This window comes from Magnolia sinica, chromosome 6 (assembly GCF_029962835.1).
Source record: "Magnolia sinica isolate HGM2019 chromosome 6, MsV1, whole genome shotgun sequence".
In the NCBI taxonomy this organism is placed as follows: domain Eukaryota; kingdom Viridiplantae; phylum Streptophyta; class Magnoliopsida; order Magnoliales; family Magnoliaceae; genus Magnolia; species Magnolia sinica.
Genome location: NC_080578.1, coordinates 97,393,265 through 97,458,747, shown reverse-complemented (window position 1 = coordinate 97,458,747; position 65,483 = coordinate 97,393,265). Strand labels below are relative to the sequence as shown.

General features: G+C 37.7%; 2 protein-coding genes across 3 annotated transcripts; both read left to right on the top strand.

Moving 5' to 3' along the window:
- The first annotated feature begins 5,993 nt into the window (after positions 1-5,993).
- Positions 5,994-35,645, top strand: LOC131249192 (indole-3-acetaldehyde oxidase-like). 2 transcript variants are annotated; one of them, XM_058249809.1, is made up of 10 exons: positions 5,994-6,172; positions 19,401-21,191; positions 22,524-22,783; positions 22,880-23,089; positions 24,019-24,237; positions 25,352-26,317; positions 26,850-26,945; positions 30,432-30,530; positions 31,294-31,483; positions 34,990-35,645. In XM_058249809.1, the coding sequence occupies exons 1-10, from the start codon at positions 6,022-6,024 to the stop codon at positions 35,205-35,207; spliced, it is 4,200 nt and encodes a 1,399-aa protein (XP_058105792.1). In that variant the 5' UTR covers positions 5,994-6,021; the 3' UTR covers positions 35,208-35,645. The 2 variants fall into 2 exon arrangements, with proteins under 2 accessions (XP_058105792.1, XP_058105791.1); XM_058249808.1 differs by lacking the exon at positions 5,994-6,172 and adding an exon at positions 17,237-17,409 and having other exon boundaries at positions 34,990-35,644.
- A 23,440-nt stretch (positions 35,646-59,085) lies between these two features.
- Positions 59,086-61,686, top strand: LOC131249763 (disease resistance protein SUMM2-like). The gene has a single exon (XM_058250527.1). It carries the CDS (start codon positions 59,086-59,088, stop codon positions 61,684-61,686), a length of 2,601 nt encoding a protein of 866 aa, XP_058106510.1.
- The last annotated feature ends 3,797 nt before the right edge of the window (positions 61,687-65,483 follow it).

The following is a 65,483-nucleotide window of genomic DNA, read 5'->3' as shown; positions in this document are numbered from 1 at the left end:
CCACCAAACTTCACCGGGTCGACATACGTTGACTCTGTTGCGAAACAGAGGTTTCGTCTTTTCATTGTGGGCCACCATCATGCAATGAAAGGTGGATCTGAACCGTTCATCAGGTAGAGGGAGAAAAACCCATCAAAAACATGTTGACTTTTCATGGCCATGTACTTCCTCATGATCGCTACAATGATCAAAAGAAGACCGTTCAACTATTGTTTCAGCTCGATTGTCTCAGTGGGCCACATCATTGAATGATCAAAGCTCACCATTCATGATTTAAATCTCGAAAGGAAGATGATGAATGATGTGAATTTGTCAAAAGACAGCCATACTGGGCATTACCAGCAACACAGTGAAAGAAGAAAATGTTTTCTTCCTGTTTACGTCTGACTGAACGTCCGGCCAGTTGCGCGGTACAATCCCATCGATGATGCAAAGTGGTTCTTGGGCATATTCACGCGCGTTGAATGCGTTGCCCGCCGTTCGTTTCCAAACGAGGGACATGTCCCATCAACCCCACTGATACGATACTATACACTCAAAACCGTGAATCTAAACAGGCCCTTATAGTACCCAAATCCGGATCGGATTGGATTAGCTACAGACCCGAACTCAACTCATTTTGCGGTCTGATCTAAGTGGGTCTACTCGATCCGACCCGACCCTAGCTTTCGGTTCTAGTCAGATCGGATCTGACCGATTCGATCGAGTCAAATCCAACGAGTCGGGTTGGATCTGCCCACCTCTAGATACAAGGTTCAAGTAGACCACCCCACAGGAAGCTGTGGCGATAATAACATCCATTATTGAAACCTTTTTAGGGCTCACCGTGAAGTTTATTTTCCATCCAACCTATTCATAAGGTCACATAGTGGACGTTCAATCACTACTTTGTGGTCCGCTCGAGCCTTGGAGATACCTTATTTTTGGGTTCATATCAATGGACGGAGTGGATAAAAACCACGCACCACGGTGGGCCTCACAGAGCCCCTGCCTGAACCGAGCCCGTCCAGGAAGGGCAGAACGCGCGCAAACACAAGGATTCTACAGATACCCTGTGGCAAGGACCATATATAAGTCCTCTTTCAGCACATGCTTTTAGTGGACCTTCGCACTTTGGCTACATTCAAGTGCATGTTTAACGGTCCACATTCATAGCTATTACTGTCACTGGAGATACTTACAGACAAGAAGAAGAGAACATATTTCTAAAATTAGTTGAATTAGCTAAAACGTAAAGATATGCAAATCATGATTCAACTTTTAAGTGATAATTGAGATGTTTGGAGTGTACCCAATCCACATCAAATATAACAAAAACCCTTTTTTAGAATCACAATAAAATTACATAAGTCTATTTCAAAGGAATTCCGCTTACCATCAATTAATAATTTATTGTCCCATTTCTCAATCTCTATCCAAGAATGCTTTCTAAATATATGCTACCAAACAAATTTACGGTTATTTCAATGGATTATAAATATAGGTTGTCAAACACAACTAGCAATTTTAATTCACATATATATATTTCTAAATAATTACCCATGCATATCAAATACACACTCACAGATCACATTGAGGTATGCCATGATAATGTAAATAAGCTACTTATGTCATAAGTAGCTTATTTTGATTTCTGCTTAATCAAAAGTAACGTACTTATCATTCAGAAGGTAGAAAAACATATTTGGTTTCCAACATCACAAGTAATTATCCGAAAGTCTGTCTGGTCCCATTCACATCCACTGTCCCTTATGTGGGGTCAACCTTTGATGTGTATCATTCATTGTGTAGGCCTCACCTTTGATGTGGGTCATCCATCATGTAGAGCCCACATTGGTTGGGGTCATTCATCATTAAGGGTTGATCTTTAATGTGTACGGTTCATTTGGTAGGGCCCACTTTTAACGTTAGTCAACCATCATGTGGGGCCCACTAGAAATGTTATTGTCCATTACTTGGGGCCCATCTTCAATATCCACTGCCCATCATGTGGATCCATCCTTTGATGTGGACTATCAATCATGTGGGCCCACGTCGGATGTGAGCTGTCCATCATGCAGGACCCATCATGGATATAGGCCACTCTTCATTAGGCCAACCTTTGATGTGGATTGTCCATCATGTGGGCCCCATCTTGATGTGAATAATCCATCATGTGGGTTGCCCATCTTGCAAAGCTCGTCTTGAACGCAGCCCATACATCATTAGGGGAAAACCTTTGATGTGGATCGACCATCATGTGGGGCCACCTCGATATGGGTCATCATCACCTGGGACCACTAAATCATCCAATCATTGGATGATTTTCCAATTTCATTAACTTAGAAGTAGTTCTTGGTCACGGAGAGCATATCACCTTTAAATAATTTTCTAAATTAATGTGTTGGCAACCAAAAGGAAGGAAATAAGTTATTTTATTTTTAGAAGTTGAAAAAATAATAATAATAATAACATATAAAAATATTGTACTTTTTCTAAAAAGCTAATTATTTAAGTTTAATAACTAAATTAACTTCTTTAAGGAAAATAACTTATTAACTTACGTAGTGAAAAAAGCCACTTATTTGGTAGCATGTACTGGCTCAAATAAATAAATTAAAAAATTCCAAACAGAAAATGCTAACACATGGGTTGGCATTTGTTCAAGTGATCCGAAGCGTGTCTCCTGGGTCCCACCTTGGATGAACCACAACTAAAAGTATCCCTCACTTGAACACTGCTTGCCAACCTTGTACCATTTTTAAGTTGAACGTTGAACGTTATCTTGACGGTTTATTTGAATGGCATCAACTGAAAAGTCAAGATTCTTCCATTGAAGAGTATTTCAAGAGATGTGCGGATGGGACCACAAACCAACTGTTTTACTCACCTGGACTACTTTACAATTTCAGCATATTACATAAATCCTTGTCGATGACTAAGTATCAATTCATCTAAACTTAATCAAGCCAATGACTTTCATGGCTTGATGAATGAAACACATACATCATGGTGGGGCATAAAAAAGCTTCACAGGTTGAAAGTTGATTTTAACAAATAGGGCCTAAGTACCAATTCATCTAAACTTAATCGGAGCCAAAGACTTTCATGGCTTACCGTATGTTGTAAAAATGTGTTGGAAATATTCAAAAATAACATAAAATAAAATAAATTATTTTCTTGCACCAGGCTAATCACGCAAAATATACCTTGTACTTAAAGCGTGATTCGCCCCTTATTAAATTGCTGATGGGTTACCGGCAAATTGCTTCCAGGATAAGACAAGCCTATTTGAATCCTGCGATTAGCGATAATGAAGGGTCCACCTAGGAAGCATTAGAGGTGGGCACTGGACAACTCGATCCAAATTAGTTTAATTTACTTTATTATATGTTGTTCGCACAATTTTTTAGTACCTGCATGTGAAACATTAGAAGTGTGCATGGCCGGACAACTTGATCTGGCTAACTCTACTCGTTCAAATCTGACTTGACCCGAACCAAATGGGTGAATTGGTCCGAACCGAGTAGACTTTGCCCAATCCGAACTCGAACCAAGTTGAGTTCGAGTTACCTAGTAACTTAACTCGAAACTTGATCTGGTTAGACCTGACTCGATTCGAAACCCGACTCTCTAACCCTATCCACCGAACCCTACCCAACTCGATTCTAAAATCTCTCTCTCCCTCCCTCATCCTCTTCAAATCTCTCTCTCTCTCTCTCTCTCTCTCTCTCTCTCTCTCTCTCTCTCTCTCATCCTCCTCATCTTCCATGCCCGGCAACCACCCACCACCATCACCCTCCTCCTCTCTCTCCTTTCTACTCTCTCGGTCTCTCCCTCCCTCATCTCTCAATCTGACTCGGTGCCAACTTGACCCAACTCAGTATTTTTTACCAGATTGGACTCCGTCCGGATCAGTCCAAGCCAGACTGGACTTAAATCGAGTTAGGCATGCTGGACTCAGTATCAAGTCGGATCGAGTTCGGGTCAGGCCTATCTCAAAATTGAATTGAATCGAGTCAGCCCTAACTCGGTTCGACTTGACTCGATGCCCAGCTCTACGGAGCATTATGCATAGCCAGTGTATCAAAGAAATCTTTGTTGAGAAACCAAACAACTTTTTCTTCCATACATAAATCGACAAAAATCACTTCTATCAAAAACCAAATCTTTCGATGTAATGGGAAAAATAACGAGACCTAATCTTGCATAAATTCACTATATTCAAAATAATAAAAATATAATCATTGAATTTTTTCTTAGACATCCCAACTACATTATGTTACAATCAATTTGAATGAAAGAAATTTCTCACTAATTAGGAGTTGTAAAAAAATTTCAATATATTTTTTGAAAAAGACAATCAAAGAATCCGGTGCTGTAAATGACTTATCACAAATTCAAATGCAAAAATTGTTGTAATAGAATCTTCATCTTTTTTCTCTAAGAAAAAAAAATTCCAAATATTGCTCTAACTCTCTCACAAAATAAAAGACCAAATCTCTTTGGTCTCTTATTTTTCTTAGTTAAAAAATCAAAATATTTCTCACACACGTGTCAAAGGAAACACTGCTTACACCACATCTGTAGGAATAAAAGACTTCTTAAACCACGCATGTGGGTCCCACCTCTACATGAGGAGGGAACCCAACAACCTTTTCTATAGAATGTAATTTCCTAGCAAGGCTCACACCCACAAGAAAGTATGGCCCATGATAACTTATTTATTGCCCAAAGTAAACTTTGGCTTGAGCCCAATCACACCCACATGCTCATGTGCAAGATCTGAGCCGTTTATTAAATACCGAACTCCCATTCATAATATATAGGGCTGTCATTAGTTTGACTTAGAGCCAGATATTAAAATTTTCAGGCCGAACTTAATCGACCAACCTATCAAATTAGCCTGGTAAAGTCAAAATGTCGAATAAGCGTAGCTTGAACAGTTCAAAATCCAGGCCGAAAGGCTGGGCCCACAACCTTAAATAGAATATGGCGGGGCCATGGCTTTGGAGATATTCCAAACCTGATACAATCATATACATTAGCTTTATTGTAAAAAATCTTCTGAAAACAAACAAACTAACAAATAGTTGTGTAATGTTTCAATCCAAGTGCAGTCCAAAAGGTAATCTGAACCGTTGATTGAGAAATTCCTAGCGTTCCATTACAAAAATGGCCTCAATATGTTAGATGACATCATCCATTGCGAAAGACATTGAACTCAGATTTGAATTAAACGTTGTCGATCATCTATTACACCACATGCTATGAGATCTTTAATATGAACGGTCTAGATCATCACGTAGTGGATGGGGGAAGCCGATTGCGTAACTCAGTACGCAGCGGCCCACCATTGTGTATGTGCCATATCCACGCCATCCATCCGTCTTATCAGCTCATTTTAGTATATGAGCCAAAGATTGAAGCATATGAAACAGTGTGAAGGTTTCAATGGTAGACATCTTTACCCCACTATTTCTTGTGGTTGTGGTCCACTTGAGCTTTTTATATGCTTGAATTTTGGGCCCATGACCAAAAATGATCCGAAAAAACGGATGGACGGCTTGGATAAGACACATACATCTCAGTACGCAAAAACCAAAGCCGAATAGTTCACCACCATTCTGAACGTTGGTGATTCAACCTCCTCACGTGATATTTATTCACGGCAATCCAGACCGTTCAAGTCGTCGGGTACAATGTAGATGAAGTATATCCCCAGTTAATACTGATCAAGAAATCCTAAACATCCAATTGATGGAAATTAAGAGACTTACAAAAATTCAAAATAGTAGAAAATTAGAAGATCAATATAGTTTTTTTCAGTATGATTTTTTATTTATACTCCATCCACATTTTTTAAAAGAAATTTAACGGTCTGGATTGCGATACAAATTTGCCATGTGTACGGTTGGAGAGTCACTACCATTTATAAAATGGTGGTAAACTATCATAGGAGTCTAAGCTCAAGGAATTTGCCTTTCACGCCACCTCTTTACATGAGAGAGAGAGAGAGAGAGAGAGAGAGAGAGATTTGAAATGGGGAGAAAAGAAGAAAGTAAGAAGCTGGTGTTCGCATTGAATGGAAAGAGATTGGAGGTCTCAACCATAGAAGATTCATCGAGTACTCTTCTTGAATTCCTGAGGACTAAAACCCATTACACAGGAGCTAAGCTTGGGTGTGGGGAAGGTGAGATTCTACTTTTTTTTTCTTTGCATTTTTCTATGGTTGATTTGGTTTAATATTCTGGTTTTTTTTTTCATTTTTTTCATTTTTGCATAAATGATTAGTGAGAAGGGATGCTTTGGGATTTTGATATGTTCTGTTTTTTTGTTTTTAAATTTTGATTTGTTTGGAATGATGACCAATCAAACAGTTGCATGGTCCACACTAATTTTATTTTATTTTTGAAGTTAAATATAAATTTATTACCAACCAAGAATCCGGTGGAAACTACTGGATGTACTCAACGTGTGATGTATCATGAGACCCGGTAGTTAAATGACTCAGAGTTGAGTCGCTGGGAAACTCAGAACTCGGATAACGGGTTTATGGGTTTCAAATCTGATGTAGAGTGGGTCACGGACACTTTCATGGCCAAGATGGACCAGAGAAGGCTCAATCAAAGGCAGAAGTGACCAGGACCGTCAGAACATTAAAACAGACGTATTGCACAAACTGAAATGAATTATTTGATTGATAATATATGATTTTAGGTAGGAGAAACTACTTTAGCCAACCAACCCTGCTAGGAAGGGTTGCCCATGCCAGATTTGCAAGATTTGATTATTTCAATGGTCGAAAGTTGATTTTATTTTCATTTTTACTATTTATAGTGAGTTTTAATTGGATCATAACTTTTGTTCCTTTGAGTTTTACAATTTGTGTCCAACATGAGCTTAGAAAAATTAGGAGAATAACGTGGTTACTTAAAATTAAATACTTACCATTTTGGCTGAAAATCGTGAAGTCAAGTAGAAATCATGACCACACATAAATAGCTACTTTACTATTTATAGTAAGTCACAGTTTTTAGAGAGTTTGAATTGAAGTTTGATTATGAAACTTCTTATGGGGGTTGAGATTATTATTTAAATGATTCTAATTTTGTTTTTATCATTTATCAATGTGTTTTCAAAATTATTAGAAATTATTTCTATTTTCTCTATTTTCTTCATATACTCGAGGAATAACTATGAGAGTTCAGAGAAGCTCTATGGATTCAGAGTGATTATCCCTTGAGAAATACAGTGATGACGACTTCATCGCATCCATCCGTGTCAAAATCCCAATTCTCTTTATCATTATTATTTTATATTATTTACTTATAAGATAAATATAACTATTCTAAATAATTTATCTTTTGCCTAACTTTAAATTTAATAATAAGTAAACATCCAATTGAGTTGGGCCAGGTCAAGTCGAGCTTTTGTTTATGTTGGTAGACTATGTGTGACTCATCAAACCAATAATGTCAAGAGTAGTGCATATCGGTTCATTGGATTATATCTAAATTTTCGGGTGTTTGTGTTTTACTACCAAGAAATTTTCTGACTTCTTGGTGTCCCTAGCTCCATTGTACCACCTAGGGTTAGGGTTTCTATGCTTGATCACCTCCTTTAGATTTGACAGAAAGTTGGCCACTACCTTTTCGAAAATGACAGCTTTGGTTAGTATATTAATTAATCTCCTTCCCCATTTCTTCATGAATGTCTATAATCCTAGCTTTAAGTACCTCCACATACTCACCATGTCATTACCAACATGTATTATGGAATATAATCTGATCGAAGGAATCGACTGACTTATGGAATATTCACATATGGGGGCCCAACGAATGAACGTTCCAGATCCTACACATGTATGCCATGTTAGCACGTGTGGTGCGCTTGTTTTCGCGCTTGAAGATGGGCGTCTCGAATTATGTACATCTGCTTCGCCTTAGGAACGTTGTTCTAAAACGGCTACTTAGGGCGCTTTCTTTCCTGCCAACGTGTCACTTTTGGAGAACATCTGATCCGTGTGAAAGGTGGACCCTGCCGTAAAGATCACTTGCAGAGAAAGTCGGACCAATCCAGTCATTATACGGGCCATTCAAGTATTAGATTAATGATTGTCCAGTGATTTAGACGGCGTAGTCCAAAGATGAGTAGACCATCCTAGTTGGATTGGCTACTCTTCTGCCACTACCCCGGTGGCTGGTGGTCGGTGCTGTATGGGCCTCACCATGATGCGTATGTTTCATCCATGCCATTCATCCATTTTTACATATAATTTTAGGGTTTGATCCCAAAAAATGAGAGGATATAAATCTCAGGTGGACCACACCATAGGAAAACAATAGTGATTGGATATCCACAGTTAAAATCCTCCTAAGGCCCACTGTATTGGTTATTGGATAACCAATCTGTTGATTAGGTCATGCACACCTAGATGAAGGGAAAAAACAAAGATTAGCTTGAACCAAAACTTTTATAGCTCCCAATGCAGTATTGAATGAATGGTCGACATTCATTCAATAATATTTCGTGTAATGTGTTCCACTTGAGATTAGGATATACCTCATCTTTGGTCTCATACCCTAAAATGATTTTAAAAAATAGATAAATAATATGGATAAAACACATACATTATAATGGGGCTCACAGAACATTGACCACCTGCAATTTTCGAGTGGTTGGGGAGTAGCCAATCCGTTTCCCGTGGATTTTGCCTTTAGAGGAAACTGATTAGCTACTCACCTTGCCACTAGCCAATGGCTAGTGGGTAGTGGTCCGTGCACCCTAGCATGATGTACGTCTCTCATCCATGTTGTCCCTCTATTTTTCCAAATAATTTTATAGTATGAACCCAAAACTAAGGTAAATCAAAATCTCAAGTGGGCCACACTGTTTATTTAACTCTCACTATTAAAAACTTCTTTGACTACAAAAGTTTTGGATCATTTTTTGCCTTTATCGATGTCTCTGTATGACCTAATCTTCAGGTTGGGGGTCAAATAAACATAACAGTGGGCCCCAAGAGGTTTTTAATGGTAGACATTCAATCACTACTGTTTTCTAATGATTTGGTCCACTAAAAATTTGATCTACGCCATTTATGGGATATAATATCAAAATGATGTTCACAAACCAATGAATGGTATGGATAAAGCACATAGATCATGTTGGGCCTAGGTAACACCATATGGGTGTTTTCCTAACTATGGGGCCCACTTTAATGCATGCGTTGTATTTCCATACTGTCCGCTAGTATTCAAATATGAAGTGAGCAGGGATTAAATGTCCACCGTTTAAAAACTTTTTAGGAGACAAAAATATTGAATGAACTCGATATTTGTGTTTTCCTTTCATCAAGGTCTGTGTGATCTTTTCCAAGGGTTGGATGGCAAGTAAACATTAAGGTGGTCCTTGGGAAGTTTCCAGTGGGCATTCAATGACCATGGTTTCTGTGGTGTGGTGCACTTGAGAACTGGATCTGCTTCATTTTTTGGGGGCCATGTGCTAAAATAGGGAAAAAAAAAATGATGGATGGTTTAGATATGCAACACATACATTAAGGTGGACCCCACATAAGGGCCCACTGTGTGGTTACCTAGGTAACAACTAATCCGCTCCCAGCTGGGAATTTCTAATACATTACAATGAAAAAGTCAATGGTAGATTATTATTTTTTAATTTATGGATTGATAATATATTTTTTCTTTTCTACATTTCAACCTTTGAATGGAAGGATAATATTAAAAAAAAAAAAATGATATGATTCAGCCTCACATCAACTTAAATGCAGCGGACGACCGTGACACCTGGGAATCCGTGTGTATCCAAATCAAAGTAGGTAAACAGCTACTCACGTAATCAATGACGTTATGAGTATAGTAGTCCAATGAGTAATGTTTAATGTATTTTTCCATTGTAGTCAATAAGTAATGTTTAATGTAATTTTCAAAAGATTAAAAACATTTAAGCCTTTATATGTAAACTTTATACAGAATTGAAACTAATAGTCATGCATTGAGTATGGAGATCAAATAAATTGAATAAAAGGCATACTTGATTGGAAAGTATAGTCATAGGTAATTGGCGGATTCTACCACAACTTACACCCTTTAGCAAAGTACTAAGATAGGAACAAAAGCTTCAATCATGTAGGCATGCACGAGGACTCAGCCCTATTTATATGGTTTTTAAGGTTAAGGAGTTCAAAACCCATCAAAACTCCTCCCTATAGGCTTCATAAGAATTTGTTAATCCTTAATAATAATAATAATAATAATAATAATAAAACCGCACACACACCCCACACAGGCCGTAGTGGGATTTCACCACCTATGGGTACTTGAACCCTTGACCAGGTGTTAATCCTAATCTAACTAGAATATTGTACGTGTGACACAATTATAACTACACCACCCCTTACGCAATTATAAATGAAACACAATTGAGGGGGGTCTATTGGTACTCCCAATCACACTATCTAACCCTTAGGGTAATTCAGACTATTGACCAATAAAGCCCACCTTATATAATGCTCACATGAAAATGATGGGCCATAAGCTAAGGATCAACTTGAGCAAAAGTTGGAACAACTTAAGTGGGCCACATACATTAAGCTAGACCATTCATCGGTTGTCTATTTTAAGTGTGTTGCCCACCTGATAAATGGACCATTCTTGTTTTTCCTCACGGTGGCTTGTATTATGTGTCCCACCTATTGCACGGCTAAGATTGGACTGTACTCCGAGTAGCGGTTTAGAGGAGTGCCTACAGCTAACCAAGCAGGGAGAATGTGCATTAGACCCACCCCTGTTTTCATCATGGGTCCTAAAACTCATTCCAATCCAAATCTTAAGTGAGCCACAATGTAAGGAAATAGCGAAAGATCATGTCTAAAAACTCTAAATTTCACGTGGTGTGGCCCACACCACCCTTAGGGTGTGGTGTATCAGATGAGTGATTGGATGGCATAAACACACCATGGTGGACCCTACACGCAATTTGGATGGTTATAATTAGAGTCCCAATCACTCAACTATTTTCCATGTAAGACTTTTATCAAGTGTGCCACACATGATCACACATTTAGATATGACATTTAGGCTATTCATATAGAGCGATTTAGTAGGCTCCATTACAGTTATGATCATTGTAAATAGATTTTGGGCATGATGATTGAACCACGGTTCTTATACACAGTTATTAAGCTACATATGGAAACCTACAGTGTAGAGACCTTATAGAAAAGAAGTAGGATGGGTAAATTTTTTTTACATTATTTTTTATAGATGTCTTGCTCTCTTCATCCATATAAGAGAGAAAATCCTAATTTCATTGAAAGTTCTTTTAAGAGTGTAAGGTGCAAATAATCAAAATTTCAATTTACTGCATCGAATAATCAATATGTTTTTCTAGCTTTAAAATTATGCCATTGTATCTTCATCATATGCATAGACGATCTGCTAATTTCGCATATATGCTCTCTAGCATTACATCCAGACTTCTTTATTATTATTATTATTATTTACTGCCCATGTCTGCATTTTGTGTCAGCTCACCTGAGGGATGGTGTGGATCTCATTCGCATGAAGTCCCATCTATGTCAGTGAACAGTGATGATTTCATACATCATCACTGTTCAATGATAATTTCATGATTTCATACGCCGCGATGATTTCATACATCACGCACGTTAACTATTTTCTTGTCTATCAATCACGTCAATATAATACGGTAGAAACGCATCTATGGTAGTACGATAGACGCCATCCTTGTCTTCCATTTTCATGTTCGTCTTCCATTTTCAAGTATAAATTTTGAATCTGAACCGCAAATCTAGTAGACCCGACCTGTATTATAATAAATATTCATTTATAGCCGCTAATTAGTAAGCACAAAGAAAAAGAAAGATTTGGCAGTTGAATTTCAGAGAGCATAAAGGGCGAGATTGAGTAACCTATTAGTGTAGTTTATGAACCACACGCCATCTGATGTTGGTCCTACTAGTTGGACGGTGTTGATTCAACCATATGCATTTTCATTCCACGTGGATGGTGGAAAATGAGTCATCCCTAAAATAGAGGTGGTTAAACCGTGTATCATTTTATGTTCTTATTTTCTGGTGCACTACGAATGATATCACAGGAAGTTCCTGCGCTTAGAACTTAGGTGGGGGCAACTTTCATGTTTTTGAGAAATCCACTCTGTTCATCTGTTTTCTGAGCTCATTTGAGGACGTGAGAGTATAAGTGAACGGGATTAGAGACTCAAGTTTGCCGCACTAAAGTAAAAGGTAGGTAGGGAAAATTTCTACCGTTGAAACCTTCCTGGGTGGATAGTGATGTTTACATACCATCCAAACCATTCATAACGTCATTCCCATTGGAATGAACTGTGAATATAAAAATTAAACTTATTTAAAACTTCTATAGCCCCACGAATATTTCAACTGTAGAAGTTTAATCCTTACGTTTTCGGCCCACTTGATTATTAGTTCAAGCTCATTTTTAACCTTTTCTTAGCCTTTTTCTCTTGAAGAGTGGATTTCTAAAAAACATGTAGGTGGCCCCACCTAGGATCCTGGCGTAGAAACTTCCTGCAGAAGGCTTTCGCGGGAAATCCGCGTCCCGGAGCAGGTAGATTAAATGTTTTTGTATAGCTCGAGTGGGGCGCGGATTAGATATGACAAGGTCATTAGCCGAATCGCTACTGAAGTGGCGTCACCAAGCTTTGTGGACCCCACCATGATGGGGTGTGTTGTATCCATGCTGTCCAACCATTTGTTGAGATGGTTTTATGGCATGAGAAAAAAAATGAGATAGATTTAAAGTTCAAGTGGACCCTTCACAGAAAACCGTGGGATCAGTCACACCCGCCTTTGAAACATTTATAGGGCCCACCATGATGTATTTTTTAGATCCAGCCTATTTGTAAGTTAACATAGAGATAGATGAAGTGAAAACAAAAATATAAGTTTGATCGGAAACTTCTGTGGCCCCAAGAAGTTTTGAACGGTGGATGTCATTGTCCCCACTGTTTTCTATGGTGGGGTCCACTTGAACTTTAGATCTATCTCATTATTCTTTTCCCTGCCATAAAATTATCTCTCCAAATGGATGAACGGTATGGATACAACACATGCATCATGGTGGGGTCCACAGAGCTTGGTGACATCACTTCAGTCGCGACTTGGATACTGACCTCGTCGGTATCTAATCAGCGCCCGCTCGGGTGCACCTCGAAGTTGCACACGTGTCACTAGTGGAACACGGATCAGACCTCCAAAAGATGGGAACCGCTCTACAGGCGGTACTGACGGTGTGGATTTCACGCTATAATGACGTAAAGGTGAGATAATATAACCATCGAGTGGGCCAGATCAATGCCCAAGACTAGAACCATTTTTCAATGTCTTTTAATCCTAGGCTGATGTGATCACCTGAAAAGCGGCTATGATCTCACGCACGTTTTGTGCGTGTTGAGGTCTGGGGTGAGTGCACCCGGGGAGCGGATTCCGTCAGATTAGGAAAACAGACTTCTACCGGGCCGTGACTGTGGGGCCATGTTGATATTTGTGTTGCATATCCTCACAGTCCATCTGATTTTCCCAATTTATTTTATGACATGGCTCAAAAATGAAGTAGATCCAAATCTCAGGAAAACCACACCATAGAAAACAATAATGATTGCTAATTAAAAATATTTCGTGAGCCATATAAATTATAGATCAAGGTGATATTTGTGTTTGCCCCTCGTTCAGTTACTTGTGACATTCTCAACGGGTTGAATGGCAAATAAACATTCCGGTGGGCCTTAGAAAGTTTTTAACGGTAGGCATTCAAGCACCAATGTTTCCAATTGGAACCGCTTCTTTTTCTTTTTTTTTTCTTTTTTCGCAGCGACCTAAAATGAGTGTTAAAAACAGACATACAGTATGGATATACAGTACATATATCAAGGTGGGGCCTACCATCCGGCCCGACCTAACTCTGATGTTAGTACAGCGGACCTAGAAAGTGCCATTAGCATTCGGGTTATTTGTATAGCCACGTGGCCCCGCGGCGTGATTGTCGCAGTACCTCTGCATGGACAAGAATAAGAAATTTTAGCCTGAGTCTACTTTTTTACTTTTTGGATGACAAAAATGTTACTCTGTTTCAATTGTCCTGATGAGTCATGCTTTCGCTTCAGGAAGTGAATTGTCATTTAAAAAATAGATGTGGACCTCACCTAAAATTGAAATTTGGCCCACCCTATGGTCAAATTAATCCATTTATTTTAATTAGACTATCGTGAACCAACTAAAGGGTCTTATTAGTGGTTTTCTTTCTTTTTTTCTTTTTTTTTTTTTTTCTTTTGTTTTTTTTTTGTTTTTTTTAAAGATATATGTGGCACACAACTACACTAACTTTGTGTACTAATAATGAACTCTTCCCTTCGGTATGGTCCATCTATGATGAGATTCAACCTCAATCTTCAGCTAACAACCTGTAATTAAAATCCCTTACTTGTGGTGGAGTATGTGATGGAGGACACGGTATGCCGGAAGTATGTTCAATGCTTTGAGGCAACTCATCGGCTCCCAATGCTTGTTCTCTCCACAGAGGAAGGTGGTCATCCCTTCCTTGCGCCTCAGCCTTGACGAATCCTTTTTCCAGATAGAAATCCACCCACGATGTACTCCAAGGGCACTTGCGATGGCGTCAACGTCAAATTAGTAGATACGTCCATCGCGCTCAACATCAAACCTCATAGGCTCGAGTTTGGGTTCCATATGGTGGCGTAGACCCTCCACACCAATGCCTTGGTTGCATTTTCTTTGGCCACTAAAATTGGGTCCTAACCAACTGTGGACAACCATTCGAGTGACGAGTTGTCGGTGAACACATCATCACTAACCCGACGCTTGAAACAAATGGGGTCGCTGACGAACCTCCCCAAATCTACGGAGGGATGGGATGGCGTTTCCTCTCGGGAAGTCGATGGTCCACCACGACTACAACCCTCGACCCTCTTGGTGTGAGTCTTGTCGGGGCTTGACGAAGATGCCCCTGAATTGTTCTTCCTCTTTGCTCGATGCTCTCATTCCCCTTTCTATTTGGATCACGATCGAGGATTGCCCTTTTTGCTTTCATTATTCCTTCCTCTTGCAACCAACACATTTGTAAAGGTACCTTCGTTACTGTCTTTATTTCTCCACTGCTACTCATGAAGGGCTGGGATGACGGTTTCCATATCGATGGTATCCCTACCATTGTGTAGCGTGTCTACCAGATTCTCGAAAGATAGTGGAAGCAAACTCAAGAGCATCAATGCTTGATCTTCTTATTCTTCTTATTTATTTATTTATTTAATATTTTAATCACTATATTTGTCAGTTTATACAACGACTTGCTGAAAGTGCTCTTGTGTTCATTAATGTTAGACCCATCTGTCATCTTAAGATTATAGAATTGTTTCTTAAGATATAAACGACTACCCAAGGATTTCTTCACGTACAAACCACCCAGTTTCATTCATATCTCTGTAGTAGTCTTTTGATCCAGGATATTATATAGGATATTGTCTGCTAGACATAATTGTATCGAGGTTATAGCCATGTCATCTAGTTCATCATACTCTTCATCAATCATAGATGCAAGACGTTTCGCCTTGCCAATGAAAGCGTGTTACAATCCTTGCTGAACTAGGAGACTTCTCATTTACTCTTCCATAATTAAGTTATTTCTTCCAATGAACTTCTCTGTTCATACTTAATATTAGATTCCTTAGAAAACATATTTTCAGATTCAGAAAACTCAAAACCCTAATGTTAGCTCTAATACTACTAATTGGAGGGACATGGGGAAGCATACCCCGAGTTAAAATCAAACAATAAGAGATCAAACAAAAACTAAGCACATAGAGAACACAAGATTTTATGCGAAAAACTCTCGAGAGAAAAAATCACGGTACTAAGCGACAACAAATCCACTATAATAAACAATGTTACAAGAGATGGAAGAGCTTATCGATCCGAGAATACACCTCGAAACTACAAAAAACCCTATCTTTGATCTCCCCTTTACTCACAAAAGCCCTAAAACACGTTTTCTCATATCCTAATCCTTGATTACAAACCCTTAAATAGAGTTAAAACCGAAATAGGAAACAAATTGTGCAATCCCGTAAAACCGTGTGCATCGTCAATGGGACCTTCGATGGCATCGACAACTATTGAAGATCAGTCGATGATATTAAAGCCACCTTCGATGGCATTGAGTAGTAACTCCAAAAGTGTCCAGCGAGTATATGAAAAAAAAAAGAAAAAGAAAAAAAAGAGAAATTTTCTCGATGGCATCAAGAGGCCTGTTAATGACATCAACAAACCCTGTTACAAACATATTTGAAACATTTGACAGCAACCACCTACACTCAAATTTTAAAATTAGAGTGTATGTGACGATCATTTCATCAAATACTTGGAAATTAGTCTCAATGATAAACATGAAGAACCAATGGATATCAAAATCAAAGCTCCAATTCCCTGATTTTTCATACATAACATGAAAAATCAATGGATTTATAACCATTTGCATTGATTTAACATATTTCAATAAAAAAATAAATCAGAAATTGAAAATACTCACCGGATCGAACATGTGGGATATATCTAGTGGATTTTGAATCGCATAAATGAGATACAAGTCACAAGATATATCAGCGGATATCGTCGATATTTAAAACATTGGTTATTAATATTACCGCTAAGAAGTTTTTTTAAAATTTTTTTAGAGTTTGCACGTTAGTACACACCCCACTTTTAGCCACACCTCACTTAGGAATCGATAACATTTTGGAACACCTTGGTGTGAATCCAACACGTCCAAAAGGTTGGCCCCACCATATGGATAACCTGAATGCAAAAATGAGCCTAATCCACGCAGTCGGTGGGCCACACCAATATTTCTTTATTATATCAAAGGTTATCCATTTTTTTGTGGTGTGGCCCACCTAAGGAATGGAATGGGTTGATTCACAAACACATGAAAGGTTGATTCACAAACACATGAAAGGTCTACACTAGGAAATCCTTCCGGTGGGACCAACCAGCACATTGGATGGTTTGGATTCACAAACACATGAAAGGTTGAACTTACAAATTGCTTGGACGGTAACATCTCATCCAACCGGTTGGATGTGAGCAGTTCTCTGTAGAAGCTACAGGTCGGATTGACGCGGATGAGTTTTGGGCTTTTGGTTTAGGCACGGGCCCGTTTGGATGTTAAATCGGATTGGGTTTGGTCCAGCAGCTTCAGAGGAAACCATCTGATTTGCATGTAGCGTTGCATTGAAAACAGAAACTGGATGAATCAGGATTTATTTTTTTTCCCTGCCTTCTCCACCCAAATTTGATAACGAGATGAGAACTGTAATCATCTCACTACCAAGGTGTTGCTCCCACTTCAGCTCCTGCTTCCTAGGCTATTAGGCCTTCTGATTTTTTATTTATTTTTATAGGAATAATGAGAATTGCATCGAGGCATGTTTGCATGCGTGGAATCGAAGGCAAAAGACAGGAAAAACTAGTAATAATTCAATGATGATTTCCATGAGAATATTTTTTTTTTTTGGAAAGGTAACACTACTAGGGTTTGAACCCTATTTCCATGAGAACTACTGAAACATGGTTTCCAATTTTAAATTCTTGTTCGGATAGCAAGTGGAAATATCATATTCCTCTCACAGCACTCACCTAGTTTCTTGTGTCATGAATTCGAATTATGGAAAAGTGTAATGATTGCTTGGTTGAATCCTTATCCATCCCTTTCTTTGCTATCCAAACAACACAAATAGTCATATTAAGGAAAGCTAATGCATGGGCATTTTCACATCGGGCTCAAGTGGGGTGGTCTGTGGGATGCAGGGGCACACTTGGGATGGGTGGTCTGTGTGAGGCGAGTGTCTCGTGTGAAGCGGAACCCATGTGAAGTGGGGCCCATGAGGGGAATTCGGCTGAGGTCCTAACTCACGCGATGTGGGGCCTGGGCTATGAGATAAATGGATTAATTCACCATGCTCTATCAGTTCAAGCTTTTAGAGCAAGTGGTTAATTGTCGTACATCGAAATGGTATTAGAGTGGGAGGTCTCGTATAGAACTTTTGCCTAGCAATCGTGAGAACGACTGACCCCAAATAGCAGGGACACAACTACAAGTGATGATGGTGATGCAGTTTCTAAGATGATGAGAATGTAGTTTCAACAAAGCTATGATGCTGATGATGATATAGTTTCCAAGATTGTGGTTTTAAGACTGTCTCTCTTCTTCTTTTTGCTATAGTTTTTCTTGTTGTATTTTGTTTTAAAATAGCATTAAAATTTGAATTTTCAAATTTTCGGTAATTTCCCTCCAATTTTGAAAAGTTGTAGTACTTTTGTGTTGTGGGTTTTGTCCCACATCGGATTTGAAAAGGTAAACTATCTTGTTTATAAGATAGTCTTTTTGCCTAGGGCTTGAGCCCCTTTCAGGGGGCATGTGAATTTGGTCTTATGGACGGGACTGGACGGGACGGGACGGGCTGGGCTGGACTGGGCATGGGCGCGGGTACGGGTGCCGGTGCGATGTGTGTGTACTCGCGTGGGTGTGTGTATGGATACTCGCAGGACTGTATGTGCGGGAGTGTACCTTTTATAAAGGGTGCTTATGCACCACTTCGGAGTCTATATAAAGACAACCGATTCCACTTTCATATATACGAAAAATTCTTCTCTTATAAAACGCTCTCGGATATTCGGTTTTAAGCAATTTTCTAAATCATCAAGTCAATTCAGCACTTTCGGATTAAATGCAAGTGGTTCGAGCCCGTGAACACACCGGGACCGGGTCATAGTCGTTGTATCCTGGAGGTCGATTGCTCGAGAAACCTTGCTGTGAGCAAATTCGATTTCAAGCCGAGTGACTCAGTCACGCCTCGACTCATTCAATAAGTTCTTCTTTCTCAAAATTTATTTTCTTTTTTTGGTTCTCGATTTTTAATAGTCTATTTAATTCAACTAAATATTCCAACATTTCTTTGGAGGGAGGGAATTTTTTTATGTATTCTATTTACTTCAGGACCTCTTTGCATGGAGGAAACTCATTTGGATAATAGGCCTTTTTTGTAGCCAACAATGTATGATAAGGACGCCACATCACGTCATTTTGAAGATAAGAGTGGTGAATTTCTGAAGGTTTTTGTTTCATATTCTCTTGGAAACAAGATTCATTGCAATCTTGATATTCTACTCTACAAAATGACACGGGTGCTCCTGATGTGGCGCCCTTGTCAACGATTGTTGACTACAGAAAAGATTGATATCAAAATGGGTGTTGTCCATGCAAACAGGTCCTTAACGAAGGATGCTGTATTCAGTTGAAAATTTATTATCTTTTCTGTTGCAGGTGGTTGTGGAGCTTGCGTCGTTCTTCTGTCGAAGTATGACCCTGTAAGGGACCAAGTCGAAGAGTTCACAGTGAACTCATGCCTGACTCTTCTTTGCAGTATAAATGGCTGTTCAATTACAACAACTGAAGGCCTTGGAAACAGCAAAGATGGGTTCCATTCAATTCATCAGAGGTTTTCGGGTTTCCATGCTTCTCAGTGCGGCTTTTGTACTCCTGGCATGTGCATGTCTCTCTTTGCAGCACTTGTTAATGCTGAAAAGACCGAAAGGCCTACCCCTGCCGATGGATTTTCAAAGATTACGGCATCCGAAGCTGAGAAGGCTATTGCAGGCAATCTCTGCCGGTGCACAGGATATCGACCCATTGCTGATGCCTGCAAAAGCTTTGCAGCAGATGTTGATATGGAGGACTTGGGTCTCAATTCCTTCTGGAGAAAGGGGGAGAATGCAGATGCAAAAGTGAATAGATTGCCCTTTTATAGTCGTGAAGGGATCTGTACATTTCCAGAATTTCTGAAAAATGAAATCAAAGCATCCATGAATGGCTTTATTGACTCGCCAGTGAAGAATCCTAGTGATTTTATGTGTGCAAAACTGCAAGTTCTGGGTAATTGGTATAGTCCTGTTAGTGTTGAAGAGCTTCAAAACCTGTTGAAATCCGAAGTAGCTGAGAATGGAAACCAGGTGAAATTGGTTGTTGGCAATACAAGTGCTGGTATTTATAGGGAAGCAGTCGAATATGATCAATACATTGATCTAAGACACATTCCTGAGCTTTCAGTTATAAGAAGGGACAATACAGGGATTGAAATTGGAGCTGCATTGTCGATTTCCAAGGCAATCGGAACATTAAGGGAAGAGAGAGAGAGTCCTTCAAGGTCCAATGAAAGACTGGTGTTCATGAAAATTGCAGATCATTTGAATAAGATTGCATCTCAAAACATCCGAAATACCGCAAGTTTGGGTGGTAATATAATCATGGCGCAACGAAATCCATTCCCCTCAGATATCGCTACCATTCTTCTCGCAGCCGGTTCGTCTTTAAACATCCATACTGGTTCAGAAGTGGTATTGCTTACATTGGAGGATTTTCTCCAAAGGCCTCCATGTGATCCGAAAACCTTACTTTTAAGCATTCAAATCCCAAGCTGGAATTCTATAAGAAACTCTTCATCTGAAACCAAATTGCTGTTTGAGACTTATAGAGCCTCTCCACGTCCCCTTGGAAATGCAGTGTCTTATGTCAATGCAGCTTTCTTAGCTACTGTTTCGACCCAAGAAATGTCGGAAAGTTTTGTTTTGGAAAATCTACGGCTGGTTTTCGGTGCTTACGGGACTAAGCATGCAATCAGAGCAAGGAAGGTCGAGGAATTTTTATGCGGGAAATCTGTTACTCCGGCTGTTCTGCTTGAGGCAATCAGAGTACTTCGAGCAACCGTTGTACCTGCAGAAGGCACTTCCCATGCTGCTTACAGATCAAGTTTGGCAGTTGCGTTTCTCTTTGATTTCCTTCGACCCTTTGTCAAAGCTCTGACAGGACCTGAAAATGATTTATGGATGAGGATCTCCGATGTTGTTGATAGCACTGAAATTCAAAATGGTGGCCTCAATGGATATTCAAATGTTTTGGCAAATGAATCTTCTGTAAATGGTCATCTCTCTTATAGAAAAGACCATTCGGAGAGACCAGTTCCGCTCTTATCTGCAAAGCAAGTTATAGAAATCAGCAAAGAGCATCATCCGGTAGGTGAGCCTACTAAAAAAGTGGGGGCCGAGATTCAAGCTTCTGGTATGTTTCCCTACACACTGTTTCTTACTATTCCAACTCGATCATGAAGCTTTATTCAAAACTTAGTAAATCTATGCTGCTATGTAAGAGGACACTCCCTTTTATTTGGAACTCTATTATGGAAAAACTTAAGTTTATCTTTTACTTCTTTTAGAGGTTTGCTAAGCCCACATGTAACGTGGCCCTTCTACAGCCATCCAATGTGGCAAAGGTATGAAAGATCTAAGCTGTCCATCAGGCAGTTTCCATCAATGCTGTTGTCTAAAATTCAGGTCATGCCACGTATCAGGGGGTTACATCTTATGAAACAATGGATGGCTAAACGAAATTTGGTTAGTATCTTCTATGCTGTCGACTTGTCAGCCTGATCTTTGGGCCAGGGCATCTGCACCTTAGTACACACCTGGTGGACGCTTGGATCTCACACCCATTTATATAGTATTTATGGTAACATACTATGTTTTGTGATTTTAATGACTACTATTATGTAACTATCTACATTTCAATATTATCATTCAACTGTTCAGTTTCTATATTTGTCAACTTATCAGGTGTTTCATGATCCTGTTTTGACACCTCAGAGTTTGTGCTGAACATGGATGCGTGTGTCCTTGTCTTAAATTAGACCAGGAATATGTTAATCGTAGAAGTATGCAGAAGTAGAGAAGAGAGTATCTTCTCTCTCCTCAAGAATATTTAATTTATGATTTCTTAATTACAGAGATAATCTTCTGTATACAAAGTGGTATTTACCAAAAGAAACCAAATAACCAAAATAAATTTAAAAGATAACTAAAGGATAATAACTGAGAGATGTACATCAATATGGTGTTCATTAGGAAAATACAAGACTGTTCACCATCAATATGGTGCTCTGTAGGTATGCACAGAGCTGAGTACTCTTAACATTAATGAATTGGGTTCCAACTAATCATAAAACATGTTGGTTTTGGGTCGGGTTGTCAGGGTCCTTGGTTGGGGTTAGCATTAGAAAACCCTAACCTGATTTGAAAACAGGTTGGGTTTGCAAATTAGGGTCGCATTAGGTGAGGTTTGGACTTGGGAATAATCACATGTTTTTGGGTCGGGTCGGGTTAGTTTAGGGTTGGGTATAGAGGAATTTGGTTAGGAACCTTGGGTTGGAATTTAAGTTGTGGCCCTTGTGGGTTGGGTCCTCTTGAGGAGGGTCAAGTTCGGGTCAAGCCTCAATCCAACCCAACCTGCGAAGTCGCACCCCTCACTCTATGCAAAATAAATGGATACATAAAACAAGTGTACATTTGTTGAGAGATTTGGAAACATCATTTGAATAGTTATGATCAAATCATGTAGGTGAAGCAGTGTATGTAGATGACATTCCTGCTCCCAAGGATTGCCTTTATGGAGCGTTCATCTATAGCACAAGGCCTTTGGCACGTGTAAAGGGCATTGGATTCAAATCTACATCAGCAAGTGAAAGAATCGTAGATGTTATTTCTGTTAAAGACATTCCGCGAGGAGGGGTTAACGTAGGCTCTATTTGTATGTTTGGTGAAGAACCTCTATTTGCCGATGATCTTACCCAATTTGCTGGTCAACCTCTTGGTTTTGTGGTAATTCAATGACCTCTCATGCAACCAAATTTTTTCTCTCTCATGTATTTACAATTTTCAATTTCACATGCAAAGTTAATGGAAAGGTTGGTTTAGATTGCAGAAACACAGAAATATGCCAACATGGCTGCTCAGCAAGCGACAGTTGATTATGACATGGAAAGCCTGGAACCTCCCATTTTAACTGTAGAAGAGGCTGTTGAAAGGTCCAGCTTTTTTGAGGTACCTCCTATGGTTTCCCCAAAAACAGTTGGTGATTTCTCGAAAGGAATGGCAGAAGCAGAAGAGAAGATTCTCTCTGCTAAGGTATTTCCCTTATACTTTAGGACATGTTATACATTGAATCCAAGCAAAAGAAAGGGGAAAAAATAAAATCCAATGATGATTTCCATGAGAACTATTGAAAGATGGATTCCAATTTTTATTTCTTGTTTGAGTAGAAAGTGGAAATCTCATATTCCTCTCACAAGCCAAGAATCCAAATTATGGAAAAGTGTAATGATTGCTTGGTGGTATCCGCCCTTTTCTTTGCTATGCACATGACACAAATCATCATATCCAAGGAAAATCCTTTTCCTTTTCAGCTGTTTGGCATGGAATCCATGGTTTCCAAACATGGCCTTTGTGTCTTTTTTATATCAAGGTCAGAAAACTCGAAACTTGACTTGGACTTAAGGAGGATCATTGTTACTTAAAGCTTCGATCAAGTACTCGATTGAGTTTTGTCGAGTTTAAAAGCTTAAGGTCCGGTACTTTTTCAATTTTAGAAGTACTGGATTGACTTTTCCGGGTATTTGAGGAAGTTCTCTTGTTCTATACAAAAGCCAAGCTACATATGCTTGTCATGATCAAATGAAGTAACTGACTTCTTTGAAGACTTGATTGAGTTTCGAAAGTTCATCTGAACTGAATTGCTAGAATTCACTTTAAGAAAGAGTCATCAGCAATATGGGACTACCTTCACTCTGTTTGAAATAGACTACTTCCTGAATTGCAATTAGTATCATTTCTAATCCAAATACCAATTCGTAAATGTGCATTAGGGGTTTTGTTGTCATTTATTATTAAAATAGTGCTGCCGCACATTGGTCATCTCCTTTATAATGAATTAAATGAATTCCAATTTAGTTGAATTGGGTATCCAAATGCAGACTTTTCTTTTGCTGCTGTGTATCTCTAAAAACAGGTTCTTCATAGACCACAGGCATGTTAACGAATGTGGCAATGGTTTTCAGATTGAACTTGGATCTCAATACTATTTCTATATGGAGATGCAAACAACACTTGCTGTACCAGATGAAGATAACTGCATGGTGGTGTACACTTCAACCCAGTGCCCTGATCTCTCACACCGCTCAATCGCAAAATGCCTTGGCATTCCTGACCACAATGTTCGTGTAATTACAAGGAGGGTCGGTGGAGGATTTGGTGGGAAGGCCTTTAGGGGTTTAGCTGTGAGTATCATTAGCATCATTTTCATTGGGCATGAACTTTGTAGACATTTTTGTTTTCTCTACTATTTGTTTAGATAGACATAGATTTCTTTCGAATGAAGTAGTCTTTCAGTCTTAGACCCTGGAACCCATGTAGAACTTCCCTAACCTTTCCATAAGAAACCAAAATATCTTGATGTCTTCTTAAACATCATGACACCCATGCATGAAACATTATTCATGAACTTGAATGAGCCACTTGGTTTAGCAAGGCTTGAAGTGTTTCAGAGTCTGATTAAAATATCGGTAGAGATGATGATTCCCCCCCTTTAAAAAAATAAATAAATTTAGTGATTTTTACTCTAATTCATTGGAGTCAAACTTGAAACAGTTGTTACAAAATTTGGGTTTGGAAATTTTTTTCAGTGAGTTAATTAGCTGCTGATTTTGGGAAAAGCTAGAGATTCTTTCATTTTACCGAACCAGTTTTTTGTTTTTTTTGTTTTTTTTTTTTTTTTTTTTTTTTTTTTTTTTTTTTTTTTTTGTTTTTGTTTTTGTTTTTGTTTTTTTTTTTTTTTTGTTGTTTTTGTTTTTTGTTTTTTTTGGTTTCTTTAAGGCCACATGTGGCTCATGGTGATTTCAAGGGTGGAGAAAAATAAATTGAGGTTTTGGAATTTTTATTCTTAGTTGAATTTGCAAAAACCATGAAATTGGTCTCTCTTGTGTGTGCGCATTAGCATCTTTTCATGATTTTTGTAAATTCAAGTAAAAGCAGAAATCCTAGAGTGGTGTATTATTTTTCTCTAGGCCTAGCCAAACGAAGCCTAACTATTGAATGATTCATGACTAAATCTTGAATGTGAATCTTTAGTGAAGTGTTCAAAATTCTTGAATTACTTGCGTGGAACTCTTTTCTAAGAGTTCTCTAACAATGACCAATGTACCTTGTTCTCTTTTGCCATTCACTTTCTTTTTTCAACTGATACTTCTCTCTTCGACTTTATGGGCCACTAACTATTTGAGAACATTGTTGTACCATGCAATCTGTTTTGCAATATATAGTCTCAGTTTAACTAACGAATGATTTCTTGTATGCATCCATGACCTCACAATTATGGGAATGTGCAATGTTTAGGTTGCGACTGCATGTGCACTTGCAGCATACAAGTTACGCCGCCCTGTCCGAACTTACCTAGATCGAAAAACTGATATGATAATGGCTGGCGGACGGCATCCAATGAAGATAAACTATTCCGTTGGTTTCAAGTCCGATGGGCAGATTACAGCTCTACATACCGATATATTACTCAATGCAGGGATATCTGAAGATATGAGCCCAGTCATGCCATCGACCATTGTGGGAGCATTAAAGAAGTATAATTGGGGAGCTCTCTCTTTCGACATTAAGGTCTGCAAGACAAATCATTCGACCAAGTCAGCCATGCGGGCCCCGGGAGAGTTACAAGGGGCCTACATTGCCGAAGCTGTAATCGAGCATGTTGCCTCAGCTCTTTCAATGGATCCTGATTTGGTTAGGAAAAGGAATCTGCATTCATTCGAAAGCCTCCGGTTGTTTTATGGAAATAGCGCTGGTGAACCCGCTGACTATACTTTACCTTCAATAATGGATAAGTTGGCTGCATCTGCAAGTTTCCATCACAGGACTGAAATAATCAATCAATTCAATGGTCGTAACAAATGGAGGAAACGGGGCATTTCTCATGTACCCATTGTGTATGGAGTGCGGCTGAGACCGACACCGGGCAAAGTGAGCATCCTCAATGATGGTTCAATTGTCGTTGAAGTCGGAGGGATCGAGTTAGGACAGGGCCTGTGGACAAAAGTGAAGCAGGTTACGGCATTTGCCCTGGCTCAGCTATTGAGTGATGGAAGTCAAGAACTTCTGGAAAGAGTTCGAGTCATTCAGAGCGATACTTTGAGTCTAGTGCAAGGAGGATGGACTGCTGGGAGCACCACGTCAGAGTCAAGTGGTGAAGCAGTTCGGGTTGCAGGCAATATCTTAGTTGAAAGGCTTACGCCTCTCAAGGAAAGGTTGCAGGAGCAAATGGGCGCAGTTTCCTGGGATACTCTAATCCTCCAGGTGATTATTTCGAAATTCTGAAACCACGTCTGACATTCTGATTATCAGTTTGCAATGGGAGTTGTAGTCTATGTGAGTATGGTACATGTCTGGGTTCAGGCATATATATATATATATATATAGTTGAGTGATTTTAATATATTTTTATGGTTTTATGATTCTATAATTTGTGAATTTTTAAGCTGAAATATTTATGTACAGCTAAACCATATTTGACATGGATCCTGCACTCATGGCATGCCATATCCAACCTGGGCACACTTTTAGCATTTGAAGGATCTGGGTATCATATGTTGTGCTTGAGAAATCCACTGGAAATTCACTTCAACCATTCTCTAGATATTTCCACACTAGTTCCTTGTCTTATGGCCATTGTATTTATATACTACTAAAAGGTAGCATTGAATGAATCACCATATGGCCATTTGTTTGTTACCAGTTCTCATGAGATAAGTGGCCGTAACCCTTTCTACTTTCCATGCTAATATCTAAATAGCGAACTTATCACTCCCCTCCAATTTCAATTTTGCAGGCGAATCTCCAAGCAGTGAACTTATCAGCACATACCTTATGGGCCCCTGACTATAGTTCCATGGAGTATCTAAATTATGGTGCTGCTGTAAGCGAGGTAATTCATGGCCCATTTCCACCATCAATATTTTAAATGGCATCTAAGACTTACGCCTCGAGGGGAAGTTCATGGTTTACTCCTTTGAGACAGGCTTCAAGCTTTGATGTTTATTCTCAACACTGGTCTCTCACTCTATCATTGTTGATTTATCATTATATTTAAATGATGAGTACACCCTTCTGGATGAATTGATCCACCATGTTTTGATATATTTAATAGGAAAGCAGAAATCTTAAATGGGTAAAAATGTTTTTTCCTTGAAAGGCTAAAACTTACATGTATCTTAAGAACTCGAGTCATAAGTGTTTTGGTTTGTTTTAACTTCATTCCACCATCATACCACAGCTCGACCTCATCCAACTTGCAGCAACTAGTGACTAATGACAACCGAGTAGCTTGGCGGATAAACAACCTACTCAGCGTACAAACAAGGACCAACAACCAAGATTGAAGAGGCCCTTTTCTTTATTTTACTAGGTGGCACTGACAGAGGATTTTTATTTCATAAATGGTAACATGTTCCTATTTTCATAATTTTCCTAATATTCTGTTTTATCTTTAATTTTTATTGAAAAAAAAAAATCATGAGATTTCCAACCTGAAGCTTAGGCTTGTGTAGCCGGAGGCCCAAGCACTTCACCTCTACCTTACACATTTTAAAAAGCTGATTGCCAGACTTTTGAATCTCAAAACTTCCAATTTTCTGATAAAATTTGTGATTTGCTGATCACCCTACCTATTTTTCATAAACTAGGCTGATTTTATGAAAGCCCCAATTAAAAAAAAAAAAAAACTCTTGGTCACGCCAAATATTTGATTTTGATCACTCCTTCAAACCATTCTCTGTTCACTCAAATGTCAACCTTGCTTATCTAACATACTACCAGAAGGCAGCTTCATGCTTCTCTTCCCTTCTTCTCAGTTCTCCTTCAAAACTGCTCACAAAGATTTCCAGAACCCATCTCATCATCATTGTCGTTGTTGTCAATGTCATCGCCATCGTTGCCACATCCCAACTGTTTGGGGCTAGCTTTACATGTCTTGTTTTGCCAATCATTCTTAAGGTCCCATGCTCGACAAGTGAACAAACCTCCATATCCCTTCTCACCACCTTGTCCCAGTTCCTCCTTGGTCTTCCTCTCATCCTCTTTCAAGGCTCTAAACCCATCAAGATTCTTCTCCTTAATGGAGCCATCTCTGGTCTTTGTTTCAGATGATCGAACCATCTCAGTCCACTCTCTATCATTTTATAACTTGTTGGGACTACCCTGACTCCCTGAGGCTTCTTCTTTCTTTTATTCTTCCTAGTCTTCCGACACATCCACCTCAACAATCCCATCTCTGCAACACTCATTCTCTGCTCACCCAATTGCTAGCCAATAAAGCGTAGCTGGCTGAATAGCTGTCTTATAAAGTTTCAAGTTGTATCAGCATGCAGTGCAGTGATCATGCTGCACTCTGGAGGCAAATCCATCCCATTCTAGTTCTATGTGAAACATCCTCATCAAGGTGTGGATATATTTGGGTGCCACAGAAGAAATTTGAAAGATGAAGAGGTGGGCAATTTGGTCAGGTTGTTAGATATGCTCTCTAATTGCTGTCCGTCTTCTACAAATTCAGATTCTTTGGTGTGGTTAAAAGAAAAATCTCGGTAAAATCCTTCTATAAGATGGCTGTTGGGGGTCATAATGAGCAACTTGAGTATCATATGGCCCACATTTGGTGTTATGGTGCCCCTTCAAAGGTGGCTTGCTTTTGCTTGGTCAGTGAGAAGAAACAAGGTTCTCACGATGGACAATCTGTGCCGGCATCATATGATTATTTCAAATGTGTGTTTATTATGTTTCCAAGATGAGGAATCAGTTGACCATCTCTTTATTTATTGTCCCTTTGCTTCAAAGATTTGGATTGGTTTTTTCAAATTGTTTCAAGTTTCATGGGCTGTTCCAAGCTCGAGTAATCAGTTCTTCTTGGCATGGAAGGGACAAAGGGAAACTTGGAAGGCGGGCATGGCATTTGTGCTTACTAGCAGGGTTATGGTGCATTTGGTTGGAAAAAGACAATAGGTGTTTCAGAAATTGAAGGGGCCGTTTTTCAGAAGTTTTCAACCAGGCAAAAAGGAATGGGCGCAAGCAACAAATATTTTAGGTTTTTTTTTTTTTTTTAATCAGTTTCTGGATAGTTGGTCAGAGTTGTAGTGGGTTTTTAGTTGTATTTTTTCTTTGTTCCTTTCTTTGTATTCTTTGGCTACGGCCTTTTCCTAATAAAATTGGTTATCACTTGAAAAAATAAAAAATAAAAAATCCTCATTGATTTCTGTCCTTCTAAAAGATAGAGCCAAAAACCAGTCATAGTGAGGAAGCTCTCATCTGTCAATTTTGACTAAAGATTTGCCTCTAAAACTATTCCTATTAAAGATGCACACCCAATACCCCCTCGGTTTTGATATTTTTAAACCAATATTGGAACCCATCTATTTGAACATCAAACTCAAGCATAGCAGCTTCTTTCGCTCCTCATTTCTCATTCAAACCTTCAAAACCCCTCACAAATGTTGTCAAAATCAGACTGTTTATTTTTAGCATCAAATTCATGCAAGGAAAATTACTGAACAGTGAACACTTATTTCTTGCATTTGTTTCCATTTTTTATTGTTCAAGTAATTGATTTTTGAAAAAAATGGCCCCAGTCATGCTAAGAAATCAGCTGATTTCTGGGTTAATTGAGAGGGAGAACTATGGGGTCCTGCTTATCAGTCTATATATTTGGGGTTGTGATTCAGTCATACAAACCATTCATCCAATGGGCACAAACTGGGATGAGGAATACCTCGAAATTCTACTAAATTTGGAGATCCTGACCTTTTGATCAGTGGCCTACAAATATATATGGTTAATCAGAAAATACAGCAGCAATCCATACTCAGCAAAAGCATTCCAACAACCAAAAGGATGTTTGTAACATAGATCATCACTAAGAATGCTGAGGAAGAAAATTGAAATCTGTTTATTCCAGACATTTTATTTATTTATTTATTTATTTATTTTTGAGAAGCAACATGATTTTATTAAAAAGAACCAAAAGGATGACAAAGTGGCATCCGGAATGCATTTAAAACAGGTGCCCCTGAAACCCAACACAAAACTGCATTAAGAGTCCCAACAGCATAGGACAAGGAAACCCATTCACTGACTAGGTGTTTTGCATTAAGGAAAATCACATCCAGAGAACATGATTTATCACAAAACAAACGATTTTGTGCTCCCTCCAGACTGCCCACATCATTGCTAGAAGGGAAAGACACCAATTAACCAGACTCTTCTTGACAGTCAATTTTCCATGTGGAAATCTGGTTATCTCCACTTTATGGGACTTACAATTGCAATTGAAATCAACCATGCATAAAACTCACCATTAGTTTTTTAAGACATCCGAAGTAACATCCATCGGTTGAATACTAATATGAAGTTTTTGTGATCCCAGGTGGAGATAGATCTTCTTACAGGTGCTACCACGATCTTGCGAACAGATCTGATCTATGACTGTGGACAGAGCTTAAACCCTGCTGTGGATTTAGGACAGGTCAGCTCGATCAACTGCTATTTATACCAGTTTTGTTTGAGTTTTTTTTTTTTTCCCGTTCTTTTATTCTGTTCCTTGAGCCATGAGGATGCACTGGTTATGCTTATTCGTTGAATAGCAAGTCTGATGAGTCCATGGTAAACATGTGCCCATGCCCTTCTCCCCATTCTGGGAGTCAAGCAAGCTTATTGGGTGGCAGTTCTAATAGATGAGCTTTTGGGGTTCTTAAAGGCCTCTGATAGAGCCATCCATGCATCTCAATGCATCTTTGAACATTGGCTCGAATTGGTGTGCTTGGAAATGCATGTATTGTCCATATGGAACCATGTTTACATGTGCAATCGTGTATCACTCCATTCATGCATGCAAATGTATTTGGTGGTGGTCTTCATGGATATTATGTTTATGTGCTCAAAGACAAGATAAAATCGCGTGTTCTTGTCAGGGCATCGAGTAGTCTGACATAGTTCTAATGCGACTCATGTGTACATGCATGTCCATCTCTGACAATCATATAAGGTGGACTATTGGGCTCTTCTAAAAATGCACAATAAAAGCATGTGTACATGTCAATGCGTCAATGAACATGGTCCCACACGTATTTGGCTGTGGACATTTTCATGCTGAGGGGCACAACTTCCTCATTGCCATTACAAACTTTGAATAGCGACAAGGTTCTGTGGTTTGCATCCTTGTTAGAATATCCTATTTTACAGCTTATACAAATGCATAGACACCTTACATTTGAATAAACTTCTTACAGATTGAAGGATCTTTTGTCCAAGGAGTTGGATTTTTCATGCTGGAAGAGTATCTAACAAACTCAGATGGCTTGGTGGTTTCGGACGGAACATGGACATACAAGGTCCCAACGATTGACACAATCCCCAAAGAATTCAATGTTGAGATACTTAACAGCGGCCATCACAAAAATCACCTGCTTTCTTCTAAAGGTATCACTTTCTCATCCTTTTTCATATATAGGGAGGCACCTGATAAGCACAAAACAAATAGAAACATATCTAGGTGAGTTGAATTGCAGAAGCTACATTTTTATTTTGGTAGTTGCTTCGATTGAACCTGCAATATCATGGTTCTTCAGTTTAGGGCCCAATCCATACATTTTGGAACTACATGGTTAGTGGATACATATATGAATTAACCCAAGTAAGAGAGGAAGTTTGATGTCTGGTGGGACACCCCTCATAAAATTTTTGCAAATCTAAATATTAAAAGCCAATACTGGATTGTTGGGAGAAGGCTAAGATGATGATGGTGTGTGAAAAATGCAATGAAAAACACCTACAGTGAGATTTTTTTACAGGTGAACATTATCATTGTCCAATCAAGGTTGGGTAGTGAGTTGAAATGGATTTCAATTGATCCGACCACACACCTAAATTGATCAGATGCATATAGGACCTCCCTCCCTTACCAATTGATTGTAATCAGCTTGTGATAAGGTTCAGCCATATGGAATTTCTGTTGCGTGTTCACATCCAATCATTTTCTCTATAAATACTACTGAAAGAACAATACAAATAAATAAATAGAGGCTCATTTGTCTTAAATGAATCGACAACCATTCAAGAATATTACTTGCGTTGACACGTCTGCCATGCTTCTCTAGCATGTGTTTGATACAATAATTTCTTAAAAGGTGGTCTTGGCATAAAAACACATCTAATTTTTCAAAATGTCACTGAGAGCTATGTACATGGTGAAGCGTCGGTGGGTTATAAGGTTCTCGTTTTGACATCCAAGTTGTTTATTAGGTGGGCCTCAGCACATGAATGCATGGCTGATTTCAAAGTCAATCCTCTAATTTGTCTTGAACCTGAGAAAATAAAAGAAGTATCATTAATGAGAATGATGGCGAAGGAAGAATTACATCTTGAATTGATAAACTGCACTTGACATGAGACCACTGGTGGGTGCACTGCATGCATGTTAAGTATTGCACAACAATTGAAACCAATGGAGGCCTGACTCGAGGAGCCAAAACATGAAGAACCCATGGACACCTCAAATCAATCGGACATTTGGGAGGATGAGCCACTTCACTCGCTCGAGCCAGCGATGATGATTTGCTGGTAGGGATGACCTGGAGAAGCCAGCGAATGGAGCCCAACCTCTCTCCTTCTTTTCTTCTCTCCTCTCTCTTCCTCTCTCCTCTTTCTGTCAACATCCAAAGAGAGGGTGTGAGCATTTATTGGAGAGAGGGGTAAGTGAGATGAAGCATGGGACCATTGGGCAGGAGGACGTCCACACCTTACAGGCCCCACCTAGGTGTTGCATGACCAACATCTTCCACTCAAACGAATGAGGCGATACAAATTTGAGTTGACGATCGGGGGAGTTGGACCAGCCAGGATTCCAGTGTCTCTATTACCAGACAACTATATTATAGTTGCTTGAAGCATGAAGCGTAACAAATTCAGGTATAGGAGTCAGGAAGCGTCTATTTGAAAGAGTTAGCAAGTATTATCCTTAATTGACTACACTCTAGGAGTCTATAATATCTTTCAAGCTCTCTCAAAAAATGCATTGAGGACTTCTTATCTTAACCAACTTTAACTAAATAGGACTCCTTAGTCTAGGCTAACTTGCCAAACAAGCTGGCCAACTTAAACGAGGAAAGTTACTAATTCTAAAAATGGCAACTTTAGAAACTTTTAGATGTTCAGTAACTTCGAAACAAATAATGGCCTAAAGATAAAGGTTTTCTGTGAGCTCCAAAGATAACTTCAAGACCTAAATTCTCGTACAACTCTGTATGCCCGTCCATAAATCGGCCATGATTTGCTCAAATATTGTCTGGGTCATGCAACCTTGGCCATCAACTTGATGGGGTATCAAATGGGACCAATTTCATATCATTTGGGGATCATTTAGTATGTGAAAATCGGTCAAAACCCAGAGGCATGAAAATCAATTCACCTCAGTTTCTCTCACACATACAGCCCTTGTTGCCCATCTCATTGGTGGTGACTAACCTTTGGGTTACATCGACTGTGTTAGCATCAAACATCGAGCCAGACAAATCATTGGGTGGACCTCATGCATGACATCAGTGATCAGTCATAATTTGCTAATGCTCGACACTTGAGTCGTGCGCTTATCCCGATCGACTAGGTAAATTTTCGAGGAACCTCCCTATAAACATGTTAGGTTATCACTTCCATACTGTTACACTGCCCGGATTGCTTGTAAGATCCATTTATATCCATAGTTCTAACCCTGACTCTACCAAGTAGACCAAGTCAACTTGACTAAACAAGATTTTGAGTCTAGTCATGATGTAGGACAGGTAGAGGATGACTCAATGGAGGACCATGATCACACAGATTCAGGTCGAAGGGGCCCCAATTGGGCAAAAATGGCCTAAACACGCATTATAGTTTATAGTCTCCGACGGCCATAACTTTGTGACTGGTTATCCATTTCAGGCGTGTAATATACCATTGGAAAGCTATCAACGAGCTGTATGACGTGGAAACTGACAAAGTCTGTTTCCTCTTATGGATTTCTCAAGGAAAGGCCATTTCTGGGTTAAAATTGTGTTTCACTCCGAAACTTGCTTTGTTTAAGGTTTTAAAAGTCCAGTTGTGGTCTAGAGTCTTTGTTTTAGTCATCCAAGGGTTGTATATGAGTTTTGGTAGGATTAGCTGTCTTTTTTCTATTTTTGGTAGTTTTTAGTATATAGGGAAAGTTTCCTATTTCGAGTCAAATTAGCATCTTGGGTTTCTTTTGCTTACATGAGCACATTAGACACATTGTTAGTTAAATCACTAGGAGTCCCATGCTTGAGTGTAACGCAGTCTTGACTCGGAAAGACTCATTGAATTGGCTCACTAACTCAGTCACCCCAGCATGGCTCAACCGAATCACTTGGCAGTCTACTTTTCTTTATTTCTTCTTCCTTTTTCTCTTTTTTAATAAAAGTTGAAGACACCCATGAGTTCCAAACTCACGACCTCAGCTCGAAAGGCAAAGGTCATGTAACCAATATGCCAAGAGCTGGGAATCTATCTGACTTGGTCATTTTATGTATTCCACCTAATCACAACAATTTAAAATATTTACTATAAATATTTCTTAATTTGATTGCTCCATATCAAGTCAAGCATCATCAAACTTCAAGTGGACCCAACCCAGCTAGATATGGAGCTGATTTGAGTTTTCAGGTTTTGAGCTGTGGTCTTATCCCACTAATGACTAGGATAGAAAAGCTAGGAAATGCACTTCTTGCTTCGTGCTCGAGCCCAACATTGAAGTGGATTGGTTCTACTGAAAAAGCAGAACCAACCCCAATTTAGGGTGATTTCCAAATGCTACCAGAACTTGGCTAAATATCAAAGCTTTCTAAACAACCATAATTTTCTTTTCTTTCTTGATCTTAGTTAAGATTTTGAACTATTCATGCATCATGATTAGTAAGCTCGATAATCTTTTGCAGCTTCTGGGGAGCCACCGTTGCTTCTAGCAGCCTCGATTCATTGTGCAACTAGACAAGCCATCAAAGAAGCAAGGAAAGAACTCCTTGCAACCAACGGTTATGATCATCCGACTTTGACGTTCCAAATGAAGGTCCCGGCAACCATGCCAGTTGTCAAAGAGCTCTGTGGACTGGACAATGTGGAGAGGTACTTAGAAACCATGATTTCTCACCAATAAATACCATTTTGCTCATCTATTTCTGTATTCTCCATATGTGAATATATGCTTGATGAACTGCCATATAGACTTGTAAGTTGGTGATATACAATGCTACAAGTGGGGCCTGCTGTTACGTGATCCAACCGTTGATACGATGGGCCTCAACATGGATCGCCTATGAATTGAAAATCCCATCTATTTGAACATCTTAGCTATAGAAACATTTGGCATTTCCTTTTTCAAATGCGTCTGTTTGTTCGACACATTGAAGGGTAAGAACACTTTCAATAAGCTGGGCTGTCCACAGTGGGCCCCATAATATCAGCAGTTTTGGATCAATAAACCCCCTCCTACAAATTAAATACCCAAATGGTACTTTTACAAATTTTCAGTCGAAGGATTTGTATGATATGTCTATATAAAGCTTGAGAAAAATGTGGTGTATGGATTATATACATGTATATATGTATGGATTGTAGTTTGCTACATTGAGTAATCTGTCGGGTCTGAAGTATTCTATTTAGCATTATAGAGGAACCGGCTTCCTATCATTATGCTACTGCTGATATTGTTGTTGTTGCTATTAATAGAAAAAAAAAACTGCGCTCGAGTGAGTCAACTCACCGAGTCAGCTGGCTACAGCTCAGCCGATGCAACAACCGAGAATGGTCCCACTCGGGGCTTTTTAAATAGCAATTGTAAACCCACGCGGATTGCATCCTGCCCTCTGTGGGGCCCACCATGATGTATATGTTTTATCCACACCGTACATCCATTTTTACATATCATTTTAGGAGCGAGGCCAAAAAGGAGGCAGATACAAGGCTCAAGTAGACCACCCCACAGGAAGCTGTGGCGATAATAACATCCACCATTGAAACCTTTCTAGGGCCCACCGTGAAGTTTATTTTCCATCCAACCTGTTCATAAGGTCACGTAGACCTGAATGAAAGGAAAACATAAATATCAGCTTCATCAAAACTTCCTTGGCTTCCAAGAAGTTTTTAATGGTGGGCGTTCAATCCCTACTGTGTGGTCCACTTTAGCATTGGATATACTTCATTTTTGTGCAAATATCCTAAAATGATCTGCCAAAGGACGGAGTGGATAGAAACCATACACCACGGTGGGCCTCACAGAGCCCCTTCCTGTACCGAGTCCGTCCAGGAAGGGCAGAACCATATACAAGTCCTCTTTCAACGCATGCTTTTAGTGGACCTTTGTACTTTGGCTACATTCAAGAGCATGTTTAACTGTCCACATTCATAGCTATTACTGTCACTGGAGATACATACAGACAAGAAGAAGAGAACATATTTCAAAAATTCGTTGAATTAGCTAAAACGTAAAGATATGCAAATCATGATTTAACTTTTTAAGAGTTAATCATCGTCTAAGGGTTGACTCGGGTAATGTAATTAGTGTAATTGGTATGAATAAGTGGTAATGGAGATGTTTGGAGGAGTGTACCCAATTCATATCAAATATAACAAAATCCCTTTTTTAGAATCACAATAAAATTACACAAGTCTATTTCAAAGGAATTCTGCTTACAGTCAATTACTAAGTTATTGTCCCATTTCTCAATCTCTATCCAAGAATGCTTTCTAAATATAGGCTACCAAACACATTTACAAGAATTTCAATGGATTCTAAATATAGGTTATCAAACACAACTAGCAATTTTACTTCACATATATATATTTCTAAATAATTACCCATGCATATCAAATACACACTCACAAACGACATTGACGTATGTCATGATAATGTGAATAAGCTACTTGTGTCATAAGTAGCCTATCTTGATTTCTACTTAATCAAAACAACATACTTATCATCAACAAAGTAGAAAAACATATTTGGTTTCCAACATGACAAGTAATTATCCCAAAAGTCTGCTTGGTTCCCATCACATCCACTGTCCATCATGTAGGGGCCAACCTTTGATGTGTATTATTCATTGTGTAGGCCTCACCTTTGATGTGGGTCATCCATCATGTAGGGCCCACCTTGGTTGGGGTCATTCATCATTAAGGGTTGATCTTTAATGTGCACAATTCGTTTGTTAGGGCCCACTTTTAATATTAGTCAACCATCACGTGGGGCCCACTATAAATGTTATTGTCCATCACATGGGCCCATCTTCAATATCCATTGCCTATCATATGGATCCAACCTTTGATGTGGACTATTCATCATGTGGGCCTACATTGGATGTGGACCGCCCATCATGCGGGACCTGTCATGGATATGGGCCACTCATCATTAAGCCAACCTTTGATGTGGATTGTCCATCATGTGGGCCCCATCTTAATGTAAATAATCCATCATGTGGGGCCCACCATTATTAATTGCCCATTATGTGGAGCCCACCTTCAACGTGGGTTGCCCATTTTGCAAAGCTCCTCTTGAATATAGGTCATTCATCATTAGGAGAAAACCTTTGATGTGGATCGTCTATCATGTGGGGCCACCTCAATATGGGTCATGATCATGTGGGACCCACTAAATCATTTGCACATTCATTGGATGATTTTCCAATTTCATGAACTTAGAAGTGGTTCTTGGTCATAGAGAGCATATTACCTTTAAATAATTTTCTAAATTAATGTGTCAACAATGAAAATGAAAGAAATAAGTTATTTTGAGAAGTTTAAAAAAAAATAAAAATAATAACGGATAAAAATATTGTACTTTTTCTAAAAAGCTAATTATTTAAGTTTAATAACTAAATTTACTTATTTAAGGAAGAAAACTTATTAACTTACGTAGTTAAAAAAGCCACTTATTTGGTAGCATGTCCTGGCTCCAAAAAAAAATAAAAATCCAAACAGGAAATGCTAACACATGGGCTTGGCATTTGTACAAGTGATCCGAAGCATGTCTCCTGGGTCCCACCTTGGATGGACCATAACTAAAAGTATCCCTCACTTGAACACTCTGCTTACCAACCTTGTACCATTTTTAAGTTTAACGTTGAACATTATCCTGACCGTTTATTTGAATGGCATCAACTGAAAAGTCAAGATTCTTCCATTGAAGAGTATTTCAAGAGATGTGCGGATGGGACCACTAACCAACTGTTTTATTCTCTTGGACTACTTTACAATTTCAGCATATTACATAAATCGTTGTCGATGACTAAGTATCAATTCATCTATACTTAATCTGAGCCAATGACTTTCATGGCTTACATTCTGTTGGAAATACTGAAAAATAAAATAAATTATTTTTTTTTGCACCAGGCTGAATCACGTAAAATATATGTTGTACTTAAAGCGTGATTCGCCCCTTATCAAATTGTTGATGGGTTATAGGCGAATTGCTTCCAGGATAAGATAAGCTTATTTGGATCCTGTATTCAGCAATAACAAAGGGTCCACCTAGGAACAATTTCAACACAGCAGATCTTCTGGCAGAATCAAAATGAGAACGTGTTAATAGTATTCTAAAATGGAGACACAATCCTTAGGATCTGATGGATGAGGAGAGATGTGAGTTTGAGATGATGAAATTTGGACCGTAATAGTCCAATTTATATAGGCACCAGGGATTGGACCGTTGTTAGGTGGCTATCAATGGTTCAAAACGTTTGACAAATGTTTCTAACCGTTGATCATTAATTTCAACCATTTCTAATCGTCGGATCGGAAGATCTAACCGTTGGATCATCATGGCCCATCCGTTTTCGGACCATCATGGCTTTCAAGGTAGCTAGCTGTTTTCAAAAATGTCTGACCGTTTCGGATCAGTTTTGCGATAGTTCGCGTAAGGTCAGTGCACAGTGCACCAACTAGTGCCGCTACAACCACACTGCCCACGCCCTCCCCCGAGCGTCACAATCTTCAAAGCTCCAAGTAAGAATACTACACAAACATCCTCATATAAACCACGATTTTTTTCCTTTCATTTTCGATGTGGGACAAAAGCACACACCGCACTTTTCGATTTGAAATTCCCAAAAGGTGTTTTGGTGATAAAATCCCGAGATTTTGATATATTTGATTTTTTTTTTTTCAAAAAACCACAAATCTCAACAATCCCTCATTAGGTTTTTTTTTTTTTTTTACAATAGAAAATATTTGCCATAGATGAAAAATATTTATTATGCATAAAGAAAGATATCTAAATCTCAAAACATTATGGTAGGCATCCAACCGTTAGATGGCAGCTCCTGTCCAACGTGGAATTTTTACTAAAAATTTGAGAAAATTTAATTCTATACTCCACTTGCCTCTCTCTAATTGCATGTTTCCCATAATACGGTAGTTCATAACCTATTGTATCATTTCCATCGACCTAACCCAATGTGACTTTATAAGTTTGACTAGTGGTGATTCCGAGTCTTTCAAACTCACTACTCCGAATCCACCCCCATCCATCTAGAATCAAGCAACAACTCAGAATGCATTCTGGTGCACGAGCCCGTATCGCGAGGCTGACATTCCACAACACTTGATCAAAACTTCTAAGGCTCCTAAGAGTCCTTTTATTGTGGGCATTCAATCTCAACTATACGGTCCATTAGAACCTTGGATATACCTCATTTTTAAGCTCAAATCCTAAACCGGTATGGAAAAATGAACGGATGGCGTGGATAAAACACATACATCATGGTGGGCTCCACATAGCCCTTGCCTGGACCATCTCCAAGCACTAAACTTAAATGGGCCACACATGCCAAGATTGTGTATGTGAATGGAATCTGTGGCATCCATAACCCGTTTAGTTCACTCTCTCATATTAAAAGAGGGATGGCCCACCTATTAGGCTAGTAACACTTACATTTTGAATGTAAATGACTCCGGGGTGGCCCACATGACAAATGGACATGAAGTATTATGTGAAACTATTTAGCTCGAAATTTGGTCATGTGTGGGCATGCTAGATCCAGTTGCGGCTTGATTCGTATTGATCGCCTTCAACCCCGACCGTCGAGATAGATAGAGAGACTGAGAACAATCATCTATGGCCAAGAACTGAGTACTTTGATTGTTCATTCATCCAGCTATAAAAGAGATCAGGCAATTTATGAAGGAAAGGATTCATCCTTTGAATGAGTTCTTTTTGCCTTTCAAATGAAAGGACTTCAATATTCTTATAAATGCAATTATTGTTCAACAATAAAACAACAAAGAAAGAAGAGAACTCTTTGAAAGTAGAAAATAATTTTATTAATGATTTACAATAATCACATTTACAATCAACTGGAATAAATAATAGCAATTTGTTCATCGCTTAGCGTGAACTGAGCTTCATATGTGAGAGTCGTTGGCACGAGAAGGCCGTTTGTTTGTTGCTCAGGGTGAGCCAAACCTTGTAGGCGAGATGGTCAATGTAGGGTGGATTGTCAACAATCTGTTCACTGCTCGGCGTGAGCTTTGTAGGTAAGGGAGTTGGTGAGGTTAGTAGTTTGTTCATCATTCAGTGGAGACTAAGCTTCGTAGGCATGACGGTCAATGGAGGCGACTATCGGTTAGCACATGGCAAGAAAGCCTCATAGGGAGTGATCTTCCTTGTGATCATGGATGAAGGGTGTGGATATAAACTATAGATAAAAACTATTGCTAATATAATGGAGACTTAAACTAAAATGAAATTAAAAATAATTAAATAATTTTAAAAAAGAAGAAGAAGAAGAAGAAGTAGATATGCATATTTAAGAAATGTAGATAAGTAGCTTCATGCTAGATTTTGGTTGTGTTGGCAAATGGCCCAAGGGCTGTTTGGGAGCGTGGATTTGGAACCCCCTGGATTTGAAATCCTCGAATTGTGTTTGGCACATTGGATTGGGAATCAACTTTAATCCAAAAGTAGCTATGCATGGTATATTCACAAGGGCTTGAATTTAATTACTAAATCAACTTTTATATCTCTAATTAGTGAATGTATGTAATGTTTAATACAGTGGTTGCAATAAGCCCGCTGAAATATATGTTTTGCCTGAAAATGATGAAATTACAAGTCTCGATTGGGCCACAGCCACAAAATCATGTCTGAGTGACTAACTAACGATTTTTGACTGTTGATTTGCATGGACAATATTTGGACAATGTTGATTATCATATTAAAATAATTATAGTGATGCATTTGATAATCTAATTATTTTGGGACATCATTAGTGGTCCATGTGCATAATAGAATCATAGTCCATTAACATTCATGTTATACATGCAACTCTTGGAAGGATTTTAGATATAATCCAAGCTCTCACCCTTTGGATTTGAAACCCCATCCATTTACTTTATAATGACAAACAACTAGGGGCCTGTTTGGTCAGACCGATCCCACAGTATTAAGAGGGATGGGATCGGCGATATCTCGGGATATGCATGACGAGCCAAACAGACCCGGTGAACTTGTCCCTGATTTAAGCAATCCCATGGATCTTAAAACAATCCACTGACATCACCATCATTACCTTAAAATTGATCACATCCCTTGGTTGGATGGATTGGAAGGTAAAATCCTAGGATATGCGGGGCGTGCCAAACAGACCCAGTGAACCTGTCCCGGGATATAGCAATCCCATGGATCTTAAACCAATCCACTGACACTACCATCATTACCTTAAAATCCATCCCATCCCTCCTAATCCCATGGGATTCACATGGCCAAACGGGCCCAAATCTCCTCAAATCCTCCCAAATCCATGGAGCCAAACCACTCCTAAAACTCTTCATTTCTTTTCTTATTCATAAACTTTATGGGCAGTTGCCACATATCTGAAATCTACTAACCGTTTAACCATTAACTATTTGCAACTTCTTTTATGTCACGTGTAAATGATAATTACATTTAAAACCATGTTTTTTTTTTTTTTTTTGGGGTAAAATTCACCATTTTGGACATTTTTCTCATTATTTCTGATGGTAAAAAATCAGCCATTAGCCGCAAGTCACAAATTCAGCTGCAAATTGACTGTAAAAGTTGTTATAAACGCTAATTTTATATATTTATGATCAAGTGTATTGTTTTAACCACGGCAAAGATTAACAATGAAATAAAATTGTCACATTGCATTTTGTGAGGAGTTTGATTTGACTGCATCATTTCTGATCTAAAGAGATACTGAACGGCCACCTCATATACCAACACATGAAGCATACGGAATTCCACACATATTTGTGACGTTAGCACGCGTCATGCTTTTGTGCATGGCGCTTGAAGATGGAGCGTCTGGAATGGAAGTCTTCGTTAAACCCTAAGATAGATATTATATTTCTTACGTCAAATGTCTATTTAATCGTATAATCACCGTTCAACACCGGCCATCCCATCCGCCGTCCCCTTAGCTTGTTCAAATGTTAAAATGTCAAAAAATGTCTAGAAGGTGATAGCCCAAACATTTGAAGGTTGAAATTCAGGATTAAATAATCAACAAACGTTGATTGATAGGATTCTTCTCTGTTACGTTTGAGATCACATCAGATGGACGGTACAGATCTAATTTATCATCGTAGACGTGCCCCACCGTAAATGATAGAGACGGGCACGGTTTCGGTGGATCGAGGTGGGTGGGACCCCTGAATGTGGGGTCCACTTTAATGTATGTGACTATATCCATGCCATCCATCCATATTCAAAGCTCTATTTTAGGTCATGATCGGAAAAAATGAAGCAGATTTAAATCTCAGATGAACCATAGTACAGGAAGCGGTAATTGACCATTAAAACCTTTTTGTGGGCTAGAAAAGCTTTGGATCGAGATGATATTTGTGCGGTCTCTTCATCCAGGACTTTGTGACCTTATCAATGGGTTAGATGATAAATAAACATTTCGGTGGAATCTGTGGAGTTTTTAACGATAGGGAATCAATCACGACTTGTTTTTAGTCAGATGGTCCATTTAAAATTTGGGTCAGCTTTATTTTTAGGATCATGACCTAAAATGAGCTGTCGAAATGGTTGAACGGTGTGGATTCAATGAACATGCATAACTGTGGTGCCCACAGTTAGGGTCCAACCCAATGGACGGAAGCCGCGCCCAATAGAAATGACTTGCAAAAAACATACTTGGCAAACAATTAATTCAATCTAAACCGTTAAAGTATGAGAATTTAGATGCATATGAATAAAACTTTAGTTTTAGTTAATTGCCTGATTATGAAATTGATGGGCATTTGTTATCTGGATAAATACAAAAAGATCCCGTTGTATTTCACCAAACTGATGTCCATGAATCAGTGGCTAGGAATCTATCTGAATTGGAGATAGCGAATTTGATACAATGAGTTCACAATTTAATCGATTTAATTTAATTTAATGCATATTTGGTGGACAATTCTTTGAGTGCATGTATATGAAGTATCATGCGCAGCCGCCTTTTCCTGTGGATTAAAGTTTCCGGACGCGGTTTGACCCTTTGAGCAGCCGGATAGCTGACTTCAAAGATCTTTGGGCCCCATCAGGGTATGATGCATGTGTTTCATGCGTACCATCCATTTATTTTGCCTAATCATTTTAGAGCATGGGACGAAAACCAGGCGGATCTAATGTTGAGAAAATTACATAATTATATTTTCTGTAAAATATGGAAACTGAAAAATCAAATTGATTAGACGTAAGGATAGGTTGAAGCACGTTTGGATCGTTGTCTTTAAACTGTTATTTGCCCCTACTCAAGTAAATTAAATATGCTGAAAAGGTTACAGACAAATTGCTTCTAGGATACGACAAGCCTGGTGTAGGTCTGCATTCAGCAAACACGATAAATTGAGTATGCTGAAAATGTTATAGGCAAATTGCTTCTAGGATATGACGAGCCTGGTGTGGGTCTGTGTTCAGCAAACACGAAGACCCACCAATGAAACTTTGTTACACAGTATCTGACAGAAAATAAAAGGAAAATCCCAGAAAAATAGAGAAGAAGAAGAGTTGTGAATTAGATCACTACATTGGTCTGTTCTTTAGCAAATGGTTCAGATAAACCGTTATTAGACCACATTGCTGGTTTAATCTTCGAGCAATGGTTCAGATGAACCTTGCTGTCTTGCTAGAATTTATGTCTTTTAGGAGTGGAGTGGTTATGGTTCATATGGGTTCTACTGGAGTGAGTTAAGATGGATTGGAAACTCATCCAAGCCTGTTTATATAGGCATTGATGACTGGGAGTTATGATCCAGGGGAATAAGTCCCAAGTGAACGTTTTCTAGCTGTTGAGAAACTAACTGTTATTGACAGTTTCTAGCTGTTGTGTATGTAGTGTAATGACTATTGCATGCAATTGTTTCTGACCGTTGTGAGACACTGGCTAGCCGTTTCTAGCTGTTGGGCTAGCCACATGCAGCAGTTTCTGCATGGTCAGCAATCAAGTATATGAGCATTTACACCTCCCTGCAATAGCTCTTTTCCCAGCCTTTATATATTCTAAGGGACCCCATTCAATCCTCTAGTCTTTCCGTTTTTTTGCGTAAGTGCAAAGTTCGTCCACTAGCACCTCTACGGTCACACTGCCTCACATGCCCACACCCTCGCACCAAGCCCGTGCCCGCGACCGAGCGCGAGCGTGATTCTCCTCGGATTAAGTGAGTAAACATAACTATACTCCACCATTCTCATAAATACACAAAATTCCTCTTTTCTTTTTTCAATGTGGGACTATTCCCAAAACCCATGAAAAAATCATTTTTGCAAACATTTTTTTATATATATTGTATAATATTTTTTTATTAAAATATATTTAAAATCAATATATTATAACATTTAAATCTCAGGAATACCATAATTTTGGAAAACAATGTTGATTAGACGTTTACCACTAAAAACTTCTTCTTTTTCTTTAGAAGATAAAAAGATAATAAGAATAAAAATATCAAATAAATAAAACAATTTAACTTTTTTTTTTCTCTTTTTTTTTTTTTCCGGAAAGAGACAAATAAATTAGAAAAAATGCATCTTTGATACTTATTCTTTAGAAAATAAAAAGAGATCAATAAAAATAACATTTTCAAATAGATAATCTTTTTCTTTTTGTTCTTCCAACTTTAAAAAAAGAAAAGAAAGAAAGATGAGAAAATTAAAGAATAAACAAAAAAAAAAAAAAAAACACTCTTAACCTTTCAAAATAAAAAAGAATGAAAATATAAAAAGAATGAAAATGAAAAATATCCCGTGGATAAAGCAACTTAACTATTTCTTTTCGTTTTTCTTCTCTTTATTTTATGTAGTGAGAGACCTTGTCCGTACAAGGACAATTAAACTGGGGCAACTACCCGCAAATCGAGACCCTGTCCTCAAGGGAAAATGCTAACTACGAACTGACACATGTAGATTGAGACCTCTCTGTATTGTTAGGGTCGCAGTTCTCTGTTCAATGTTAGGGTCTTAATTCTCAGTTGGTGTTAAGGTCTCAATTTTCCGTTTATTGTTAGGGTATTTATTCTCAGTTGGTGGTCTCACATCTTGTATTGGTCTCACATCTTGTATCATTGTTGGGTCACAGTTCTCTGTTGAGTGTTAGGGTCTCAATTCTCTGTTGTCTTACCCTAGCTAATACTCAACTGAAAATTGAGACCTTAATTCTCATCATAGAACTAAGACCCTAACACTAAATTAAAAACTGGGAGCCTAATAATCATCTGAGACATAAGACCCCACCAATACAAAGAATAGAAACCCCAACATTTAACAGAGAATCGAGACCTTAATACTCAACAAAGAACTTAGACCCTAACAAGAGAAGTAAGACCCTAATAATATAGAGAAGTGAGACCCTAGAACTCAACAAAGAACTGAGACCTTAGAACTCAAGGGATAATTGAGACCCTAGTAATTCACCGGTCTTGGTTCGCAGTTCGCAGTTACCCTTGTAAGAAGAAGAAGAAGAAGAAGAAGATATTAAATGTGTATTTTTCATGATTTATTTGTCTTTCTTTTTTTAAGAGAAAAAGAAGAAAATGAAAGAAGAATATTAGTTACTTTGTCTCTTTGATATTTTTATTTTTATTTTTATTCTCTTTTATTTTTCTAAAGAAGAAAAAGATGAAGAAGATATTGAAGGTTTTTTCTAATCTATTTTTCTTTTTTAGAAAAACAAGGAAGAAAAAAAGAAGAAGAAGAAAACATGGAGCAAGGGCATTTTGTTAAGTGAAAATGACCTACTTTTAGATAAATAAGAAGGAAGAAAAAGAAACAAAATAGGTAGGGCATTTTTTATTTTATATATATATATATATATATATATATATATATATATATATATATATATATATATATATATATATATATATATATATATATATATATATAGAAGTATAAGTGTTTTTTTTTTTTTTGTAAAAATCCATGTTTTAGTGTTTTTGGGAATAGTCCCACATTAGAAAAGAGGCAAGAAAAACATGAGTTTATATGTAAGATGTGGAGTACCATTATATTTCTTTGGTTGATCCGTGGAGTATCGGGGCTTACGTGTTCCCGCGCGTTCGGGCTCAGTGCGAGGGCGTGGGCATGTGAAGCAGTATGGTTGTAGAGGTGCTGGTGGTGCACTTTGCACTTGCGTGATCTTACGTGAACCGGTGTGAGTCACGGTGCAACAAAGAAATGGGTCATGTGGCTGGGATGAGTACTAGTGGTCTGAATGAGACCTGTGTGGCTTTTACAGAGGCCGGAAAAACTAACCATTGGAGTGAGGTGTAACTCCTCGTGCACATAAATTCTGACCACGCAGAAACTGATGCATGTGGCTAACCAGTGAGTCTAAACGGCCAGTATGCAGCAGCTATCATTCTACGTGCATAACGGTTAGAAACTATCAATAATGGCTAGTTTCTCACCAACGGCTAGAAAACGATTACATTGTTTAATGGCCCTGGACCAAAACGGTCAGCCACCTTAACCTATATAAACAGTGCCTGGATGATTCAACAATCCATCACCAATACTCGAATCACACTTACATACTAACCAGAGAAAAAAGAGCAACAAGTGTACTCTAAGCAATTAGCAAGGTTCATACGAACCTTAGCCAGGAGATCTCAAGAAACAGACTGGTTCACTGGGCTAAAATTTTCTATTCTCTTTTTGATTCTAGGATTATTATTATTTTTTATTATTTATCTAGAGTTCCATTTGTGACTCTTTGTATTTGCTGAACACAGATCCACACTCATGCTCGTCATATCCTAGAAGCTGTTTGCTTGGAACCTATCAGCATTCTCAATCCGATTGAGAAGAGACAAATAACGCTCTAATGACAATGTAATCATACGTGCTTCGACCTTTCCTGATATTTTCGATTTAATCATTTTACAAATATTATAAATCTATAATATTATTTTCAACAATACTGAAGAAAATATTAGGAAAGAATGCCTACCCTTGAATTTAACAATGGCAAACATAAATAGTAATATGGCTTGGTCTTTGGCACGATTCGTAAACGTCCTGGACTCCATACATACAACACAGTGGGTTCCCCATTCTAATTAATGTTGAGTATTCTATCCTGATATATATGCCTTTGACGCAGGGATGAACGAGATGAGGATAACTACTCCGAATCCACGGAGCTTCTCTAGACTCCTCACAGAGACTTCTCGAATCCACGAGGAAACAAAGCAGAAAATAAAAATAAATTCTAATAAATTCGAAATTGATTAATTGATCATTGATAATTGTCTAATGTGTCTCCTTACACCATTAATATAGAAAAAAATAAACTAAAATTCGTAATTACCAAAAATAGCAAAATTCTAACTCTAATAAAAATCCTAATTCTAATAAAACTCTTCTAAGGCCTAATTTCTAAAAATAAAAAAAATGCAAATAAACTTTCTCTAGAAGAGTCTTAGTATAACTAAAAGTTATTTTTAAAAGGAAAGAAAATTTAAAACTCTAAAAATACTAAAAAAAAATTGGAATTACTAAAAATAGTAAAAATTTTCTAAAAATTTGTTTTTGAGCTAAAAGCCTACGTTTTCTGACAAAACGGACAGATGCGACCCAATGTGGGTCGGTTCACCTCGGATGGCCCGTTTCAGTAAAGATTGATAGGTTGTACGCCCTATAACGATACCCGCATCAAAAGTTATGGTCAATTTACAGTCCATCTTCTTTTGGGTCAACTATGCTGGGAACGTATCTATGACACGTTCTACATCAGACCCCTCCACTTGAAAAAAACTCGTCCTCGAGTTACGCAAGAAACTTGGCACATGAGTCTGAGATAACTTCTTACCCGATGTTCATTAGCCCTTTTTATGTACTTGGCATTAAGCTTTTGAGCTGACACAATACATGTACTCATGTTTTCCTTGACTTGACTAATATTGATCAGTTCCTTCATATCTATCTTCAAGATCTCGTATTTTTTCTAATAATGTGGGCAATTAGGCGGACTTGCCCCTGAGACGAGATCAACGTGATTTTGTATATCTCGTATGGGAGGCAATTTATCGGGGGGTTCATCGAGCACAATCTTCTTGAACTCCTACAAAATTGGCTTCAAGTTTTCTGCGATATTCACAGGTTCCATATATTCTTTCTTTTCAACTAATGGATATATATGTCTTGTTTCCTCAGATTGTTTGACAAAAGCCTGTTCAGTTGTGAGAGACTGTTCCTCAACTTTAGAAGTCCTGGGTTGGTTCTCCCTTCCCATAGGGCCGAGGATAATCTTTTTACCATCTTTAATAAAGATAAATAAGTTATCCTAATCCCTATGTGTAGTATTAATATTATTTTTTCAGGGTTGACTAAGTAACATGTGGCAAGCTTCCATGTCGACCACGTCACACATTACTTCATCCTTATAATATTTACCAATGGAAAAAAATATACGACATTGTTCAGCTACCTCTGTTTTGTTGACCTCCTTGATCCATCTAATCATGTATGGAGATAGGTGTCTTTCTGTTTTCAATTATAACTTTTCCACCATTATTTTCGACACGAAATTCTCATCACTCCTGACATCGATGATCATATTGTAGACTTTTTTGTATGCAGTGCACCTTGTTCGAAAGATGTTGTCTCGCTGTAATTCTATATCTACCTTTGGCATGTATAACGACTTCCTCATAATCGAAGTGGTGGCCTGTGATTTACCATCATCTGATGGTGTTTTGTAGAAATTGGGGTTGTGTCGTATAGCGGCCACAGGCGGTTGAGCATCACTTTGAGCTCGGGGCGGAATTAGCACATTCGTAATATGGTTGAAGGTTGCCTGCAGCCCTTGCATGGTCAACTGACTCTCCCGGTAGAAAGCTTCCGTTCTTTCCAAAAGATAACGAATCCCTAGATCACTGTCCACAGGATTTTGATTCATACCTTCATTATTTGTCATCGGCCCGAGGGAAATCCTTGCTTTGATACCAATTGACGCAGGGATGAACGTGATGAGAATAACTACTCCGAATCCATGGAGCTTCTCCGGACTCCTCACAGAGACTTCTCGAATCCACGAGGAAAGAAAGCAGAAAATAGAAATAAATTCTAATAAATTCAAAATTGATTAATTGATCATTAATAATTGTCTAATGTGTCTCCTTACATCATTAATATAGAAAAAAATAAACGAAAATTTGTAATTACCAAAAATAGCAAAATTCTAACTCTAATAAAAATCCTAATTCTAATAAAACTCTTCTAAGGCATAATTTCTAAAAATAAAAATTACAAATAAACTTTCTCTAAAAGAGTCTTAGTATAACTAAAAATAATTTCTAAAAGGAAAGAAAATCTAAAACTCTAACAATATTTAAAAAATCGGAATTATTAAAAATAGTAAAATTTTTCTAAAAATTCGTTTTTGAGCTAAAAGCGCACATTTTCTAACGAAACGAACAGATGTGACCCACTATGTGGGTCGGTTCACCTCGGACGGCCTGTTTTAGTAAAGATTGATAGGTTGTACGCCCCATAACGATACTCGGATAAAAAATTATGATCAATTTACGGTCCATCTTCTTTTGGCCCAACCATGCTGGGAATGTATCTGTGACACGTTCTACGTCAGCCTTGTTCAATAGTTTACTTGAGTTTTGGATCGAGTTGATTTTTGGGATGAAATAAATGGCCACGACATGCAATGTACCAACATTGGTTAGTTGTAACTAACCGAAGAAGTCAACATATCAGCAGGAGAATTCAAAGAACTATCTTTCTTCCCAGCAAGAATTTTAACGGCACCCTCGTTCCACACATAAAAATCATCTTCCTATTTAAAAACGAGGGTTACAGCTCGTCTGTCTCATAAGAGTTCATTTGTTTTCTTCTATCTTTCATGCCCGTTCGTACTATCTCTGACCATCTCCGTCCTACGCAATTCAATTTTCTTTCTTAAAGCCTTCAAATAAAGACTTCAGCTTGGTAAATCTTACTTTCTTTTTTTAGCTAGTTTGTTTGTTTTTTACTTATAACAGCTTGCATTTTAGGGCTTATCGACAGGAAAAATGCCGGGATATTGACTGCCCACCATTGAAAACTTCCCAAGGCTCACTGAGATGTATGTATCTGATCAGATCTCAGTCAGAGGTGGACCTCACCTAACCTAACAGAAGGGATCTGGACATCCAACCTGTTGATAAGGTCACACAGACCTAGGTGAAGGGAAAACATAAATATCAGCTTGATCTGAAACTTCTGTGGACCCAACAAGCTTTCAATGATAGGCATTCAATCACTACTGTTTCTTATGGTGCGGTCCAACTGTCATACACATATGTTTCATTTTTGGGTCCATTGCCTAAAATGAGATGGAAAAAATGGATGGACGGTATGGATCACACACATACATAAAGGTTAGCCCCTTTGAATCTTCTGCAGCCCACCCTTCATAACGGGTATAATCAATGAAAACGGAAGGGAGATAGGGCAAAGTGGACGGAAGCGGATTGCGTAGTGAGTTACTCACTACGTTTAGCGTACCAAGTAAACTCTGTGAGGTCCAACATGATTTATATATTTTATCCCCTCCTTCCATCCATTTTTCTAGATAATTTTATAGCTTGAGACTAAAAATAAGATATATCCACTATTTAAATGGATCACACCACATGAAAGAGTTAAATTGAATGTCTACCGTTGAAAACTTCTTGGGGGCCACAGAAGTTTTAATCAAGCTTATATTTTTATTTTTATTTTCCCTTCATCCATGTCTGAATGATCTTTTGAACAGGTTGGATGACAAATAAACAGCACTGTGGGGCCTAGAAAGGGTTCAACGGTGGAAATCATTATCCCCACCGTTTCCAGTGGTATGATCCACTTAATCTTTGGATATGCTTCAATTTTAGGCTCAACCACTTAAATTAGATGGAAAAACTGATAGACGGCGTGGATAGACCACATACATTCAAGCTGGGCCCAAATGAGTTTACTCAGTATGATAAGAGCCTACCGAGTAACTCAGTATGCTATCCGATTTCAAAGTGGACTTTTTGATGCATTAGGATTTAGGGGCGCTTTTTTTCTGTTGGCAAATCACCCAGAGTCAAAATGAGCCGTAATTGAAAATGATAGTTGGGTTTATTTAATGACTTCAAAGGCGTTTTTTTGGTGATAGGACATGGTTACAGATAAAAAGTAGGTAGATGGTTGTTAATTGTTAAATCTTCCTAATCCATCTATTGCCGTTTGGACGGATAACATTAGGTGTTTAGACACCATGATGGTTAGGTATCTCAAAAATCAGACGAATCCAGCCATGAGGTGGGCTACATCAATGGGAACGATGAAAAATTACCTACAATCCATCCAAATCTTAAATTGTCTCAACTCACACGATGCTTAGATTGACATGATTTTTAGGGTCTCCCGTATTCATGGCCTGGCATAACTTTTGGATGGGTTAGATGCCATACAGATATCATGTGGACCCCATTGCTTGATCACGAGGAACTTCCCATGAGGTCGAGCTGTGTGGGCCCCACCATGATGTTTGTCGAACATCAACACTGGGGGAGGGGGTGTTTTGTGGGGTCGTGGGCCCCACCATGATGTTTGTCGAACATCAACACCGTGCATTTGATGGCTCCCCTTTAAATTATCAGATATCCCAAAAAATAGCTATATATGGAACTCAGGTGGGCCATACCATCTAAAATCATGTTAAGACATGCGTAAAACATATAAAAGCACTTGGTGGGGCCCAAATGAAATTTGGATGCGTCTGAAATTGTTTGACCCCTCATCCAAGTGGGACACACATAATGGATGGGCTTGATTTGTGAACCACATATCTATGAGCCCAACAAATGATTATGAATGTTTTAATGGGAGGGTAACCCCTCTCAACTTTTATAGGTGGTGTGGCCCACACAAGTCATGGATTGAATTGATTTTTAAGCTCGAGCCCCACCATGGAATGGTGCATCTAATTGATGGAGTAGATGTTCGACATGCATCACGGTGGGGCCTCATAAGGTCGATCGCATAGAACATTTTCCTATATATACTATAAGGTCGACTTCCAGCTGTGTGGCACCAGCTTGATATGTGTCGAACAATATAACCGTGCGGTGCCTTTGGACTTACTTTACATAAGCTACTTATGCCCAGAGTAACTTATCTGATTTCCAATATAAGTGCTTATTCTTAACTTTGTTTGGCCCACCCTTGACAATCAACATCCAACGGGTATAGACCCAACCTTTGATGTGGAGCTTCTTGCCCCCATCTTCATTGTGCACCGTCCATCATGTGGGACCTACCTTCAATGTGGATCATCCACCTTGCAAGGCCTGACTTCAATGTTCGTATCCATAATACGAGGCCCATCTACGATATGAGCCATCTATCATATGCACCCACCTCTTCTGTAGACCATCCATCACGCAGGGCCCAACTTCAAAGTGGACTGTCCATCAAGCCGGGCCAGCCTTGGATGTGGGTCATTCATTATTAGGAGCCAACATTCGGTGTGAATTGTCCTCATATCGGGCCCACCTTGACATGGGTCATCTATCATGTGGGGCTTACCTTTAATATCCATTGCTCATCACATGAAGACCACCTTTGATTTGCACCGTCCATCATGTGGGCCCCACATTGGATGTAGGTCATCCATCATTCAAGGCCCACCTTGGATGTAGGTCATTAATCATCAAAACCTTTGATGTAGACCGTCCATTATGTGGGGCCCACGTTGATGTGGGTCATGCATCATGTGGGCCCACCATCAAAATAAATTGTCCATTGTGTGGGGCCCACCTTCAATGTCCATTGGCCATTATGTGGAGCCTACCTTTAGTGTGGAGTGTCCATCATGTGTCCCCACCTTCAATGTGGGCTATCCATTATGTGAGGCCCACCTTAAATGTGTACCATTCATCATTAGGAGCGGACCTTTAATATCAATCGTCCATTATGTGAGGCCCACCTTCAATTTTATTGTCCATCATGTGGGGCCATCTTCAAATCCACCACCCACCATATGGAGCTAGCCCATCTTTGATATGTACCGGCCATCATGTCAGCCCCACTTTCAATGTTGGTCATCCATCATGTGGGCCACTTTGGATGTGGGTCATTCATCTTTTGGGCTTACCTTTAATGTGCACAATCCTTTATGTGGGCTCACCTTGATGTGGGTCATCCACAATGTGGGGCCCACTTTAATGTGGATCGTCCATCGTGTGGGCACCAACTTTGATGTGGACAACTCATCATGTGGGGCCTTCTTTGATATGGACCATCCATGACATGGAGAGAGAGAGAGAGAGAGAGAGAGAGGTAAAAATAAAAATAAAAATAAAAAAAGGAAGAAGAAGAAGAAGTAGAAGAAGAATTATGTAACCTTCATCACATAATTTACTTATACAATAGTGTTACCAAATTAATTTAACTTAAAAACATAATTTATGAACTCAATATAAGTTAAAAAGTTACCTATTTTATTAATTAATATAAGTTAAAAAAGTTACTTATTGGGTAGTATCGAAACGAGCCCTTTAAGTCTTATTTTTGTCATGGTAGCCCTTGAAATGTGTTCGGGGTTCAGTGGACTATTTGTACAGCTTTTTGAGCTACCTAAGTTATGGGATGCAACTAGAAGCACTATTACTTATAGTGCTCTAAGAAGATTAAGAGCATGCCTCGTTAAGTTTTATTCCTAATACTAATACAACTAGCTTGGTCAACTCCAAACTTGACCAGGCTAACTCTAATATGATAAAATTTCTATTTAGTTCTCAATATTTCATATCTCATGACCTTATAAAATAATATGTAATGATTTATGTCATGCCTCAAAATTCAGGTACGACATCAGAGTACCCAAGTAAGGTTACTCAAGACATGAATTTTGATAACATGATTTATATTAATTTGATTTTCATCACATTATACACTTTCATTTAATTTAAATAATGTCCACACGCAAACTAAATGAAGAATCACTACTACATCATAGTTAATTATTAGGATCTTTGCTCATGGCTAAATGGTAGTCCCGATGGGTTTTAACATTGAGGTCATGGGTTCGAGTACTCATGTGGTATGCATGGGCATGAGGGGGTGTGTGTGTAAAATAAATAATCAAATTTAATTTAATCAAATAAACATTCAATTCACGTAATTTCTACTTAATTACACTATGAACTCTAAAATTTTAAACTAAGTCCTAATAAATGAGAAGAAATCTAATAATAAAGGCCCACCCAGTCATAGTACTCTAACTCTACATTTGAAACATTACTTTGGATGGGGTGGGATTACACGCTCAATGGGATCACTTCTTTATTGGAATTTGAAAATTTCATATTATCTCAATTTATATAAACAAATGAAATGTGTGAATTAAATTTTAGAGATTCAAGTAATATGAATTAAAGTACAAGAATTGAAAAGATGCTATGAATGCAATACTCTTTTTTTTTTTTCCATAAATTTTCATAAACAATTACTTAAACAAATATCATCTTTAATTTACAATATCGTGCATAATGTATGGCCACGTTGCATCAAATATTATTTCTTACAACACCGTATACAGTGAATGACCTCATTGCATTAACGCTTACCCACCAATACCTTATGGTGAAGAACACATTTATACATTATCTAGTTAAAATATTGCTTTGGTTGTATCTCTAACATACGTCTACATTCACACTTGCACTCATACGTCATATACATATATAGAAGATTTCAACAAATCTAGTCCATTCTAAGGTCTTGCACCTAAGGGACATAATCACCTACTTATTAATTTTAAGGTCTTCCATACAAGGGACACGATCACCTTACTCATTGGCTTTAGGGACTTTAATCCAATGGACACAATCGCCTTACCTTTTTAAGCCTTTTAGGAATATCTACCTAATAGCATACCTAGATTCAAGTGTCAATTCACAATGAAAATAAATGTACATATGCCATAAATAACGATCCAACAAACTTTAGTTCTCTTATATAATACCAAGACTTCCTCAACTTAAATTTTAGACATCCTTACTATTCTTAAAGATGTTTTTAATTTTCTTCAGGTACTAATAATTAACATTACTCAATTTCTCAAAAATGCTAAATAATACTAAATTTTAATTTCTACTTAATATCCTATAAATAATTAAAAATCTTAAATTTAATAGTTTTATTTGATCCAGAAATCTAAAATTTATTGAGACTTAATAAATTTTATTTATTAATATTTAAGAATAATTCAATTTAAATTCTAACTCCAATTAAATCATATTTCAATTTAAATCATATTTGTCAATAATTTTTCAATATTTTAAAAAAATAATAATAAATCATATTACCACTAACTTAACAAAAATTTATTTTTAATTCATTAAATTATAAATTTTAGAAATTTAATTAAATTACCATATAAACTTAACAAATTAATTTTCGAACATTCTAACATTAAGTCTAAAATTTACAAATTGATATAAACCAAGTATTTCTACAATTGAAGAATTTAAATCATATTTACATTTAAACTTTGACAAAATTAATTTAAATCAATCAATAAAAATTAATGCAAAAATGAAATCTAATTAATAACAAGATATATTAATTTACAACAATAAATTTACAATGGTCCGAATGCATTGATTTAAAAGTAATTACTTGTAATAAAATTAATTTAAATTATTAAAATTTTAAAATTCCAGAACTAAATTAAAATTAAAATTTATAATTATTTTAAAATTTTAATTAGATTATCGTCTTAAAAAAATCTAAATTCAGTAATTTAGTAATTAATCTAGGTTATAATCTAAACTAAATAAAATTTAATTTTTAATAATTTGAATATTAAATCATGATTATAATCTGAACTAAACATATTTAATTCAAAACATATTTTAAAAATATTTCAAAAAATCAATAAATAGTTTTAAAATTTTCAAATTGGAAAAGGATCACCCGTATCAATAATTTTATAAATAATTTAATATAATTGTAATTTAAAACTGTGATTACAATTCAGTTAAGTTTTAAACGTTAAGGCTTAACATAAAAAACTAAATAATTAAGATGATCTAAAATTAATTTGAGTAATACCATTATTAAATTCTAAAATAAAATAACATAAATAGAAAACTGAAAATTTTAAATTTTGGATTGAAATCACCTACCTTTCCAAAAGCTTCATAATTTTTTTTTATTTTTCTTCTTCTCTCTTTTTTATCTCTTCTTCTTCTTCTTCGTCTCTCTCTCTCTCTCTCTCTCTCTCTCTCTCTCTCTCTCTCTACTTTTCATGGCGTAAACACAACCACCACCCTATTTATAATTTAAAAAAATCCCACCATCCCTACTTCAAATATGTGGTTAGACACATGTGAAGTAAACTTCAAATGACAATCTAAGTAGGTTACATCACCCACTAGAGGCAAACCTCACTCCTAAAATCTATGAACTTCAGTAATGGCTACACGTGTGTATAACGTAATGCTTGTGGTGTGTGTGTATAAAGTAATGATTGTGGTGTATAGCAGTGTTTGTGCACGGTGCTCACGTGTAGGTAGCATGTATATGGATGTAAGCATGCAATCATGTACGTATAATGGACGACTAATTATGTGGCTGGGTTGAAGGACCGAATGGATGGATATATTTGGGCGGCGGATGGATTTTGAGGGTGAGTTGAAAAGTTTTATGGAAGATATTGCTAGATTGGTGTATGAATTTAATGGTTGCATGATGTTAGTTTATATTAACGGATGGGTGATCAACTGATCTTGTAATAGAAGTTGGACAGTTGGTAATGGTTAAGTTATGATGGACAGTCTAGCCCTAGGATGTTTCAACAGTGGATTCTACTCTTTTATGTCATTTGGCCCACTAGAAGTTTGGGTCAACTAATGTTTTTAGGACCATGCTCTAAAATGAGACGAAAAAATTTAAATGAACAGGGCAGATTTCACACCAACATCAAAGTGTGCTCCACTATGTATAGGCATCCCCGGTGTGGTGGGGTTATTACAACAGGCTCACAATCTAGGATGTAAGGTTGGTTGCCATGGGAAGCGGATTGGGACCTCGTGGTATGTTGACGTCACCAAATTTTGTGGTCCCACCATAATGTATGTACTATATCTACACTATTCATTTATTTTTTTGAGATATCATTTTAGGCCATTAACCCAAAAATGAGATGGATTCATATATTAGGCAAACAACAGCACATGAAGCAGTGGGGATTGAACACCTCCCCTTGAAAACTTCTCAGGGCCCAAAAGTTTTGGATCAAGCTGATATTTGTGTTTTCCTTTGTTTAGGTTGGATGGCAAATAAACATCTTGGTGGGCCCCAAGAAGGTTTCAACAGTGGGTTTCATTGTCCCCGCTGCTCCACCTTAGGTTTGGATCTGCTTTATTTTTCGGTTCATGCCCTAGAATGACCTTGAAAAATGGATGGACGGTGTAGATATGGCACAAATCATGGTAGGTACCACAGAATTTTGTGATGTCAGCACACATGAAGGTCAGTAGTGGACACAATCCACTTCCATTGTTGTACAATCCTAACCCCGACTACACGTGGAGCTCAACTTGATGTTTATTAGAAATCCACTTTGTCCATCTGCTTTTCCGGCTCATTTTAGGGCAAACACGTAGATCCAAAGATTAACACGGGCCCCACTAGCCTCAAGATGTTTCAACGATGGAGTTCAATCTCCACTGTTTGATGTCATTTGGCACACTCGAGCTTTGGAGCAGCCATATTATTATTATTATTATTATTTTGAAAAAATGAGGTACGACTCTCTTATTACTAACCCAGGGTAAAAGCTTGAAAAATATAGACAAGAGAAGCAAGCCCTAAAATGGTATAAGAAAATGGGATAGATGAGAAAAACTAGCTAGCCTCATTTTTTTTGGCCTATGCCCTAAATAGGGCATGGGATTAAAAAATAAAATAAAATAGATGAACGGGGTGGATTTGTTAGCATCCTACAACCCCACGAATATTGTTTCAACGGTGGGTGTTTAATTCCCAATATTACTTGTTATTTTGGCCCACATGAGCTTGGGATCAATTTCATTTTTGGGCCCATGTCCTAACATGAGATGGTAAAAAAGATGAACCGGATGGATTTCTCACTAACATCAAGGTAGGCCTCACTATATTTAGGCAAGCCAGGCACTGTGCATTTTTTGGTTAGGAGAAATGATATATATATATATATATTAATGACTAAGGGCATTCGCATCTTTTAAAAAATGCAGTATTACCAATCAAGCATTGCAAGGGCCATGGATAACAGTGAAAAAGTGAGGCGGAGTTTTGGAAAGAGTTTAAAAGCAAACTTTTATTTGGAAATTGCCCAAAACATAGGCGGACATCTAACATTGTCTCTAATTATAAATATAAAAATTTGTGATTATTAAATATCCAGTCTAAATTGGATCGAGTCTCCGAGTTGACATAGCCCAAATGGACATCTAGTCAGGCTCGAAAATTTTTAATTTTACATTTCTAAGTTGTTGTTGTAGGAGTGGCTATGGACTTCATCTTGGAGATTGCCAAGACAGCATGGGCTGAATTCAACTACTCTAGAAGCCTGGAAGACAATCTTGTTGTTCTGAAAACCGAAATGCAAGAGTTGAGTAGCCGGCAGTCTGATATAAAGAATGCACTGAACACAGTGGAAGTAATGCAAGCAAAGAAGCCGAAAGGAGAGGTGAGTTTATGGCTGGAAAATGTGGAAAAAATTACAAGAGAAGTGACTAAGATAGAAGAGGATTCTAGGAAAGCAATGACATATTTCTCGCTCTCGCGCTTGGCACTAGGAAAGCTTGTCGTAGAGAAGATTGAAGAGGTGGTGAAGCTTAAGGAGAAAGGTCCCAAATCAGAAGGGTTACTTGCTGATCTATTACCCGAAAGTGGAAGTATGCCCATGGTGAAACTTGTAGGTGGAATGACAGCTGAAAAAAATTTGCAACGGATTTGGGAATCCCTGATGGATGATGAGATCAGAATAATCGGTGTCCATGGTATGGGGGGAGTGGGCAAGACGACCATCATGACTCACATCTATAATAGAATAAAGAGTTCGGGACTATTTGGCATAGCCATTTGGGTGACGGTGTCTAATGATTCTAATATTAGAAGATTGCAAAATGGTATTGCACGAGAAATAGGATTGGAACTTTCTAATGAAGACAATGAAATGAGAAGGTCAATGAAATTATTTGAGGCTTTGAAGCGTAGGGGGAAGTTCGTTATCATCTTAGATGATATGTGGAAACCATTTCCACTGGAAAAGGTAGGGATTCCCGAGGGCAATGCATACAAAATAGTATTGACCACTCGATCAAAAAATGTGTGCCGAGGCATGCAATGTCAAAAAAAGTTTGAAGTGAAGGTTCTTTCGAGAGAAGAAGCATGGGAATTGTTCAAGGCAAGGCTTGGGGCTAATATGGTGCTTTCTCTGGAGGTAGAACGGATTGCAAATCTTGTGACTGAAGAATGTGGTGGTTTGGCACTTGGAATCATCACAGTAGCAGGTGCAATGAGGGAAAAGGATGACATTAGAGAATGGAGAAATGCATTAGAGGAGTTAAAATGCTCAACGATGGAGATAGAAGGCATGGATGATCAAGTTTTTCCAATTCTGAAATTTAGTTATGATCGGCTAAAATCTGAGAGGATTCGATCTTGTTTCTTATATTGTGCTTTGTTTCCAGAGGACTATGTACTCCACGAAAAAGTGTTGATAAAGTATTGGATAGTAGATGGATTGATAGATGATATGGGAGACTGGGAAAAGGAACAAGACAAAGGCCATACAATATTGAATGGACTGATAGATGTATGTATGTTGGTAAGGAAGTACGAAGGTTGTATAGTAATGCATGATTTAATAAGAGATTTGGGCATTGGAATTATAAGGAAGAGCCATCGGTTTGTGGTCAAAGCTGGGATGGGGATAAGGGGATCAATTGGTGGAGAAGAATTTACCGAAGAGATTGAAAAAATCTCATTAATGAGAAACGAAATTGAAATGCTTTCAGGCCAACCCAACTGCCCAAAACTCACCACATTGTTGTTGCAAGAGAACCCTCTCTCAAGCAACATTTCTCATGAGTTCTTCAATCGCATGAACAGCCTCAGAGTTCTCGACCTCTCTAACACTGGTATCGAGTATCTGCCAGAATCAGTTTCCAACTTGGAGAACTTGCATATACTCTTACTAAATGGTTGTAAGAGGTTAAGGGAGGTACCTTCCTTAGCAAAGCAAAAGCGTCTAAGGCTTTTGGACCTCTCTCATACTGGCATCAAAGAAGTGCCACATGGGACAGAATGTTTAATTCACCTCAATGAGCTTCATGTTTCATCTGCTGAAGAGTGGGTTGCTTGTAATTCCTTACTGCTTCCTGATAGTATTGTCATGTTGACTATGCAGAGATGCGAACTGTCAAGCTTATGCTGCCTGTCTCGCTTGCAACACTTACGGACATGTAACATCCAGTTTTGTAGCATGAAGTGGTTGTTGCCGATAGGAGACGACATCACCATAATGTCTTTACTGTCAATAGAGTCTCTGTTTCTAATGGATCTTCCGAATTTTAGGGGTCTATGTGAAAGAGTCTTGCTGCCTGGCTCATTTGCATGCCTTAAACTCCTAGAAATCCGCAAATGCCCTGTATTGAAGAATCTCATGTCACTTGAATTGTTTCGGCACCTTCAATGCCTTGAATACATCAGTATTACACGATGCATTGAGATGGAGGAGGTGATAGGAGGAGAAGAAGCTATGGTTGAAGGAGGTGATAACAACAATACCATCCTACTTCCAAACTTGAAGGAGTTGTATTTGGGAAATTTATGGAAATTGGAAAGCGTTTGTAAGCCGGTACTCATTTGCCCTTCCCTTATTAATATTGCTATAATGAGTTGTCATCGGCTGAAGAAGATCCCTCTTTCCTTGGGTAACTCAACATCTTATGTGGTTGGAAATGTCGTAGGAAGCAAAGATTGGTGGGATGCGTTGGAGTGGGATGATCCCAACACCAAATCACTCCTCCAACCTTTTTTCAAAGAAGGACATGGAATGAAAAGAAAAGCACAAGATGTTGCTTCGACGTCGTCACGGCAGTGAGGATCTCCTCGTTAATTTGGAATTTGGCTTTGTATGCTTTTTTATTTATCTATTTCATCTTTTATATTTCAAGTATATGTAGTTGAAGAATGTAATATTAGTGAGAATGTCTTATGTTCTTCTTCATCTTCTGCTTTCTCTATGGAAGTTTACCAGTACAAAACTCAGGTGCACATAATTTTACATTGTTCCCAATGATGTGGCTCATTTGATTTTTTTATTGCTTTGATCTCTTGAATGTACAATGAAAACAAGGGTTATCACCCGATGGATGGATTAGATTTTACATGCTACCATAGATCCCAAAGAGCTTTAAGTGTTCTCAGACCACCATTTGAGCGGAATCGCTCCATGAATTATATAAGTGGGGCCATGGTTTAGTAATCCAAACTGTTGCTACCATGGATCCCGACATGGATGGACATGTATTCAAAAATCACATAGCTGGAGAGATATCGAGTTATCTTGTCTGAATGTGAACTGTTGTTTTCCCTTTTTGCCTGACCTTTTAGTTATTAGCCACCTATTTATAGGCTAGGACGTTGCTGACTGATGGAGTTTTGATAGACAATGAGATGGGAAGTGACTATTGTAACCTATTTTTGTCTATCCAAAGCTGATAGGAATCTGAAATGTGGCATTATACGAGAAATTGGAAGCAGATAAAAAGATCTTCAAAGATTTAGAAAGCTTTTTTGCAGGATTAGAGCCAACGCAAATCTAGTGATACATATCAGTAGATGGTTAACGAAGTATTGTGGTCTATGTATAAGAAATGTGGTCGAGCTGTCACTATGCCAAAATTGCGAATTTGTCCATCGCAAAAAAGTCTTAGTTTAAACTAAATGTCCGTTGCATGCTTCCTTTAATGGATTATGGCGGTTAGAAGTGGTGGGATTTAACGACGGAACAATCTGTCGCTAAAATGACGTTTATGACGGACTTGATCCGTCGCATGCCGCCCAAAAAACTCAACATTTAGCGACGGATTTTATTTGCTTTTGCGACAGCTCGTGGTCCATCATGAATTGACTTTAGCCCCTTCCACTTGTAACGTAGTTGTTGTTAAGGCTGCATTGAAGTAGTGCCTTTTTTTTTAAGATCTACTGAAGTACCAAAGGTGAAGCATTTTTTTTTTTTTGGTAAACGTTTGTGTAAATTTATGTTTTATTGTAGTCTAGGAAGTTTGTTTTTAATATAATTTCAGTTATTTAATTGTATTTATTTGTATCCAAGTTTCTTTTTCAATAAATTGATTGAATGCCTCATTTTTATATTAATTGAGTGGAAATTATTAATAAATATATTCTGTTTTAAAATTGATATTTTAATGTTTTTCAATATCACATGAAAAATCCCATTGTACATCTTTAGTATTTTATTAGAAATCGACATTTTAGAAAATGAAGTTTGAATAAAAATTGAGATTTTGTTAAATAAATGACATTTTAAAAAAGAAAAATGAAAAGTTTAAAATAATTATGATTTTGAAAAAAAAAGTTGAGAAGTCTTTAAATTTTTATTTTTTTAAAAAAAATAACATGTTTGAGAAAATTTGAGATTTTGAAAAAAAAAAAAAAACTGTGATTTAATAAAAATCTAGATTTCGAAAAAAAAAATTACAAGTTTGAATAAAATTGATAATTTTGAAAAAAAAAATGATATTTTGAAAAAGAAGATCGAAAAAAAAATTGTGGGAATTTTGACAACTTTGAAAAAATAATTTTTTTTAAAAATGAGATTTTGTATTTTGAAAAAACATTGAAAAGTTTGATAAGAATAGACATGTTAAAAAAAAAAATTTACATTTTAAAAAAGGAAAATGGAGAAGTTCGAAAGAAAAGAAATTTTGAAGAAAAATGAGATAAATCAAGATTTTGACAAAAAAAAAAATAATGATTTAAAAAACAACTAGATTTTGATAAAATATTTGTCATTTTGAAAAAAGAAATTTGAAAACAAAATGGTACTTCTGAAAAATAAATTTGGCATCGTGAAATTTTGAGAAGTTTGAATAAATTGTTATGTTTGAATATAAAAAATAGATTTTGGAAAAAAAAAATTGAGATTTTGAAAAAAAAAATTAAAAAGATTTATAACAAAAATGATATTTTGTTAAAAAATTTGAAAAAAAAAAAAGATTAAAAAAAATGGACATTTTGATAGAAAATTGACATTTTGAAAAAGAAATTTATGTAGTTAATTTTTTTTTCTAATGATTTAAAAAACACTGAGATTTTGAGAAAAATGTAATATTTTGAAATTTTAAATTGATAAGTTTAAAAAAATGTGATTTTGAAAGAAAAAGTTCAAAGGTTTGGAAAAAAAATGACAATGTTTGAGAAAATTTGAGATTTTGAAAATTTTTGAGATTAAAAAAATGAGATTTTGAAAAACAAAGTGGTAAAGTTAGGAAAAAAAATTGAGATGTTGAAAAACTGATATTATAACCCAAGTATAAAAGAAACATTATTACAAGAATAACTTATAATGATGAGATTGATCAAATTCTATGATCAGGCCATCCTAAAGTTGATTTGAACAGTCAGATATGTTTGGAATGTGCTAAGTAGGATTGAGAACAAAATTCAGCCTAATCTAACATGAAACGAATTAGATCCATCCAAAACACTTTAAATGGGTATGATTAGTTTGTCTATATATAAATGAATTTTATGAACAGATGAACCAGATTGATATGCATAAAATACATCAATTTGGCTCACACGGTTATCTATCACTATTTCTATTAGTATGGCCCACTTATGATTTGGAGCTTCACAATTTTTAGGATCATTTCCTAAAATAAGAAGTAAAACATATTGACGACGGTATGGATTTACAAAACTACATCAAAGTGGGCCCTATACGGTTACGCAACACGCACTAAGGGAGACTGGATTAGGTGCGGCTCAGACCTCACCTAGCACAGTGCAGCCCTGACTGTGGGGCCCACCTTGATGATGTGTTGTATATCCACGGCGTCCATCTGTTTCACCAGCCCATTTTTGGGAGGGGTATCAAAAATTGTGTAAATTTAATTCTTAGGTGGACTACACCACCAGAAAGAGTGGTAATAAATTGTCTCATTATTAAAAATTACAAAGGGCCGTCGTAAGGTTTTAATAGTGTTTATTTGCAATCCAGCTTGTTAATAATGTCAAGACTATTTGGATGAAGGGAAGTTACAAAGATCAAATTGATCCAAAACTTTTGTGGCCTGCGAAAGGCTTTTAATGGTTATTCATCACTGTTTTGATTGGTATGGCTCACTTGAGATTTAGATCTTCTTATGATTTGGAATCACATACTAAAATATGATGGAAAAACACATGTATAGTGTGGATATACAGAAAACACATCAAATGTGTTCGGAACCTGTAACTGTTTACACGTACACAAAGGTTTACTTGTACAAAAAATGATGGCGAGAGTGTAATGAAGTGCAATTGCAAGAATAACTTATAATGACAAGATGATCAAATTTTATGACCACGCCTTCCTGAAGTTGATCTGAACAGTCAAATGTGTTCAGAATTTGCTAATTAGGACAAAGAACAAAACTCGGTCAAATCTAACCTGAAATAATTTAGATCTATCCAAAACACTCTTTAAATGGGCACGATCAGGCAAATTCACTCAAATCCAACCATTGGATCACAAGATATGGCCCACTATATTATTGATCACTCTTGTCCACCAAATATCTTTCTCATCTGAAACTCGATCAAAGTGAGTGACCAGTTAAATTGAAGCTCTTGATGAGTAGAATAGAGTGACTGGATCATATTGGCAAA

What these genes read in the sequence shown, in the direction of transcription:
- LOC131249192 (XM_058249809.1), top strand. Translation starts at nt 6,022, where the DNA reads ATGGGGAGAAAAGAAGAAAGTAAGAAGCTGGTGTTCGCATTGAATGGA. An exon ending in AGGCCTTTAGGGGTTTAGCT is followed by an intron (nt 24,238 to 25,351) that starts GTGAGTATCATT and finishes TGCAATGTTTAG; the next exon opens with GTTGCGACTGCATGTGCACT. An exon ending in ATGGTGCTGCTGTAAGCGAG is followed by an intron (nt 26,946 to 30,431) that starts GTAATTCATGGC and finishes TTGTGATCCCAG; the next exon opens with GTGGAGATAGATCTTCTTAC.
- LOC131249763 (XM_058250527.1), top strand. Translation starts at nt 59,086, where the DNA reads ATGGACTTCATCTTGGAGATTGCCAAGACAGCATGGGCTGAATTCAAC.